Source organism: Haemaphysalis longicornis, unplaced genomic scaffold (genome assembly GCF_048455015.1).
Source record: "Haemaphysalis longicornis isolate Haplotype H1 unplaced genomic scaffold, Haemaphysalis longicornis Haplotype H1 scaffold_7, whole genome shotgun sequence".
Lineage (NCBI taxonomy): Eukaryota > Metazoa > Arthropoda > Arachnida > Ixodida > Ixodidae > Haemaphysalis > Haemaphysalis longicornis.
This window is the reverse complement of record NW_027526422.1, coordinates 128467510-128539598: the sequence shown is the minus strand read 5'-3', so window position 1 is coordinate 128539598 and position 72089 is coordinate 128467510. Positions and strand designations below refer to the sequence as shown.

Here is a 72089-nt window from a genome sequence, read left to right as displayed (position 1 = left end):
ATAGGGGGTGGGTGTATTGCGTTAATGTTTAGTGTTTGGGGAGTTGGCGGTAGTGAATGCGTTGTATCAGCAGCTTCTTGACGTAGTTTGAATGAATCAAGGAAATTTCGTCATTCTTGCGTGTTTCGCTTTGTTTACAAAGCAAGAAACGCAAATGCTTGCGGAGTTGTTAACTAACTAACTAACTAACTAACTGACTGACTGACTGACTGACTGACTGACTGACTGCAACGGCTTACTTGCACGAATGCTTTGCTCTGTGGACAGCCAATGCACTCGCCATTTGTACAAGTGCGGCACGCACACACACAGCTGGCTGGCGCCGCATCTTTTCAAAGTGCTACGAGTTGTGCCGCGCCTCCGCCAGATGGCGCCACGGGTCCCGCGACCGAGAGAAGACGCAGTGAAACATCCCCCTCGCGAGGGGCACGATCAAATGCAGAGCATTTCCGGGGGCGCACGACGTTAAGTAGTTTGCGTTACGTTAATGTTGTTGCACTTGTGGCAACTGCTGACGAGAGAGCGCTCGTCAGCAGTAATTTGAATGAGTCAACCATATAAGGCGGGTTCGTAGCGTCCCATTCTGTGTCGGCTTTTTGGCGCAGTGGCTAGAACACCATGTACATCAACGCGGGTGTCATCGTGAGTTACTGAAAGGCTCTGCATTTAAAAAAAATCCCGCCATCTCTACGAAGTGAATGATGATGAAGAGGGGCGAAGCTAAAATGCTTATCGGTGAAACCGTGAAACATTGTTATAGGTCTTCTTGACGGCGCACACCATCTGAATGACTGAAGGAAATAAAGCGCGTTCGTACCCATGCTCGCGTCTCGGTTTGTAGCGCAGTGGGAATTGCGCCGCGTACCTCCCTTCGTGGCCAGAGAGCCGTGGGATCGAAACCGGGAGCCGCAGCGTCAAGACCACCACTCCTCGCTCGTAAAGCTTGAGACTTCCCACCGCTCCGTTGACAAGCCCGTCGACGACGTCGATGCTTGTGGTGATTATGTAGGGCTTGTTTGGGACGATGAGAATCTCCATGGGTAAGTTGGCGAATTCGGTGTTTGAGATTTTAGCCACCTTGGCCGTCGCCTTCTGCAGAGCGTCTTGTGTCGCGTACCCCCGGTACGTGTCTTCAATTCGCAGGCAACGAACGACAACCTCTTCTTCTTCCCCTCCTCCTTGTTGGGTAGCAACGAACGCGTTGAACGTTTGGACCTCTTCGGCCAATCTTTGGTTGGCCAATCCCTAGGGGGATCTTGCCACAATCGTCATCGTGGTGCCGTGCAGCAACGAGCAGCAACGAGGGACGGAGAGGGCCCGAGCAAGAGGAGCTTCGCCCCTAAAATTAGCAGTGGCGTAGCTCGGCTATGCCAGGATTTACGTAGCTTGAGCTAAGGTTCGGCTGGTTATTCTTAGCTTCCCTGGTTGTCTAGGATTAGCTTGATAATCATGCTTATTGCTGCTTCAACGACACACACACACACGGTATGCGCATTATGTGATACATGTATATTTATCAAGCGGCTCCGGAGCCGCGTCACAAATCGCCCCTGAACTAAGCTGGTTCCACAGGCGCACACCGGTGTTGCTGCGACGCACTGGCCGTCGGTTCCACACCCGGCCACCCCTCGCATGATCATCTAGTGGACCGGGCCACGACGTGCGGAACCGAGGTCGGCGAAGATGCTGGGCGTGTGGGGTATGTGAGAGATGCCGGGCAGCGAGAAACGTTCTGTGCGCCGTGTGACCTCACTCCTCCTCGCGCATGTGCAGCACGGCTCTCCAGGAGCCACGCGGAACTGCTCAACCTCGGCCGGTGTAGCTCACGCTACAAAAAAGACGTTTTTTCGTGCGCTGCTCCGAAGGGCAAATGTGGAAAAAACGCGCAACAGGGTCGTTGGATTGCCGTCGCTGAAAAATCAGCTATGCAATGTTTGCTAGTGATTTCTTAATACAGCTGGTCCAACAAAGGCGTTTTGATTTGGAACTGGAAGTTTCTTGATGAAAAAAAATGACAATAAACACGGAGAACATTCTTAAGGAGGTTGCTGCTACTTGCTTACGGAAAAACTGTTTTTAAGCGAGAAATACGACTTTCTAAGAAAAGTGTGAATATAGAAAATGTGCACAATGAACTGAAATTCCCTAATTGCGAATAAAAAAGGTAATTTTTTTAAATTTAGCCTTACCCTGTGCCCTTAAGTGTCCCTGTGAATCTTGATTTCGCTCCAGTTAGTGTTGTAATCGTTGACCTCCCATGGAAAACCTTTCGCAGTGGATTGTACATTCAAGTTTGCCAAGTACAAGCATTTGCACAAAGAAACCTACATTACGAATTTGTTTTTAGAGCGACGTGACAGATAAACGAAAATTACCCCACCTTCCCGCGAGGGGAACCCTGTGGAGATGCGACGCCTCTTGGGGGTTCACTTGGCGTTTCCGTTGGGTTGATTCTCTAATTGCGTGAAACGTGTGAGGAACGCGTATGATGTATTCTTTATTTAACACGCGGCGTAACGTTAACGATGACGGTCTTGTGGTCGCTGAAGTGTACGGGTAGTGGATGGTAAAGTAACGGGACCACCATGCAATTTGCAGCGAAGATCAAGTCTATGCACGTGCCCGAAATCGGAACGCCGATGCTGGAACGACCGCGGCAATGACGCAACCTGGCGTGGCTATGACGCAACACAGTCCAATACAATCCACTTTAGTCCAATCCAAATCCAATCCAATCCAATCCAATCCAATCCAAGCCAAGCCAACCCAATCGAATCCAATCCAATGCCCCTCGCGAGAGAGTGTTCGCTATCGGAGAGAAGAGGGGGTGAGCGGCGGAGAGCGCAGCTCGCGCGGCGAGGAGAATGAGGGAAGGTTGTGGCTGGAAAACAACAACGCCGTATGGAGGGACAAGGCGAGTGAATGAGATGCAGTCGCATCTAAAACGCAGCACTAAAAATATTAAACACAAAAAACCCCGTTTTTTTTTCTCTGAGCCCGCTAGAACTCGTTTGAGCTGGTTCGAACCAGTTGGAATCGGAGTGGAATGATGCACCGGATTCGAAGCCGGAACCGAACCCGAAAGGCTTGAACCCAAACCTGAACTGAACCCTAAAAAAATCCGGTTCGGCACCCTGGTGAGAAACCTATCACTATCAGTCAAGAGGCTCCTGTCTACCCATCCTCTCCCGTCGAACTGAGATATGGCATCATTTTGAGAAAATCACAGTGATTTGCATTTTAGTAGGTACGGTGGTATGAGGTATTTGTTTCAAAGTCTGTTTTTTAGGCTAGCATGATCATCAGTGGCACGAGTGGTTTTGAACAAAACGTAGACATCAAAGCCTTATTGTCCTTGTAGTATTAGTGGGCTAGTCATTTACAATATTAAACCCCCTGGGACACCGGTTGTTCCTTCAGATACACTTATTTTCTGGCGAGTTCGAGACGTAAATTGCGTGCATTCTTTTCGAGAGTTTTCGACCCGTTAAATTAAGTTAAAAGAAAATGTTTGGGGAACATAGTTCAGGGAGTAAATCGTTATGACTGGCCCGACCGAACGCATTTAAAAAATCGAAGAAAACAGTGCCTACTCGAAGGTTATTGTTTATTTGTCGTAGTTCGTTGTGCGTCTCTCTTTCTGTTTCTGTCCGCAGTCTCATTGAAACGTCACACGTGTAGCTTTCGCGCAGAAACAATGGTGGGACGCGTGTAGGAGAATACATTTAGGTTGGGCGCCAACGTCGCAAAATTGTAGGCTTCGTTATCTCCAGCTTTCCCGCTAAAAAAGCTTCGCCAACCCTTCCTAAACAAAGTCGAGAGAAGCGCGAAAGGTTTTTCACATGAAAACCGCGTCAAAAGTGCGTCAAAGTCTCCTCTGACGTGCACCCAACCTTCTCTGAAAGTGCACCCAATCGATCGTCAAATATTCAAGAACCCAAATCCCAAATAAGTACGAACCCATGCGACCGCTTTTCGCGCACGAAAGAAACGCATCTACGAACGAACTAAATCCATACCGATGCATGGTATATGAGACAGAGGTATACTATCGTACTCCTCCTTCATGATCGATGCGTGTATTGTCTTATCTAGAACCGTTTCTCTTTCGCGATTTTCAAGTAACCGTCTCGACACAATGAAAGGCCGGTTTCACGCGCGCCCCGTGTGTCCAGATACCTTATCAGTGCTTTTAGGTCGACCAACCGGTCAATGGAGCAATTAATTAGTTTTTTAGACAGGACGACCACGGTCTTACTAAGAACGCTTTCGCGTTAAAAACCAAACGCTCAGGAACCTGGAAAATTCACAGCGAGTAAACTTTATATAACAGCAAGCGCGATTTTCGGGCGCTCTCCAAGTGTAAAATGTCCGCACTCCAGGATACCTTATTTCTTGCTGGCCAGATGGCCCTCTCCACCCGCGTACGCTGGACGGCTAGGGACAAGCGGGTTTGCAGATCCCCCACTGCTGTGGTGTAATGTTAGGGAGCGGAGGGAAAGTTGGTGGGTCTGGGCATGCAATGGATACCTGAACGAGTGTGCCATATCGTGGGCAGTGTTGACACGTAGCGGTGTACTGTGTGGGGAAAGTGGCGGGGCGGAGGGTGGTGCCAAGGCATGCGTTTGAGAAAAACATAAACTGGCAAGAGTGGAAGCTTGGGCGAGTTAGTAATACATTGCATTTGCGGGAAGCGCGAATTAAGACGACGACAAGAGAAGAAAACAACAACATAGACAACAACAGCAATAACAACAACAACAACATTGATAGTAGCGCTTCGTTTCGTCTATGTTGTTGTTTTCTTCTCTCGTCTTCCTGTTAATTCGCGCTTCCCGCCAATGCAAGAAAAAAAAAATAAATTTCGCAATGAGCAAGGAGTCGACTTGGATATGTACGCCATAGAATAGCGTTGCCAAATTAAATAACTATCGTGTGATTCGCCGTCAAAAAGTTAGTTATCATATATTTCAGTAGCCCATGGCCGTGGAACCTCGCAGAGGAGCTCCTCAACCTCAAACTGCGCAAAATACAAGCTTTCGCCTTCAGCAATAGCTGTGCGAAAATACGGTTACGGAGCGGGAGGAGTAACAAGACGAGCAATGATTAATGGTGAAGTGATCTCTTTGCTTAGAGAAAGAATCTATTTACAATGCGGCCATGACAGCTGGAGCTAAGTCCGGGCCACCCAGTCCTTCATCGCAGTCACCGCGGAACCCCTGGAGCTTTGTGCGGGTGTCCCCTTCTGCTTTGCGTAACAATACTGCATATTGAATAGCTGCTTCTGGAAGAACTGTTACGACCTGGAAACATGCATCTGCACTGCGGTAAACGTGGATGTTAAGGAGTTAGAGAACTCCTAAACTGATAAACCGTGTTTCGGTGTGCAAGGAAAACAAACGACTAGTCCGGCCGAAATATCTCTGCCACTTGAAAGACCCGAGCCCTATTGCACTAGAGAATGAAAAAATACCGGGCCATCTCTACTAACGTAAAACCTAGCTGGTGAGGGGCGAAGCATGCTGTGCACAAGCGTATTCTTGGCGCCTTGGCGTTTTTGCCGACGGAGATGAAACCATTGGGGGGTAGAGGTATACAGCTTTGCTGTAAAAGTCTTTTGCCTTTGTAGCACGAAGCTCTCTAGGGCGAGTCGTAAACGAGTGTCTCGGTGTTTTTACTACGCGTTACGTTCTAGCGTGATGCTTAAGCGAGTTTCCCGGCGTTTTAGAACCGTGACTACATGAGACGAACGACGATTACGATGACGACAACGACGACAGGAGACGCCAACACTCCCAGAGCCTAAGGGGCTTCTCCCCTAAAAGGGGGCCATTTGCCTAAGCACGACATACACATAGGCATCCACAAAAATGGAGGGAAATTTCATCCACTTTCGAATAATAAAGACCTAATTTTCCGTATTAACGTACTAATATCGGTTTTAATGTAAAATGATTCGAGCGGCCGCATTTTTGTGATTTCGTGCCCGCACATCCATGCAACATTTACAGCCTACGCACCCGAAATAATATTTCGTATCTTTTCTAACAATTTTCGTCTCTTTTCTGCGCCTTTTAGAAACGCTAGTTTAGGGGCCAGACTCCCTTACGCCTGGTGCCCTCAAAGCACCGTAGTAGTCGGCGCATGCGCTGTGCTGAGGAATAGCTAGCAATGTCAAACGAAAATTCTCAGACGTCAAAACTGCCCCAAAAAGCCGTTGCACGGAATGCGATATAACAAGTATTTCACTTTTATCATTGACGGCAGGAGGAACAACACGTTGGACGACAGACAACTGAAGCCTTTTATTTTGCTTGGAACTCTGCGATGTGCAGACGGCACGTGTGTCGGGAACAGACAGCAAAACAGGAAGTATGGTTGGAGCAGTCATCATTAGCGCTCGTTGCACACGATGTCATAAAAACAATTTTCTGCAGGCTCGCTAGGAAATGCAGCTGTGTCCGGGCTTCACATTCATTTCAATGATGTGTGCAAAGTTTACGGGTCAAGGACAAAGTTCTTTTTGTGGCTTTATTCGTCATTCCCCGGATAGGCCACATAATTAATACGCGAAGCATAAAAAAGGCAAATTTGGTTAACCATATTTTCGGGGCTTGTATCCAAAGAACTTAAAACGGTAGTTCTCAAACGTTATTTCCGGATTGGGTGAGCTCATCGTGAAATTTGAGTAGCCACAACGTGCATAATAGGCAGGCATGAAGGCCGTAAAGCACCGCAAAATGCAAAGGATGCAGTGACTACATGGGTGGCGATGCCGACAATTATAGTCACTGTATTCGTTGCATTTTGCCGACAATGATAGTAACGATGCAGATGCGTGTTTGCATAAAACTAACATTAAAACTCCTAAGGGGCCAAGGGTTTGTCACACAATTTGCTAGGCCATGTGTCGATATTTTGGAGCACGTTTACTATCCCTAGGTGGTCAAAATGATTCCGGCGCCCTCCAGTATGGCGTGCCGCATTCCAGAAGCGTAGTCTCGCCCGGTAATACACCCGAAATTATGAAAATCAACTTGCCGCAAAAAATATGTCCACCCAAACCTCATCCATGACTTTAAGCCGAAAAACGTATTTTAAACGGAAGGAAATGTAGCTGCCCAAAACAAGCAGGCATCCGCCGGAAAATGTCACAACGCTCGTTCTTTTTTTTTACTAAAGTACACTGAAAGCTCGTTAATTCGATCTCCAATAATTCAAATTTATGGGTAATTCTAAACGCACGATTTGATTCAACCAGTGCATGTATAAAAATACTGTTAATTAGAATGCGAGTAGGTTCCGCTACTGCGCCACCGATAATTCGAACAACTCGCCATGGCGCGGCCAGCTTGGTGCCTGACAAATGGCAACGCAAACGCTTGATTGCTTGATTGATTTTAGAGTTCAACGCGCCGACGCAACGCAGGCGATGAGGCGCGCCGTAGTGTAGGGCTTCGAATTAATTTTGACCACCTGGGGATCGTTAACGTGCGCCGAAATCTCGAAACGCACTCGCTACCTACAACACGAGGCTGTGTGGCCCCCTGCAGTCATGGGCTTCATCTAGCATCAAAGCGACGGCGCTGGAACCAAGAATATCGCCACAGCGTTACGGTGTAACCTGTCATGGTCACTTCGCCGCGGCGTAACCCCGAGGCTTCAAAAGCCAAGCAGCTATGCCAGGATATACGCAGCGTGAGCTAAGGTTCAGCTGGTTATTCTTAGCTTTCCTGGTTGTCTATGATTAGCTGATTATCATGCTTACAGCTGCTTATCATCCAATCTAAATCCAATCCAAATACAAATCCAATCCAATCCAATCCAATCCAAAACCGATCCAAGCCAATCCAATCCAATGTAATTCAATCTACTCCACACCTCGCGCTTGCGCAGCACGGCTCTCCAGGAGCTGCGCGAAACTCAATCAAATCCAATATAAGTAAAGATGTTTTTCCCGGCGTAACAATCGATCGCCTCATTCTCAAAGCCATCAAAAAAGCTCCAAACCTCTCTATGTTCATCGCGACTACTTAACTACAGAAACCAGGCATCCACCACTAGGTCTCAAAGCTTGTCGAGGGGCATCTATCCTGTCAATGTCTTCGCCTTAGTCAAACATCGACAGGACTAGCTTTTTTAGAAGTCCTTCATATGTGAACTGCGCGAATCCCGGACACGGTATTCATTCCCCATCTTTGGCGTCAATCAATTCGCATCCGTCGCCTTTGCAAAATTGTGTAATATTTTAAGCTCCGTTCGTCGCCAAGCTCGTAGCCAAGCCCGAGAATGAATTTCTTTTCGCCAATGACGTAAATATATATACCAGTAAAGCGATGAAGTGCGTTTACTTCGCTAACACGGTTTTTTTTCGATGATGCAAAGCATACTGTATAGAGTTGGTCCATATACACTATATTTATATATATTTCGAATGTTCCTTCCCGGGACCTTTCGTTTATTCTTTGGATTGGGAGGGAAATTATGAACGCGTATTTTTGATTAGTCGGCTCATTTTTGTGAAGATTTTCTTCTTCAATTGCTCTTATTTTTTGAATTTTCAAAATTCTGCCCCATTATCTCCATTTACAACAATACAATGATTACAGGTGTTACTTTCGCCAAATCTTTTTCGCCAAGTCTTCGTCGTCGCTTTTTTACTTTTTTTGTCCTCCTAGTTTTGCGCCTCTCTCCTCTAGAGCACAGCGGCCACAAAACTCGCCCTCGCTCTTTTTTTGCTTCGCCGCTGGCCCCGCGGGTTGAGGGGTGGGAGAAGTGGCAGGTGTCTTTTTTTTCTGGCTACCTCCCTCCCTCCGTCGGGCGAATTCGGTTCGCGCTGCGGTTGTCTTTTACTCTGGTCCCGTGAATGCCCAGGCGCACCCCGCGAAGTCTGCCATGTTTCTCTACCCAGAATCGTCAGTAGTGGTGGTCACCCCGATGATGATGATGATCGCTATTGGTTTCCCCTTTGTAGCGGGGTGATGACATGTCATCTTACCAAAAAGGAGTAATATACCTATGTTTTATACTTTGTTTTAATACTAGCGCTGCTTAGGGCAGGCACAAAAAGCTTATTAGCCACAAAATACTTTTTTAGATGCGACTGCATCTCATTCACTCGCCTTGTCCCTCCATACGGCGTCATTGTCCGTCCGCACCCCTCCCCCATTATCCTCTCCGCGCGAGCTGCGCTCTCCGCCGCTCACCCCCTCTCCTCTCTGATAGCGAACACTCTCTCGCGAGGGGCATTGGATTGGATTCGATTGGATTGGCTTGGATTGGATTTGGATTGGATTGTATTAAAGTGGATTGTGTTGGATTGTGTTGCGTCATAGCCCCGCCACGTTGCGTTATAGACGCGGCAGGGGGTTCACGGCACGTTCCACGCGATGGGAGAATCAACCTAACGGAAACAACAACGGAACCCCCTATGCGTCGCATCTACACAGGGGTTCCCGCGAGGGGAGGTGGGAGTAATTTTTTCTGCTACAGGTGGCAACTGCCCTAGGCAGTTAGGCAACTGGTAACTGTCATTTTTTTCTATTACAGGTGGTAACTGTCCTAGGCAACTGGTAGCTGCCCGAAAGTTGTTCGTCTTAACCGAAGAGTACGTGCCAGGCTGTTCGTCTTAAGCGGGAATTTTTTGTATTGGGTGTATTGAAAACCAAACAAACGTTCCCACGTTGTTTGAAGTAAGCGAGAATTCGTCTTAAACGAGTTTGTCCTAACGGGAGTTGACTGCATACTATATTCTTGGGTAAAAAATCTACTGACGGCTCGCTGACGCCTGCGGTCGCTCGCTCGTGCATTGAAAATTCTTTAGAAATCTCACGTGTTCCTTGGTAACCTTCCTGCGCGCAATAAAATTCATTCACTGGTTAGACAGTGCCCGCGCTTTTCTCTTTCCTATCTTTGGTTCCTTTTCGCGCGGATTGTTTTTCCATGAATGTGAACCAACTAAGCCGTCGCCACACCTTAGTTCCTTAGCATCAGCAATACCACCACACTTCGGATATTCTGACTCAAGGTGGATCTAGTGAATGCGGTGTATCTTTCGACTTAGGGGCGTTAGGAGCGCGTTAGGAGAGTGGGTTATAGGCGTGTACTAAGGCGGCCCTACATGAGTAATTTGAGCAGCCTAATTACGGAAGTGGCAATCATGAAAGTAGCAGAGTATGTCCCCGCTTGGTGATAGCAACGCGAGTATATGCGGGGTGATCGTACCGGAGGGAAGAAAAGGGAAAAAAGATAACTGTTGACTTAGTGAATGCCGTGTGGAATTTCCCTTAAAACGTTGAAGGCATGTACTGACAACTGCATGAGTAATCTGGACGTGCTAAGTACAGAAGTAGCAATCAGGGGGGTAGGAAAGTACGTTTCTGGTAGATGTCGGTACGTGCACAGTAGTATTAACCGAGATAAGAAAAAGACGCAAAAAGTAGAGGATGATGATTATAAGATGACATGTCGGCGATGCGACACGCATGCTTAAGCCTCGACTACGGTATAAGGAGCGGTTAGGTGGAGTAGTTATGTTTTAAGTGCGAATGCACTTTATAAGCGACCCCAAACCATCCACCGCCGGCGTCGGCGGCGGCGGCGGCGGCGTCGGCGTCCGCAGTGCTCCTCTATATTTAAAAAGAAACAGCATCCGGCGCCAGGTTTCGATCCGAGGACTTTGCGGCCGCAGCGCGACGCTCTACCGACCAAGCCACGGACGCGACGGTGATATCAGTGTTAGTGACGCGCTTTATATCTTTAACGCATTCAAACTACGTCGTCAGCGGCGTGCGTTGGCGACTCAGCGGCGTTATAGCGGCTTGATAACTGCGTGGTGTACACGTGATACTACAAACCCGATGGAAGAGATGGAAGAGAAGGCGGCGAGGCGGTGGGCTGCGGGGGCCGAGCGCAAGCGCCGCAAGCGGGCCGACAACCGTGCATTCGCACTTTCACATTCTCCCCCTCGGGGAAATGCGGGGGAATTTTTTAATGTAGTGACCGACCAAATATGTATATCCTTAAATTATAATTTAAGTTATTTCAAAGTGAGAGGTAATGACGGAGATAATATTTGTACGCTTTCCAAAACAATGCCTTCTGCATCATCAAAGTACCACTCCAGATTGCATCATTCATACAACCAAAACAAGAAGAAAGCGTAAGCCCAATCTCAACCCCCAAGCGGGAGCAAGAAGAAAAAAAATACAAAAAAGCAAAAAAAAAAGAAATAGCCTCGACTGCAAAAAGGTACAACTAACGCCGCAGTAGCAACACGCCTTCTCCCCAAGCATCATCACCTGATACAGAACTCAACCAACACGCGGGAGCTTATCCGACAGACCATGAGTAACCGCCCATTACCGCCTCTCTGGCCGGATGTATCCGCCAGCACATGCGGCTCTTACCAACGCCGAAGAACGTCTGTGACGCGTACTACGCACGGACGTGTCACTCCAGGCTGCATCATATTCACCCGGCATAAACATCCGTCCCCAAATGAACCTGCGTGTGCACGGGTCGCAGGACACCGACGCCCGTCGTATGCGAGCATACCCTGGATACCCCTTCCCCCTAATCCCCCCAGCCGAGCTCTGGGAGGAGGGGCTGGGCAGCTGGGAGCTACCGACTCAGAAGAGCCTCGCGGAACGAGCTGCCAAGGTCGCCCGGAAACTGCGGCTGCCAGTCTGGTAAGTGTGGTAAGGTGGTGCCCCAAGAATCTTACCACACTTTTGAAATAAAGTTTTCTCTTTCTATTTTCTGCCCCCCGGAGGAACTTCAAGATCACACGCGGTGGTCACATAAACAGTGAGCCAGCAATCATGTGCACGCCGCGGGGCGGTGACTCCCTGAAGCACGTGTAGACCAAAGAAGCAAGAGAGAGAGAGAGAGAGAGAGAGAAAGAGAGAGGTAATAAAACGCTTTATTGAGCGTTCTGGGGACTAAAGAGTTGTAGTGTGGCTCAGATTGTCTAAGGGGAAACTCTGGTAGCTGTGCTGGCCAGGGCACTTTCCACATCTACGTCTGAGCATCCCAATCCCAGCTCCTCCCCCCCCCTCCCCCTTGCTCGTCACACGAAGTTATAGGAAATGGGTCTGTAGAGCATCTCCTAAGCGTTTAGGGAAGCGTTGGGGGACACCGCATGCAGGGCATTCCGAAGAGGGCAGTAGTGAGGACTGAATGAGGTTAAGCTTAGCGAGAGTGCGGATGGTATTTGGAGAACAACCCATGTGTGTTTTTGGGATGGGTGGGTTATGTATGGACGGAGTGATGGGTGGTAGTTTTATTCCACAGGACTGATCCATCCCTGGCAGAACTAGCCCCGTGGTAGGCCATGTGACTGGCCCCAGCTGGAATCGTAAGCCCTCGAGACGTGTTGATGATAGCATCATTTTCCGCCAGACCAGCGTGTGCCGGAATCCATGTGTTGTATATGGGGAATTGAGTGAACTTTGTTGGAGAACTTTCAAGGCCTCCGTACAGGAAGAGCGGGAGCTGGATTATATAATACAAGACGCACACCTGAGCTTATATATCCGGTTCACAGTCCGACCAACGACCCTGCAGAAGACTGAATTTCAGCAGCGGCTTGTAAGAAACCCGACAGTCGATTTCGTCAACACCTACACACAGAACACAAATAAGCCGGAATGGGAGTAAATGGCTTGTGTCATAACTCAGTACCAATTCGGAGTTTTCAAAACTCCTTCCAATGGGAGTTTCGCCTTACTCCCATTATTTCGGCAGTTTTTTCAGTAGCATATGGGAGTTTCATTTTACTGCCACTACAATGGGAGTTTCCAGGGGTACCATTGGGAGTGTATTGTTTCCTCCAACTGGGAGTTTTCAGGAGGCACATTGGGAGCAGTGTTGACCTGCATTCGAGGTTTTTTTTTGTGTGTGTTTTTGTGCGCTTCATATATATGCGCTGCAGTGGAATTTATTACTGCATTTGGGAGTTCTAATAAGGGCACAGGCCGCATTTTTATTTTTCGTTGGGGATCGCGTAATTTCTAGTCTTTTTCCGCTTCAAACGTTGAATGGCGAAACGTGAAAAGTTTGTTTTCTGCACAGTCAATTTATTGCACAAATATTACATGGATACGATATACGTGTCAACACGTTAATAAGACAATAAAAACACTGAATAAACAAAACACCTACATCGAGAACACAAGGTATCTTGGTAAGAACTTTATCTACTACAACACTCCTCAACGAAAAAAATTTAAGCCATTTGCAAACAATGAGGTCAGCATGTCGTCGGTGCGTTGTTTGCTTGCACCTGCCTCCCAAACGCTGACGTTGCCGCACCCCCTGGCACGTTCTTCTGGAAGCCACAGCAGCACATTCATTAGAGGGATAGCAAAACGCTTTAAATCTGCGGTAACAAATACATAAGGATATTGGGCATCTGACCTGAAAAAAAAAAGAAACGGCACTGTAAAGACGCTGAACTTGTCACTCTTGTGTCCAACTTTCCGTAATGTCTGAATGTTTGTTTAAAGCTACGCAAAATTGCACTTCTGTCCGAGACACCTGCGCTCACTAGTTCGTCAAAACGAACTGTTCTGCTGTTCAAAAAGGTGCGCGACCCTTGTGGCGACCAACTTCTCAAAATGCTTCCTTTCCCTCTTTTCCTTGCGTGTAGTGTTCTGGGAACGAGCTTCAGGTTTTACCCCCCGCACTGCCTCTCTCTCCCCTCACCGAAAGTTAAGGAAAAATTTTGGTCGGTGTGACGCCTGCGCGTGCCCCCCTTCAAAAAAAAAATAATAAAATAAAATAAGCAGTCGTATGTCGACTCTACAGAATGCTCCCTCGAATGGCGTTTGCTGGTTATAGTTACACGCGCCTAGCGTACGGAGAGGAGAGCTCCCACGGGGCCCCGACCGACCGTCTCCATTTCCAGTGAAACCAATTAATCGCCGGCGGCACGCGGCAGTCACCCTCCTCGTACCAGGCGCGGCTGGCACCACACCTACTTCTCAAAAAAAGCGGCCGCCCTGCGACGTTTGACCGGCCAACTTCACCCTCGCTTGCCAGAAAGCCACAGACACAGCCTAACAAAAACACCTAACAGCCGTCCAGAGTTCGGACAGTTTTCATTCTGCTTGCGAGTGTGAAACAGTGAGTGTTCTGCTCGAGACCCGCGCAAATACGCATTGCTTTCACACCGTTCGGCCTCCCCAATGACGTTCCGGGCAAGGCGACCTCTCTCACGCACAACGCTCACCTCCAGTGGTGGAGAATCGCCCGTGCAGTGGCGCGGGAAACACGTTGAGTTTATTCGACGCTAGAAGGGGCACAAGTCTCCCAAAATGTTGCGTACAATAAAAAACGTGAAAATCTTACCTTCAACCACCTCGCAGAGGCACAACCGCGTTGTTTTTAACGTGCCACTCTCAGCGATCACTGCATTTAGGCCTCGCGTCGGCTCGCTGGCGTATTCCGTCGGCTCGAAGGTCGGTGACACGGAGGCGACGTTGCAGTCCGTCGCACGTCAGTCCGGGCTGGTTCCACAATGTTCGCAACGAGCTTCGGTTGTTGGGAAGCACTTCAGATCCGTTCGTCCGGCCGCAAGTTCACACTGGCAATAAATTTTCGGGGACGCTGGAGCTCACACGACACACGACACCAACTGGCAGCCATTTTGTAAGGACGCGTAGAGGAGGAAGGGGTGAAGGAGGAGGAGAAGGAAATGGAGGTGGCGTGGGAGTTTTTAATACTCCCATTAGGCCAAACGCAGTAATCACAGCCAGATACTGCGTTTTGTGAAGAGGTACAACCGTGGTAAATGCGCTTATTTACGACGGCTTGTGGCCCCCGGTGTAAACTGGCAGTTTTTCCACCATCCTACTACCACACGTGGGAGCAGGCCGCCTGTCGTGAGGAGTTTAAAAGACGTATTCCAGGCAAGAAACTCCCATTCAGGCTAACTTGTGTTTTGTGTGTACCCCTCAACTTGCCGGGGCGGTTCGTCAGGATCTGGAAAAACCGCGTTTTAAAGCAAACCTTTCCGTCTTTACCAGCCAACGGAGAGAGCGGGGCGGAGGGTTTCACTCACGAAGCACACTGGAGATGGCACCGCGAATTTACCCCGTGTTCCCCGCGCGCCGGGAGTGCCTGCTCGCCGGCGGCGTCGTCGGCGGTACGACTTTTAAATGCAGAGCATTTCTTAGCCTCGCCTGTTCCTGCGTCGGACGGTGTCAACAGTTTCGCGTCCGCAGCAGGTGCGCCTCTCCTTCCCTCCTCTCTCTCAACAGCAGCTGGCGCACGCATGCGTCGTAGTCAGCCCGTTCGCTCCGTCGCGGTCTCGGCCTAACAGGTGCGTGATAGCAGCGCGGTGGGTCATGGAAGGGCGCGCGCTGCTTGCGCATGCGCGCTCTCCCCCCCGTACTGCTCTCCCTCTACTGCGCGCGCTGCAAATATAGCGGCTAGCGGTCGCTCGTGTTTCAGTCACTGCGTTGCTCCTTCCTTCCTTGGTTGACGCTCGTCCCCACGTTTACTCGTGTCTGCTACTCCAGCATCACGGAAGAAGCGATGGAAGCAACACTGCCTTCAATCAGTACTGAGGCCCCAATGCTCTGCATTTACTCGTGTTCCCCTCGCGGGAAGGCGCCGAAATTTTTTTTTCGTCTGCTTCAGCGGCGGTTGTTTTGGGCCTGTTTTGGTGCAGCTTCGTGTCTAATGCGCGCTTCCTTCGCACGGCTTGATTAACTTTTCTGACAGCACCTCCTGGGCAACCCGGACTCGACGGAAGTAAGTGGTCATACGGCAAAGATACATTGGGGATTGGTTTGCAGGGCAGGAAAACAAAATGTAGAGGCAACATACAGATATCTGGCTGCTAGAGAAACGCTACCTTTTGCTCACTGCTTGCGACGAATGGGACTCCATTTTCTAAATCGGTGAATACCAATTCGGTTGTGTTTTAACAAATATTACAGAAGGCGAAAGGAGCAACTGGATCTGATAAATAGCGATTATAAAAGCTCCCTCAGCTTTCTCGCAAATCTCAAACTTACTAAAGTAACTAGTTTAAATCGGTATAAATGGGAATCACTAAGCTCACATGCCGAATTGTTTCGGTGTCTGCGCTTGTGTCGGGCGATGGTGTAGCCCCGAGCTAGCACATCAGGATGGCTAGGTTCCGTTGTCTCACCCTTCTAAAGACGCTCCTCTCCGTTTTCTGCCGACGCACGGCCGTGCTACAGCGGCGGCGTCGTCCGCCGCTCTGGCCCGGCCGTGGCCGACGCTCCTGCGTTCGGGACGCCGCCCCCACGAATTCCAGGTAGCGGCTGGCCCAATCTCGGATTTCGCTCTTTGTAGAGCCACGTGTGTGAATTCAAGTGACGTCGCACGGGCAATTGTTGTCGGTGTCGTTTAAAGCTTTGCTTTCCAACCACCTTCACAGCGTGGATGGGAGCTAATTTTTGTACAAGGAGCGCTGCTGCAACCGTCATCTCCCGTGCAGGGTAACTTTAAAAGACGTTTGTGACTTAACTCTAAATTCTGGAGCCGCGGCTACACGGCGCGATGCATATTGACATGGACTGTTACTTGGCGCCGTCATCCCCGCCGTCCATCAGTGAGACCCCGCCTCTTCTCAGGCGGAAATGAGAACGGCGTCGATAGCCGGTTGTGGTCGAACGAGCGAGCAAGAGCACATAACCGATGGGATGATGGGGTAGAGCTCAATGACGTCATCTTTTACTTGATCAACATCGCAAACTCGTGGCTCCGTTAGCATAAATCCGACATTATCACGTGGTCTGCCTTCAAAAACAGCTTTGCCAAGGTTGTCGGACGTCCTCCAGCGTGGTAGCTTCGGCCTGAGGAACGTCTCCGCACCGAGCAAATCTCGGAGAAACCTCCACAAGCTACATAGAGGACGTCGCAAACTTGTACAAGTGTGTGCGTCCATATAGGGTAGAGGCAGAGATAATAAAGCATGTCTTGAAATATATCGATGATGATGCCTTCCACAACCTGCCTACAAGAGATCTACGGACAGTGGCTAACATCATGACGTTGTGTCAAACCTACAACGGATTCCACAGGCAGAGTGCACTTACTCGGCGCCCTGATGTCCAGGTCCAGCCTCTATTGAGATTGCTACAGGCCGAGGAAAAGGGTTCACTGATGCGGCAGATAACACAGCTGGTTGGCGAGGAGGCCGTTCGGCAGGCGTACAATTTAGTACACATAGCCCGTATCATCAACTCCATCAGATGTTCCTGCGGCAAAGCTTCGTCGACGGTTCCCTAGATAGCCACCGAGGTGGCCTTGTCGGTTGGTGGCCTCGCCACAGTATCAAAGAACAGGTCGCCAAGGCACTGTTACCGTAACTTTACTACGTACACCTCAAGTGGGCACCACCGTCTGGCTGCTTACCCATTGATTCCACCTGACGAATTGTCGACGAAGTGCAATTACTATGAAAAACATTCCAATTATTTTTTACCTTTTCACGGGCCCAATGACGGGGGAAGGGGAGGGGGGCGGGTACTGCTCAGCTTGCATATGAGCCGAAGCTTAGAAAAGTAAAGGAAACGTCACTGCTATCGCATCCGCAATATGTGGGAGAGAGAGAGAGAGAGAGAGAGAGAGAGAGAGAGAGAGAGAGAGAGAGAGAGAGAGAGAGAGAGAGAGAGAGAGAGAGAGAGAGAGAGAGAGAGAGAGAGAGAGAGAAAAAACTCTATTTAAACAGCCCTACTCCAGGCTGTCGTTCTACAGTCTGTTCAATAGGAGACGGCCGGTCCTTAGAATGCCCAGAGTCCCTCACTAAGTGTTACCGATTGCGCTGCCCGGACGCTTTTTGATTACGTGACTGACATCTCAAAATGGTGAAACAGTAATAGTACATACGTACATAAGATGGAAAGGTCAGGCAGTCGTACCACAGCTGGCATTGCCCAATCAAAATTCCTTCACAGTTACAAAGGTTCAATTTTCGGCAAGCATTTTTACGCACTATGTCCAGCTTTTTGAGTTTATTAATGGGGGACGAGAAAAGAAGCGGTTATTGTAGTCAGCATAGAGGGCTGGGGTCCATCGTATATAGCTCGTCTATAACTCGTATACTTCTCAGTCCAGATGAAACTGGACATAGAGGTAGGAGCAGCACTCTCTCGCACTGCTCACGGGAAGATGAATGTAGTGGCTGCAGCATAGGATTCACTGCGCATACGCATGGGACGTGGTAATTTTTACCTGTCTCGTCGCGAAAGCGGAAGAGCGGTGAGCATAGGTTAGAGGCCACGTGGGTGGATTCGGTTGGGGTTTGAAAAATATTGGTCTGTCGTAGACGGAAAATTCTTTCCTGCTCGTTTGCGAGCTCTCCGGTGTGATGCCCACTTGTCAGACTATAGTGCAGCGTAATCTCCTGGTATGTCATTATGTCACGTGCGGCCTCGAGCCATCCCCAATGATGCTATTTTTTGTCTGTCACTATCTGTTGTTAGGATTCCGACTCAAATTTCCATGTTGCCAGGCAAGCCAATTCAGGGTACGGGTGCCTTGCTACGGAGTCCCGTTTGGGCAGGTGTTCACACTATCTTGATGCCTCTTTGCAGAGGCGTTTGACGTGTGATGTTTATGACACGGGTAGAGGTTCCTTCTATCATGTCATTACGGCAGGCATGCTGTGAATCAGAGGTGACTTTGTACGCATACGTTCAATGGCGGCTACTGCAACGGCGGTTTCCTCCGCTGGTGTGGTGGCATGTGTTTGTGCCACGATCGTGATGCTCCCGCGAGCCAACACCATACAAAATGAGAAAAATGCCGCTGGAAAACACGAATTCCAAAACAAAGTGAGCTGCTGTTCAAGCTTCTACGACACAAACGCGCGTGGCCATGCGTGACCGGTGGCCGAGCGGCATTAGGGTGTCAAGAGGCTCACATTTCCACAGCCAAAAATCTTATAAAATATAAACCTAGTGGCAAATCGTATTTCGATGTGTTTGAGTCACATCCCAGAGGGAGCTTCCTTCCACACAACGTAAAAATGCATGCTCGATGTTCCACTTTCTCTCTTGGGAAGCAATCTGTGCCCCATGACAGAAACTTACCCCTGGTGGCCATCCGTGTATTCATTGTAGAAATATCTGTGTGCAACTTAACAAACAATGATGTCCGCCACAGGTGGAACTAATCTGCTTCACGCCGTTTACAAACTTTGCCCTGCAGACCTAGAAATTGTAAGGCTCCGTACACTGGTACAGGCAACACCGCGTCACCGATGTCTATGGACCTTTTTAACTTTTTCATCCTGAGAAGAGCCATTTTACCGTTACGCAGTGCCACCACCGGTTTAATTCGGTGAGTCGACAGGACCATGTAACTGCGCATGCGCATCAGAGTCCATAACACACGGAGATATTATAAATGTTTAAAGAACGCAAAGGCATACACAGCCGTCTGCGCGATGGGCTACCCAAGCATTGCGTTTAGAAACCAACGAGTGAAAAAAGAAACTGGCCGCGTATCTGTTTCCTCTGCTCCAAATGTTGCCGAAAGACGAGCGTCGTCTGCCGTCACTCCTATGTAGCCGGCTCTTTCCGATCCCACCCCATCCCACGGATATGATCTTTGTTAACAAGATACGGACCTTGAGCAATAGTTTACCTAGCTGCAAAGTTCAACGAACTTTGAAGACTTCGTCGGTACCGTTAAACGCCCGTTTTTGTGTACTCTATACAAAATTTAACAAGCGTAAAAGGTGTCTACAACGTCCAAAATAGCCTGTACACCAGCACCTAGGAAAGAAATTGCGGCACCATGAAAAAATATGTGTTGCGACATTTGGTGATATTATCAAACAATTTTCTGGGACCAGCAAAAGACGGCCGCATGTGCGCAGAAAATCCTAACACACCTACCGCAGTCACATACCGAATATTTTGTACTTTAAAGGGACTATGCAACAATTCCGATACACGCTTTCACTCTTTACTTCATGTCTGGAAGCACTGCAAAAGGGATAGTTATCGCCAGCATGGAGCAGCACTGCGTGATTTGCTCGTCGCAGCAGATACGCCCTACGTTTCTTCTTTGCTTTTGTGGCTTTCTTTTTAATGTGGCTATTGAAGGCATTCATTGCTGAAACTGAAGGAAAGCCGGCCAATAGCCACTACACCGCTGTAATGACGAGTTAAAGCAGTCGAAGAATGCCGACATCGGAAAAGAGAGGAAAATCTTTCGACAACGTTTTTAAGTTATCTGGAGGGCATAGAAAGTAATTTTTGGCTGAGGTTCTTTGCGGCCCCCTAATCTAAGTACTGGATGTGTTCGTTGACAACGTTCAAGCAGTTAGATTTCGAAAGAATTTAAAAAAAGCTGTTGCAAGGTCCCTTTAAAATGTTTGCTTGATAGATTTGAATGTTTCCTGCGTACCATAAGGCTGCCGTGAGGGCAATGGTGGTGGCTTCAGCAGTGGTTGAAGAAAGATGACGGAATGTAGCTGCGTTGGGAAACGTGCCATCGTTGTTCGTGACTGCCAGTGTCGAGTGGCGTGGGGTTTGCGCAATGTCGGTATAGCCAGCATCCGGGGCGGAGAAAGTACCTCCGTTGAAGGTGTCGCACTCTGGGTTTACGTCGTCCAGGATGCGGTGGTCACCTTCCCACCCACCATTCAGCTAACCATCACCACCGACTCTCAACAAGCCTGCCGACATTACCTCCTGGGAAGAGTACCCCCGCCGGTGCTAAAGCTCCTGACAGCCATTCCAGACCTACCTACAGTAATCATAGTATGGACCCCGGGACGTGCCTCACTCCCTGGGGATGAAGCAGCACATTCTGCGGCCCGCGAGCTTCACTTCCGGGCGTTCCCTACAGGGCCAGGCGGCTCGGCCTCTACGACGGCCACTCTCCATCCTCTTCCCCCCTGCTTCGCTGACATCCTATCACACTATCCCACGCTCGCCCAAGGTATCGCCCACATGCTATACCACCACCATCCTCTCCCACACCTCCCCGTCACGCTTCCAGTATAACTGCCGGGACTGTCAAGTTCCAGCCACCACTACCCACCTCGTCTTCCTGTGCCCTCAACACTCTGTCCCTCTCCCTTCCCTTACCCGCGAGCAGTGGGAATGCGCGTTGCCCAGCTCAGACCCGCAGGAGCAGCTCAGACTGATCCAGCGGGCCACACGAGCAGCGGCGGAGCGCTGCCTCCTTAACTGCGGGTGTCACCCACCTTTATTTAAGTTTTTGCTCAACGAACGTTTTGCCTCCTCGCCCACCTGGATACCATAGGGATTCATTACGCAACGTTCGTATACGCAGCACGTTGATCTGCTACGATGGAGTTGAAGGTACGCTTCGATTTCAGGAAGACGAAGATACGTACGTACAACACTCACTTAGCCTTGCTCGCTCAACGGGTGACTTGTCGCTACGGGAAGCCCTGGGGCTCATTCCGAAGTGGCGGCGTCAAGCAGCAGCTGGGGCCTTTATAATTTACTGGCTATGAGCGTCCGCTAGAGCAATCTGCTCGCGTTTCGTTCATTGTTTCTGCTGCATGCGTCATAACACGGCGCGACAACTTTCTTTGTGCAGAACATTCTGCCAACATTCAACTAATTACCCGCCAATCAAATGTTTTTCAGCGGCACACCCGTGCGTAAACATTTAACCCCCACAGACGTTCGCCCATCCACCGTGCAGATGGTGCTTGTCAGCCAGACCAAGCGAAAAGTCATAAGGGAAAGCACAGAACAGTGACTTACAGGTATGTACCTAAAGCTATCTTAATCACTTTTTGGCGCTGTAACTCATGTGTGGCACACGCTTGCGGAAGAGGTTTGGGCGAACGTTGTACTTCTGCCCATGGGTGTCACCGTATGATATCGGTAGGCGGTGACTTGTGGTGATGACTGAGGGTATGAGCGACTATGTGCGATACTCCAAGGGGCAGTGGCCGGGAATAGCAATTGTGAGACAGAGCTGTTCCTGGATGACGAGTCGTTCTCATGCGAAGACGCAGGCTGTTTCGCCTACCAAGTTGTGTGTGCTGCCTCCTGGGACGTGACGAGCATCAGGTATGTGGCCTAGTGGGACGCATGCTCGTTTGACAGGTATTCGCTTGAGGTATTTTCGAAGGGGGTGCAGCGGTGGCGTAGAGGCAGAGCATCCGTCTCGCGTGCAGAAGGACCGTGGCTCGAATCCTGGTGCCAGACAATTCCCACCGAATCAAAAAAAAATATCCGCGTATTGATGGAATTGCAGAATGGGGCTTGGGGTGCGGCCTGACACCGGCGACCATTGCCGGCAACGCACTCCCTCACCACAGCAGGATTGGCCACCCGGGTGTAGTAACGGCCACGACCTCCCATGAACGCGCCAATTAACCCACGGCCCTCATTCCACAGTGGCTACGAAGCAACTGACCACGGCGGCGGTCAGACCTGTGACGCAGCAGAGGGTGCTAAGAATACCTGGACCTGGACAGGCTGCCATTGGAATCTGAACCTGGAAATGCTTAACACGAGAACCTTATCTAGTGAAGCGAGTCTAGAGGTGTTGTTCGATGAATTAAAGGTCATTAAATGGGATTAAATGGGACGTCATAGGGCTGAGTGATGTTAGGAGGAGAGGTGAAGCCTTTACGGTGTTGAAAAATGGACACGTCCTATGTTACTAGTGGACAGAAGAGAACTGGGAGTGGGATCTCTAGTCAATAAAAGCATAGCTGGCAACACAGAACAATACTATAGCATTAACGAAAGGGCCGCAGCCCTTGCAATTAGGCCTAATAAGAGGTACAAACTCAACGTGGTACAGGGCTACGCGCCCACATCCAGCCACGACGACCAGGTAGTGAAACGCCTCTATGAAGACGTGGAATCGGCAATGGCTAAAGCAAAAACACAGTATACCGTAGTTATGGGGGACTTCAATGCTAAAATAGGCAAGAATCAGCCTGGAGACAAGGCAGTTGGGAACTATGGTCTGGGCTGTAGAAATAGCAGGGGGGACCTACTAGTCGAGCTCGCAGAACGGAATAACCTACGCATAATAAATACCTTCTTCTGCAAACGGGAGAGCCGGAAGTGGACGTGGAGGAGCCCGAATGGGGAGCATAAAAATGAAATAGGCCTCATATTATCCGATAATCCTGGCGTCGTGAAAAGTGTGGAAGTGCTCGGAAGGGAAAGGTGTAGTGACCACCGTATGGTAAGATCTCGAATTAGGCTAGATTTGAGAAGGGACCGCCGCAAGCTAGTACGAAAGAAACCGACTAATGAGCTAACGGTACGACGTAAAGTAGAATTCAGAATCGCGCTGAAGAACCGATATTCAGCCCTTACCGAGGAAGCAGAGCTTACGACATAGGAAGCCAGCGATAACCTTACACGCATTATCACAGAGTGTGCAGTAGAAGTCGGGGGAACGATGGCCAGAAAGGATACTGGTAAACTTTCCCAGGAGACGAAAGATCTACTTAGGAAACGGCAAACCATGACAATCTCCACCCCAGCTGACAGAAAAGAACTAGCGGAGCCTTCGAAGTTAATCAATAAGTGTAAGACGGATGACATACGGAAGTATAATACGGAGAGGATGGAATACGCTGTAAAGAACGGAGGTAGCCTGAAAGCAGTGAAGAGGCGTCTTGGCGTGGGGAAAAATCAGATGTTTGCCCTTAAAGACAAGCAAGGCAATGTCGTCACAAATAGGGATAATATAGTCACAGTAGCCGAGGAGTTCTATAGGGATCTGCACAGTAGCCGGGACATTCAGGATAATGCCGAACGAGAAGGTAGTTAAGAAGAGATAGACATCCCACCAGTAACGACAGAGCAAGTAAGGAAGGCTTTGAAAGAAATGAAAGGGGGCAAATCACCTGGTGAGGATCAGATAACAGCAGACCTCTTGAAGGATGGCGGAGAAATTGAAAAACTGGCAAACCTGTATACGCAATGCCTTATGATCGCAAGTGTACCGGAATCTTGGAAGAACGCCAACATAATCCTAATCCATAAGAAAGGTGACATGAAGGACTTGAAAAATTGCAGGCCGATTAGCTTACTGTCAGTCGTCTACAAGGTACTTACCAAGGTATTCGCTAACAGAATTTCTGCAACCTTAAATTTAAGTCAACCTAAAGAACAAGCAGGGTTCCGTAAAGGCTATTCAACAATGGACTATATTCACAGGATCAATCAGGTGATAGAGAAGTGCGCTGAGTATATAAAACCCCTATATATAGCCTTCGTAGGTGATGAGAAAGCATTTGACTCGGTCGAAACATCTGCAGTCATTCAGGCATTACAGAACCATGGGGCAGATGAGCAGTATTTAAGAATACTAGAGGATATATATAATGGGTCCACAGCTACCATCATCCTCCATAAGGGGAGCAGTAAAATACCTATAAGGAAGGGCGTCAGACAAGGACACATAATCTCTCGAATGTTATTCACAGCATGTTTGCAAGAAGTATGCAGAACGTTGAATTGGGAACACGTGGGAGTAAGGGTTAATAAAGAATACCTCAGTAACCTCAGATTTTCTGATGACGTTGCCTTGCTAAGGGACGAATTGCAAAGCATGCTTTCCGCACAGGACAAACAGAGTAGAGCCGTGGGCCTGAAAATTATTATGCATAAAACCAAAGTAATTATCAATAACCTCGGGAGAGCACAGCGGTTTGAGATAGGTGGCGAGGAGGTGGAAGTGGTAAGCGAATATACCTACTTAGGCCAAGTTGTGACCCCGGATCCCAACCATGAGGCAGAGATAATTAGAAGGATAAGAATGAGGAGGAGTGCACACGGGAGACATTCTCAGATAATGAATGGCAGCCTACCATTGTCCCTGAAGAAGAAAGTGTATGACAGCTGCATCTTACCGGTACTCACCTACGGGGCAGAAACTTGTAGGCTCAGTAAGAGGGTTCAACTTAAATTGAGAACGACTCAGCGGGCAAAGGAGCGGAAAATGAGAGGTGTAATATTAAGGGACATGAAGAGAGCGGAGTGGGTCAGGAAAAAAACGCGTGTTAAGGACTTATTAGTAGAAAATAAGAAGGAGAAATGGACGTGGGCAGGTCTTGTAATGCGAAGGCAAGATAACCGTTCGTCAATAAGGGTAACAAAGTGGATCCCTAGAGAAGGTAAGTGTTGCAGGGGGCGGCAGAAAGTTAGATGGGCAGATGAGATGAAGAAGTTTGCGGGGATAAATTGGTCGCCGTTAGCACAGAACCGGGGTAATTGGAGATCAATGGGAGAGGCCTTTGCCCTGCAGTGGGCGTAGATAGGCTGGTGATGATGATTTCCGAAGGCAAGCATTTCGCTAAGCTCATTATGAATGACGCGCTAAGATGAGCAGTGAGCTATGTTCGTGCCTCCGTGCTGTCATGCGAGCTTCTTTACTAGATCAACAATAGTTACCGCAGTGCGCACGTTCAGACCATGCACCGTGTGAAACACCCTGGGCTTCACCATGGGCTTTCTCTCTTTGCTGCCATCAAGGCCATCTCTCTAGATGGTGTATGCGCAGGCAGCTGAACGCTGAAATTGTTTCCCAGGATTGGCACATATTCCTCCGTACGGGGCACCTGAGTAATATTGGTCGCGGTGAGTGGCGACACCGCGTGCCCCGAGATCCCATACTTAAGTTGTTACCTACAGTGGCGAAAAGTTTAAAGGTGAAGGGTTAGACGCCGCGAACGGTGGCCGTCGGAGTCTTGGTCAAGCTACAGGGCCTTGCTGGGTAACCTGAGTGGGACTCGTTCATACCCTCGTTCATACTATGCCGTATGGTACACTTCAAATTTTCTGTCCCAAATGATCGCGACCCGAAAAGGCCCAACGCCGAAGGTATATTCAAAGAGCTATCTAACATTGCTCTCTCAAACTCGGACAAGTTTCCTCGCGTCTTGTTTTTGCAATCAGTTGATAAAGACACGCCTATGACCAGTAAATCCGTATTTATTCCTAATATCAAAACTATTTGAAAGTGCTGCAGGAAAGAACTACGAAGCGAATAAATTATTATCAGGGGACACACTGATTGAGGTTAAAAACAAACAATCGGCAAACCTTCTTAAAATAACGAGCCTAGGTGACCTCCGAATCACCATCACACCTCACCGAATCCTGAACAGCTGGCAGGGCGTCATATCAGAGACTGAACTGTTGAATGAAACTGATTCTGATATCCTTGAAGGTCTGCGTAAGCAGGGAGTAACTGCTGTAAAGCGCATAATCATCAGGCATTATAACATAGAAATTAAAACGAAGCATCTAATTTTGATGTTTGACCGCACCACACTTCCTGAGTCGGTAAAAGCAGGTTTCATTCACTGCCGCACAAAGCACTACATAGCCAACCCGCGCCGTTGTCTTAAATGTCAACGGTTTGGTTATGGTTACAAGTCCTGTCGTGGAAAACTGACTTGCGCAAAATGATCACACCATATTCATCCGACAGAAAACTGTCAGAGCACACATGTGAGGTGCTGCAATTGTGATGGACGTCATCCAGCAGTCATCTAGGTCATGCAAAAAATTAAAAATATAAAGATGAAAAAGAAATAATGAACATGAAAGTTTCTCAAAATATCTCATTCACAGGAGCGCGAAAACGATATGTAATGCTTCCATCTGGAAGATATTTCGACGCAGCTCGCCGGCGGGTGGAGCGGCGTCTTGTGTCAGCGGCAATGCAGTACTGTGAAACGGACTGTGTCCCGCATCAACCCCCCTCCGGGCTGTCTCCTGCAGCCCCTTCTGTTAGCCGCACAGACTGCGGAGCACGCAGATGGTGTGGGGACATGCAGCACTGTTGATGGTGGCGAGGCTCTGTTTGGTCGTGCTAACCTCGGCCACGAGTACTACTTCGTTATTAAACGGGCTCATGAACTGAAACCCTTCCCGTTCCACCGAGGTATAACGGGTAAATTAAATACATTGAAAATGGATGTTTGGATTTAAAATAAAAAAAATGCAAAAGGTAATTAAACAAGACAATTCCGTAGAAGATGACTCACTACAGAGCACAGATAAATACAAAAGATTTAAAAGTTATTACCGCGGTATTTACCGCTGACTTTGTTTCTGCGTGTGTGTGAAATTGTGACAAACTATTTGAGGGGTTAGTATTGGTGAATATTAGTGTTAATTATTATTGTCATTTCTTCTAAAATTTTAATGTTTTTGCACGTTTTATTAGCTCTGGTTTCCTTCTTACGAGATAATTTCTATCGATATTAAGAAGTTGTTCTCTGTGTATGTTTGTTATTGGGCAGTCCTGTAAATAGTGGTCGAAACTGTCTGCTGGTAGGTTGCATTTACATATGTTATTATTTGTAATGGCGAACATATGAAAATAAAATGGAAATCTACCGTGTCAGTGATAAACTGTGACGTGTAATAGTTGGTGGGAAAGTGCTTCTGAATTTTGTGAATATTCTTTAGCCATTGGAATGTGTAGATTTTATTTCCTTCTTGTTACCACGCAGCATTCCGATGTTTTCTTGGGTTAATATTGAGCTGTTTTTTGATAAATTGTAGTGAAATAGGCCAGTCAAATTTTTCGCCACATTTTGCTGCTTTTTTAGCCATTTCGCCCGCTATTTCGTTACCGACATTGCCACTGTGACCTTTAACGTAAGTTAACGTTATTTTGACCTGTTTTGTTATTTTGTTTAGCATTTCTTTAATTGTAAACATATTTGTGTTCCGAATATTTGGATTGCTAATTGATTTTAGGGTTGATAGGCTACGAGTATAGAACTGTACGTTACCTTCTTTGCAGCTAGTTTGGAGGTATTCAATTGCTTTTAAAATCGCGATTCCTTCTGCCTAAAAGTTATTGTTGTACTCCGGAAGTTTGTATTGTTTGGTTTCTACTATTTTGCCGGATTTATCTAGAATTATAAAAGCTGCTCCTATGTCGGTTTTATCTTGCGAGCCGTTTGTAAATACTACAAAATCTGTCTGTGAAATTGGTTGAGTCAGATAGGTAAAAGATATCTGCTGGATGCAGCTGCCATATATCTACTTTGCTACTTATTTGGTCTCCCGTAAAAGGGCGGTTTTTCAACGTGAACATTTCTCCGGCAAAAAGTACGTTAAATGTTTTGATTTCTTTTTCGATCGTCAGATGAATTGGTGGGACATTAGCTATGTTGTTTGAGGCCGGATTGGATACTGTTTTAAATGCTTTGGTAACTTTAATTAGGCTTGTTCTTTGAATACTTCTTAGTTTTTTCTCATTAGCACCTGTTTCTTATACCAAATTGGAGCGTCATAAACTATGATTCTTTCAATAGCTCTGATATAAATTTGTTGTATGTGTTTGCTGGTAAGCCCCCGGTTGTATGCTGTAAATTTTCCAAGGCTGTTTATTATTTGGTCTACTTTTTCCTTTACTGAGTTAATATGAGGGATAAAACTGAGCTTGTTGTCTATATAGGTGCCTAATATTTTAGTTTCTTTACAGAATTTAAGATTTTTGTTTCCTAGTTTGATAATTGGAGGTCTTTTAATGTACTTGTCACCTATTACAGTGAATTTTGATTTTGTTATGTTAAATGTAAGTTTTTTGTCTACTCCCTAGTTTTATACTATTTTGATCGCTTGGGTTGCCTTTTGTTCGATATTATCTCTGGAATTGCCTCTTATTACTAAGGGTATGTCGTCGGCAAAAGCCTGAATATAAACATCGCTAGGAAATGTGCTGTTTAAGAGATCGAAAATTGTTATGTTCCAGAGTAATAGACTTAAAGGTGACCCCTGCGGAGAGCCTGACTTAAGATAAAGTTGAATTCTTGATTTATCCATGTTATAGATAATTTTTATATTTTTTAAAAAATTATGAGTCCAAATCATCAGATTTCTCGGACAGCCTGATTTTTTTAGAAAGTTTAGTACGACGGATGATTTGATACAGCTAAATGCGTTCTTTATGTCTAAAGAAATGACAACACATACCGCTTTATCTAACCTTGCTTGATCAATTTTCTTTTTTTAACTCGGTAAAGGCGATGGTTGCCGACGTGCTATGGGTAAATCCGAATTGTTTTGTGCTATGGAGCTTTTTCTTGGTTAAGAAGTAATATATTCTGTTTTTAAATATTTTTTCAAGTAGTTTTCCTAGTATAGAGTTGACTGCTATGGGTCTATATTTGTTGGCTCCTCGATTATCTTCTGATTTTGGTAATAGGATTACATTTGATTCCTTCCACCGTGATGGAATGTATCCTGTTTTGATACATGCATTGTAAAGGTCGAGAAAGAATAATTTTTTTATTATTATATAGACGTAGTACAAACGTGGCTCGTAGGCCATCTGGTCCAGGAGCTAAATTTCTGCGTAGTTCAGAAATGACTGCATTAATTTCATTTTCCGTAATAACAACTTCTTCGTTATCGTTTTCAAGAAGAAGAATTTCTTCTTCGTCACAAACCTTGTCGACATCGTATAACTCTCTTAATATGTGTTCGACGGTTTCTTCGGTTGATTTTGTTTTTCCTTCACTTTCTTTTTCCAAACTTGAAATGACGATTGGTTGCTTTACTGTTCCTCTCGCTAATTTATACGATAATGTGAATGGAATTTTATGAACTTGTGAACAAAGTTGATCCCAACGTTTTCTTTTTGCTGTGGCTAAGTTATCATTGTAAGTTTTGCGTTCATTATAGTACTCGCGCTTAAATTGTTCCCTGATTTCTCCTCGAGGTTTTTGATACTTCCTTCTTAGTGCTGTTACTCGCTTTCTCTCGATTTCAAGTTCAACTGTCCACCAGTGTTTTGGTTGCTTGTGGGGTGGTGTAACTTTTTTGCTATGTTTACTTACTAATTTTTCTATTTTGTCATACAATGTGTTTACAGCATTTTTTATTTCTTCTGTTGTTTTAATCCCATTTCTCGTGGTTTCGAACCAAGTGTCATTTTTTAACTCTTCTAGAACATGTTTTTCATCTTTCAGGGTGAGACGGTACTTGGGTTTGTTAACGATATCGTATACAAGTAAACTAATAAATTTGTGGTCGCTGCTGTTGTAATCTTCCAGTACTTCCCAGTGAATAACTTCTGGTATTAACGCTTGCCCTAAAATGGGTACGTCGATCCAACTCCTACCTATACTGCTTTAGAATGTCGGAGGTGAGTTAGGGCTATTTATAACAGAAAGGTCGTGCCTAAGAAAAAGTTATCTTCTCCCCATACTCTGTCTCCTCCCCATATATCTCCTCCCCATACTCTGTGTTTCGCATTGAAGTCACCCAGTAGTACTACGTGGTCTGTAGAAAAATCTTGAAAGAAGAGTTCTAATCGGTTTAACGTGTTTTCGAAATCGTCTCTGGGAGGCGCGTAGCAATTAATTATAATGAATTCCTTTTCTTCCCAGTTTACCTTCGCCGCAATAATGTTTTGTTCGATTGTGAGCGGGAATATTTTTACATCTGGAGAATGATTTACTAGAGCGACTTTCGGGTTATTTCTGTGTGCTATGACTTGATGTCGGATGGAAAAACCTATAACGTTTCCTTTAACATGATAAGGTTCCTGTATTGCTGAGATGTGATTATGATTTTTGATATGGTAGAAACTTAGCGCCTCGTTCCATTTGGCACACCTTGCCAAATTAACTTGGATGATGTGTAGTGATGACCGTGGCTGCGAGATTTTTCGCTGGTCCGAGTACTGCTTCGCAATACTGTTATGTATGTGTGTGTTGTGAGTGTTGTAGTGATGAGAGTGTAATTGCGTTGACCTATCCATAGCAACTCAAAATTTTAGAGCGTCCACAGCAGTCCACTTCACGCAACACTGAACTTCGCTAAATGTTCCATTACTTGCCGCTTGCGTTGTCGAAGCAGAGCTACACCAGTCGGTTCAATTCAATCGGAAGAGAATAGCCTCTTGTGCTTGTCGCTGCCTCTGAATGCACGTCGGGCATGTGTCCTCCATCATTGAGTGTATTATGTCGGCATTCTCAACCATTCCTTGGCTCTCTTCCGCACAGATGCAGCAATGAGGTTCTACATTTAGCGCAGTTCTGATAGTAGAGGTTTCCCCCACATTTGGCGCATCGTGGTCTCCTGTTGATGTCACAGTGTTTTTCGGAGTGGCCATAGCTCGCAGAACGCTTGAATCTTGGGAAGAAAACGTTGTTGAAGTACCTGCAGCGTGTCCATCCGATGTAAAGTCTTTCAAAACGATGCTCTGATAAGCTGGCAGTTTTGTTGACAGAACGGCTGTTGTGCCATTCTTTCCTTTCCAATGGTTGAGAACTTGGATGTCGTCGGGTTCGCAGGATGGTCGATTCTGGTTTACTAAAACTGTCGGAATGTCTCAGACTGAAACGTCTTCTTGGATAACTAGTACCTTAACCTGGGGAAGTTTTGTCTTGGGTACCCTTGTTTGTATTTGTTGGGTTGCTGGATTTTTCGCGATTTCTTCAGACAGTTTTTTCAGTTCTTCCTTTGACGTCGAGGTCACTACGATACCTTCTCTTCCTTGTCGAAGGGAGACTTCTGTTAGGCCGATTTTTCCTCGGCCGATGTGTTTTTGGAGTATTTCAACTATCTTTGCTCCTTTTAGTGTGGGTGACGTCACCACTAGCGCAGCGCGCGGTGGCGGCTGGTTGGTTCTTGTTTGTACTGGTTCTTTGTCGTTGGTTGGTTCTTTCACTTTACTTCCTTGAACAGTTCTTGCATAACTGGGACCTCCTTGGTTGTGTTTGCTGATAGCCTTTTCCATGCCAGAGATCTCTCCTCTAAATCGCCGCACGTCGTGAGATGCTTTTAATGTGAGCTCCTTCATTTGGATGAACTCTTTGAGCAGTGTGTCGACTCCTTGCTTCAGACCTTCCACATTTTTAGTAGATGTCGCGATTTCCATTAGTGCACTCATGAAACGCTCATCACAGCTGGTTATTTTTGTTAGTAGGTCACTGCTGTCATCACAGATCGGAATGTCCGACTGCTGAGGGTTGCGAGGTCATGGACACGGAGAGCCCTGCATCTGCTGCCACAATTGCCGCACCGCGTCCTACGCCCGTTAGGCACACGGTTGAGGCACAAAACTCCTCGTGGTGGGCGTCCAAAGGATTCTGATTCTCCGACACCCAGGTGGTCAGACGAGGAGATGGATTTCACTATGTCACCACACGAGCGACGCGGCCCTGCCGGCCGCAAAAAAAGCCTCTTCCCCGAATTAGTGGTCCGAAACCTAATCCAATTACATAAAATAACGCACAAACCTTGTTCCCACGAGTGTAGAAATCTAAAGCTGTAATGATAGTAGAAAACATAGTTCAATGGAATTGTAGAGGCCTCATGAATCTTGATGATGTATATGAAATTCTTCACAATAACCAATCAAGCATTTTCTGCCTTCAGGAGACACATAAAAATTCCAAACATACAAATTTTCTTAAATAATACACTGTGTTGAGGAAAGACATAGGTAGTTCATTCAACTCTTCAGCTGGAGTAGCCATCGTTACACAAAAATCTATTCCGTGCCAGAGCCTTCAGTTATTCACTAAACTGGAAGCGGTTGTGGTACGGGTAATCATTTTAATAAGCTGATCACGGTATGCTCTTTGTACATTCCACGAGACCACTGCTTATCTAGTGCTGAATCAGAAACCCTAATACATGAGCTTCCTGTCCATTCATTTTGGGAGGCGACCTAAATGCTCATAACAAGATTCGGCGTTCTGAAAGAAACGATTGTCGAGGTCGTTTACTTGAACATTTCCTTGTGTCGTGAAGGGCTCGTTTGTTTAACAAAAAAACAGCCAACATATTGTAATGTTACTCGCAATACATATTACTACATAGACTTGGCAATTGGTGCAGGAATTTTTTACCATTGATCGAGTAATGATGATGGTTGGATGTTTATGGGGCAAGGCCAACTGGGGCAAAGAGCGCCAAAACAATAGTCATATATGAGGGGTGAAAGCTTAAACACTAAGAAAAGTCAGCAAAAACAAAAGTAAAATCACAAAACGACAATGAGCATGGCTAGTGTATAGGGCCAGGGAGTGATCACGCGTGGTATGAAATGAGGTCTAAAAATTGAACTTCTTCTAGTTATTTAAAAACGCACTTGATAGAAAACATGGGTTCGTTTAGACAGGAAAAACGCTGGGTGTAGTGGGACGTGTAGTCTGTATAGCTGTGGGAAGTGTTTGCGTCGTGTTGTGTGAAGTGCTTTGCATTGAATGAGTATGTGAACTACGGATAGGGCTTCTCCACACCTGCCACACTGGGGTCTTGAAGACCCCGTGAGGAGATACGAGTGTGTGACGTGCGTGTGCCCTATCCGTAGCCTAGCAAGGGCAACTTCTGTGTATCTGTTGCGTGTGTCAGTGGTGTATGGTCCCAAGCGTGGTTTTATAACATGCAACTTGTTATCTGTTTGTTCACTCCAGTGTGTTTGCCATCTGTTGCGAAGTTGGTGTCTGATGTGTGGCTTCATGTCTGTGTATGACACTGTTGCTATGTCCATTGTATTCAAGAGTGTAGCTGCAGTGGCCATTCGATCTGCGGTTTTGTTCCCGGCAATTCCAGAGTGCCCTGGAACCCAACAGAAAGTTATTTGAAGGTTTGATGCATATGAAGACATGATAGCCTTAAAAACATGATTGATGGCAAAGTTTTTAGAATGCTTTCCTGATGCAAGTGCTTGTACAACGCTAAGAGAGTCCGTGCACACGATGAATTTTAGGATTTGATGTTGGACTATGTGATTTATTACCATTAAAATACCGTATGCTTCTGCTGTGAGTATACTGCTACAAAGGTTCATTGTTTTACTGACGTGGAAGTTTGGCCCATGCACAGCACAAGCCACAGCAGTTGCAGTCTTCGGCGCACCACTGTAAAACTCTTCACAGCGGTACTTATGCTGCACAAACAAGAAATGCTGCAGAATCGCAATCCTTGGTGACTTGTTCTTGCTAAAGTGCATAAAAGACAGGTCACATGACACAGGGCGGAGATGCCATGGCGGAATTGAATCAATGATGGGCGTCTTGTGAATGCCTGAAAACGAGACTTCTAGCTCAGAAGCTTGTTTTCGCACTCTTAGAGGAAACGGCATGGAGATTGATGGACGATTGAAAAAAAGTTGCTGTGAGGATGCATCATTAATGGTCGGAGTAAAAGGATGATTTGTCATAGACATGATTTTTGAGGCATATAAAACGTCCATGTACACCCTCTGGTGATCTAGGGACCATTTATTGCATTCTACATGGAGACTTTGGACAGGGCTAGTGCGAAAAGCACCGCATGCGAGGCGTAGCCCTAAATGCAGCACCGGGTCCAGCATTTTTAGTGCCGTTTTTGTTGCGCACCCATATACAACACTGCCGTAGTCCAAGCGGGATCCCACTAGGGCGCTATAAACCCGCAGAAGGAGTTGCCTGTCTGCACCATACGACTAGTGGTAGAGAACATTGAGAATATTCATAGTTTTTAGGCATTTTTGCTTAAGATGTTTCAACTGTGGAACAAATGTTAGCTTGTTATCGAATATTATGCCTAAAAACTTGTGCTCCTTTTTAACAGGAATTGAAACGCCATTCAGAGTAATATCTGGGTCCGGATGAATTCCGCGCTTTTTGGAGAACACCACACAATAACTTTTTTCTGGATTGAGTTTAAAACCATTCTTGTCTGCCCAGCTGGCAAGTTTTTTAACACCAAGCTTGACCTGACGTTCACAGATTGACATATTACAAGATTTAAAAGATATCTGTACGTCGTCTACATACATAGAGTAAGAAATGGTAGGTGGCAATGCCTTACCAAGAGAGTTCATTTTAATAATAAAAAGAGTACAGCTTAGAACTCCACCTTGCGGCACGCCGTTTTCTTGCACATGAATCCTTGACAGTGCGTTACTAACTCTAACGCGAAACGTTCTTTCAGACAGATAACTAGCAAGAGTGTTGAGCATATGGCCCGAAACACCGAAAGACTTCAGGTCACTGAGGATCCCGTAGCGCCAAGCGGTGTCGTAGGCCTTCTCGAGGTCGAAAAACACAGTTACGCAATACTGTTTATGCACCAAGGCATCCTTAAAATACGATTCAAGAGCTACGAGTTCAGCATTCGTGGATCGCCCCACCCTGAAGCCTTCCTGGCAGCTCTCGAGAAGACCGTTCTACTCAAGGAAGTACACACGAGCCTGCGATTGATCATCTTCTCGAAGAGCTTACACAGGCAGCTCGTCAGGGCTATTGGACGGTAACTTGAGGGGGACGACGGGTCCTTTCCCTCCTTCAAGAAAGCAACTACAATGGTCTCCCTCCAAGAGTGTGGAATGTGCCCCGAAAGCCATATTTTATTATATAGATGTAGAAGTGCTTCAAGTGTGTCTGCGTGTAGGTGTTGTATCATTGTATAGGTGATGTTGTCTGAGCCTGGAGCTGAGGGTTTACATGTGCTCAGAGCAGCCCTCAGCTCATGTAGTGAAAACAGGGAGTTGTAAGAAGTCTGTAATTTGTTGTTGTCGTGTTGGGACTTCTTTTCACAAGAGGCTTTATGTTTCAGGAAAGTGTTCGTATAGTGTGCTGAACTGGACCCGTGTTGGAAGTGTTGTGCGAGTGTGTCAGCCTGGTCTTCCAGTGTGTCCCCTGTTGTACTGACCAGGGGCAGGCTGTGTGTCTGTTGTCCTTTGAGTTTGCGTATACGTGTCCATTCCTTGCGTGTGTCTGTGGATGAGTTTATAGATGTTATGAATGAGCGCCAACTATCTCTTTTTGCCTCACGGCGCACACATTTTCCGAATGACTTGGCCCGTTTCAACAAGAGGAGGTTTCCCGACGTGGGGTACCGACGGAGGATACCCCACGCCTTGTTCTGGGCCTCTCGCGCCCGCCTACGGTCCTCATTCCACCACGGCCTCCGCTGGTTGCGCGGGGCACCAGAGGCGTGGGGAATAGACTTTTCGGCGGCGTCGAGGATGTGCGCCGTGAGGAGTTGTGCGGCTTCATCTACGTGTAGGTGCCTTATAGTTGTGTAGTGTAGTTTCGATGTCTCGGTAAATGTGTTCCAGTTAGCTCGTGCTTCATTGAACCTATTATGGGAAGATGAACTGCTTGGGCCTTTACTTATATATGTAAGTGAGGTGGGGAAGTGGTCACTGCCATATGGGTCAGTGGCCACATCCCACTCGAGAAGAGGAAAGAGAACTGCGGAGCCGATAGCCAAGTCAAGATATGAGTATGTGTTGTGTCCTATGTTATGATATGTAGGCTGTTTATTGTTGAAAAGGCATGCTCCAGATGATGTAAGAAACCTCTCTGTCAGGCGACCCCGGGCATCCGTACAAGAAGAGCCCCAAAGAGAATTGTCAGCATTCAGGTCGCCTGTTAGAATGTATGGTTCGGGCAGCTGGTCAACCAGCGCCTCGAAGTCAGAGCTCAAAAGTGTAACATCAGGAGGAATGTATATGGAGCATTCGTTATCAACCTATTAAATATTATTAAGCGTATTGCTACAGCCTCAAGGATAGTGTTTAAAGTGACAGGGTGGCATGCTAAGGATTTCCGGACGATTATGGCCACACCGCCAGAAGAGTGTGTGCAGCCATCCCTGTCTTTCCTGTATACCAGGTAACTTGAAGAAGCTTGTGTGTTTATAATTTAAATGTGTTTCGTGAACACACACTACACTTGACTGATTGGTATGCAGAATCTCATACACGTCGTCAAGATTATTCAGAAGGCCTCTGCAGTTCCATTGAACAATATTTTCTCTTCCCATTATTTAGTGTGAGAGCTACTGGAGTGTATATGTTTATGTGTCGTCTTTCGGGGCTGTGACTCTTGAATTGGGCTTTTTGGGCCTATGTGTAGGCTTGTACGTCGGAGGCCGATCCTTGCGCTGCGTTGCAGGCAAGAATGGCACGACGTCCATCTCGTCGTCCGATGTCCTGGGTGTGCCCGTCGAACCGGGCCCCGCAAACTTGGCCCCCCTTCGGGGGCCCTTCGGTTGACCCGCCACCACCGCAGGTATCGGAGGCACCCAGAAGTGGCACGGGCGGTGCGGTGGCGGTGGGAGCTGGTGCGTGGCCCGTGGTGTCCATGGCACCCTCCAACGCACTGGAGGATGGGGAGGCAGGGACGGGAGCGGCACCGGTCCCGACGGATGAGGTTGCCACCACAACCGCTGCTGGCTCAGCGAGCGGTGCGGAGGCGGGTTGGGCTGCCAAGGCAACCCAGGGGGGGGGGGGCGGGGGCGGGACCAAGTCCGACTCGCGGTACTGGGTCCCCGCCGAGACCAGACGCCGCTCCGCCCCCCAGCGAGCTGCTTCGGCGTACCTCCCCAGGGAGAAAGAGGAGAACCTCTTCCGCGCCTATGGGAAGGTGATATTCTCCGTTACTTTGACATTGATTAATTTCTTTTCTTGTTGGAATTTCTCACATTTGCGGGAGTACGCCGCGTGCGATCCCCCGCAGTTAACACAAGTGAAGGTGGTGGAGTTGCAGTTATGTGTCGGGTGGTCCTGTGCGGCGCATTTGGCACAGGTCGTTTTCCCTTACGGATTTCCCTTACGTATATAAGTACGAGCATGTACATGCCGCGTGAGAGAACTACACGGCGGCCCTTCGATTCCCGCCCTGCACGTACTCTTCTTGACGCATTGTCACAACGGAACCAGAAATCGCAGGCAATCCAGGTCAACAGTCCCAACACCAAAAAACGTCACCCCAAAGTACATCTGGAACTGCTACTGAACTCACAAGCGCGGTAAAAGCGCTGGATCAGGGATTATCTGTTGCGAGAATTTCTATTTAGTCAACGGGAAACACAATTGCAGCCGCGTTGAGTAACCGAACAACGTCTACGAAATCAGTGCTGGCTGCTTTGCGTTCTGCTTTTTAGTACACTCTGTAGCAAGAAGCTTGTGACTGGGTTATTTCTGGAGACTCAATACAGCGGGAAAAACGAGCCCAGTAAATAAACTTTGCACACTCAGCCCCCCAGCATGCTCCACATAGTTGTGTTTCAGTGGCTACCCGGATAACTGCAGGCCGGATGAAAATATGGTGGCTGATGGAACAGCTGAAGCGGCCCATTGGCAGTTTGTTTGCGCGGTCTGATGCGCGTCGCTTATGTATTTTGTGAAACAGCACTCAAACTTGCAAAACGGACAGACTACAAGTTATCAACCACTGTACAAAATTAATCCCTCCTGCTGTTTGCATATGCTCATGGTCTACGCGTAAGGAACAATCATGCATCTCATTCGTGTGAAAGTCGGTAAATTAACGGTTACTTGCATAAGGAGCACGGAGTTACCGCCCCACCTCCATCCTTTTCGTCAGACTTGCGTTGTTCGTCGATTGATTTATTATGAGGTTTCACGCGACGCTACACATGCAATCAGACGGGGCGAAGTGGAGGGCTCCGGATTATTTTGACCACGCGGGGATCTTTAACGTGCGCCGAAATCTCGAACACGCAAGCATTTTCGCTTTTCGCTTCCATCAGAAAAGCGACCGCCACGGCTGGGCATCGCACCCGCGTCCTCAAGCAGCACAACGCCTTCGCCCCTTCGCCACTGAGCCACCGCGGCGGGTTTGCATTGTTCGTGGGGGCATCGCACACGTACTGCGTGCGTGTCGTCGCTTTTACACACGACGGTTCCTCGTGACGACGAATTAGCGACAGCGCGCTGACGCACACCTGAAGCGCAGCGACGTCATCGGACCATGGAACCTGGCTGCCGCTGCGATGCGAGATACAACGGCCTTGGTGTCGAATCTCCGGGAGTGAGGCTCGGACCAAATTTCGTTATTTCAGCTATACTCCCTTGTGTCTGTGTTAGGCGTACGCGTTCCAGCACCTAGCATTTGTGCTCCTTTCTGCGTTGTTTATATAAGTGCACGCGCTGGGTACACGCAACGATGGGTCGCTTCTGCTCATGGTTGTGGTGCTCATGGTTTCTCACCTAGTGCTCAAGGCTCTGCTCATGGTTGTGTTGGCGGAGATTGTTTTCGAGCACTTGTCCGCTCCTTTCTTTAATACTGCGAAATTAACTCCGGAAGCTCGACACTCACAGCGATGGTTGCTTTTCTTATGGAGGCGAAAAGCGACAACGCCCCTGTGGTCCAGATTTGGGCGCACGTTAAGGAGCCCCAGGTGGTCAGAATTAATCCGGAGCCCTCCACTACGCGGCACCGGATCGCCCAGGTGCAGCTTTGGCGCGTGACTCCCCCCTCCCCCCCTCCCCCACCCTCAACCCAATACCAGTAATATCCGGGAAGGTCGTCGTAGTTCTGGGATGGCTTACTTTTAATTGGCCGCGCGCAAATTCCCAGGCCATTATTGGCGCACCCTGAATATTACACCTCCGCACAACCTGCAGGGGCGGAAAAATCGAAGAATGCTTTCCTGGAAGCCGTCCGATGAACATAACGATGAACAACGATGAACACATAACGATGAACAACGATGAACGACGATTATAACGATGAACAATGGCTAACCTGTTTGGCTTTATATGCTGTGTAGCATGAAACACGAAGATAAGCCTGTGGGACCCGACGTATCGGTCGTTCTGTACCGAGAAAACACCTGTATGTCTGCATCACCCCATATATATCGTCCGTTGGCCTCTCCCTCGCTATGAAATCCTCCTTCCGCTCGTTATAAAATACAGATTTCTCTCGCGGCAGGCGCTACATGCATTGCATGCGATAAATAACTGGTGTAGGAGGGTTTCAGCGGCACATTTGAGCCAGTTATATACGACGTGACGTAGACAAAAGCCTGACATAAACAGCTCTGCGGTGACATAGATGCTTTACGTGTGTCAACGTTTAGTTCAGCAGGGCTAAGCCTGTCAACCGCTTATTCCAACTCCGTGTTCTAAACAGCACCGCGCGAAGTGCGTTTTAAAGAGTAACGCACCGGCCACATGGGTAAGTGAAGAGTTCGTCGACTCTACATTGTTTATAAAAAAACCGCATGTTCATCCGGGGGCGGAGAATAGAACCGTGATCATCGTTTCGTGGTTGAACAATTCTATGTGGCGCACGGCGGCATCTAAATAAAAGAAATCTTCATGACCAATGCGCTACAACTCCTGTTGTGTAATGAAAACTGGTGCGACGTTTTCAAGCATGGTTTCATGTTGCTGAAATGTCCATAAAGAGCGAAGTCGATTCATCAGTTTGTAGATTTTGTACTACTAGAAATTGTCGCATTTATCGCACGCGAAAGAATTGCTTAAGGATACCGAAGTTCGGTTAACCCGGCCCACGCTTTCGCTCTTCGACAGAACTTTTATTTAGTTAAAGAAGCATAAAAACGTACGCGGCGATTTCCCGCAAAAGTTTGAACGAGGCTGTTCCGCTGCTTGAGGGCTGCCCTTTGTGTTTTGGAATTCTCTTTTCAGTCAAGGCTTGGCAGCGTTAATTTGACCTTCAAGCTCTACCAAGGTCAAGCCTCGTGATGTTGCGAAGTGAAAGCGCCCAATCGCTCATTTGTTTTAATGGGTGCGGAGAGGGGGTATAGGGAAAGGATAAGGGCATGCGCCATCAAAAAATTGGTGTTAGGCGGGGCTGGTGGCATCGAAGTTACCTGTGCTTTCGCACCTAAGAGCCGAGCGCGCCAGGCAGCATCTGTGTTTTACCTTGCGTTGAGCATTCACTGGGAGATCTCGGCATGAAAACCAATCTATTGCTCAACAAACTTGGTTTAACTGCGTCGAACCACGGCCTGTTTTTGTCTATTTTCAGATTTATGCAAAATGGCAGCACTCACTACAATAGAAGCATTAAAGCTCGCAATTCTTGGGTGCTGCGTACTAACCATTCTGGAACTCATTAGCATGAAGAAGCCATATTCTAAGAAGCCAGTATCATACTCCTTAATCGACATCGGATATCTGGTGAGCTCTGTTTTCTGTATGGAAAATTTTAATAATGGTAAAACTGCTACATGTTACGCAAGCACGAATAATATGAAATAGTCGAACGTAGTCGAGTTCTTATTGTTTACACTGTATGCGATTTCAATGCAGCTTCAGGTAAAACTTTGTATTTGCGATCGCGAACAGTTACTGCCTGTGGTTAGCTACATTTGTTTTATTTTTAGGCTTGTGCAATCTGCTTAGCACCACCTCAATTGCGAAATATAGTTAGTCCGTCCGAAAATTTACACAGTCGATAACCAGTTTCGACGTCTATAATGTGGCCGGTAAAGTTGCAAAGGAGACACATCTTCGGTAAACTACATAGTTTTTCGTGTTATTTGTTTACAGCTGTCATCGTTTGTCAGCAGAGGGAACTAAAATAATTTAGCATCCATTCGTAAAGAAAAGTGCGAACGCGGAAAGTGCGTCTAAACTTTGCCCGAAACTGCGTTCAATCGATCGCCATACCCTAAAAACCCAAATCACGAAGGAAGAAACTCATGCGACGATTTTTCGTGCACTAAGTAAACTTACTTACGAACGATTTAAATGTATACCGGTACGTGGTTTATCAGACAAAGGTATGCTATCGCACTCTTCCTTCCTCATAGATGCGTGTATTGTAGTATCTAGAACCGTTCATTTTCCGCGATTTTCGAGTAACCGTTTCGGCACAACGGAGGCCCGGTTTCACGCAGGCGCCGTGTGTCCAAACATATTATCAGAGCGTTTCCGTCGGCGAACCGGTTTATGGCGAAACGCATAGGTTTTTTGACAGAACGCCATCGGTTCCAGTGAGAAAGCTTTCGCTTTAAAAATTGCTTGAGCATTCGATAGAGGTGAAACTGCGGCTTCTGAACAATGAAAGGATTTCGATTAAACGAATAACTATTTTTCTTTTTCGATTCATAAGCCCCTTCCCCGCTTGATTAAAAATTTTAAGAATGCTGTAGCTATAGCCTTTAAGAGTGGTGCTCGCGTAAGCCAAGCAGGAGTGGACATAGATGCGGAATCCCCACTCATAGAGGACGACGACTGCGAATTAGCCCTCCCGTCCCTGGTATCCTATATTTAGGACATGAACCAAAAGACTTCTAGCAATTTAAGAACAAAATTAAAAGAGCTAGTTTTTTAGGAAATAGTTTTTCAATGATGCCTCTATCGATAGATATCACCTTTGTTAGTTTTTTGCTGAAACTGAATGCTCGAATGAGGAAGGAATTGCAGTGATAGTCAAACTCACGCCATGGTGGTCCCAAGGACCGAATTTCTAGTTTTATGACATGGCCGTGAAACCAAAAATACTTGCATTACCACCCCTATTGTTTTAATGTTGGCTCACTGCTTTCTAAATTTTAGGGAAACAAGCCAAAAATGTTTGTCTAGTGTAAATTTCAATTTGAATTTTTTGATGACATAATTAAATGCCATGTTTTTAAATCGCAAATTACTTACATCACAAGCTCAATTTTTCGTTTGTACGCTTTATGGGTCCGAATATTAAAGAAAAGATACAAAGATTTTTTTTCCATTGGAAGAAAAAATTCAAGGCTGAAAGGGTTAAGAGAATCCTGCACTGCTTGACGACACCGCGTCTGTTGCATGTGTTGCTTCCGGTGGCTTTTAAAGCTCACGTAAGTATCACAGCGTTAGTTACTTTGTGGACTTCGCAACGAATGGCAACTGTTCGGTCCGCTGCGTGACTGGCGTTTGTCATGACGCATTCACGATCATGAATTTTGCGTCCGGCACTTGTACAGGACTGTCGACCCTTTAACATTACGCGTGATGGTTTTACAAGCAATGGTTAACTCATTTCACACACCGCTTCGCGCACGTACGCACGTACGCACGCACACGCACACACACACGCCCACAGGCACGCACGTGCACATGCACGCGCGCACGCACGCGCGCACACACGCATACGCACACACTCGCACGCAGAGGCACACGCACACACGGACGCGCACACACATGCATGCACGCACACACACACACGCACGCACGCACGCACACGCACGCACCCTCACGCACATGCACACACACACGCACGCCCCCACACACATGCATACACGCACACACGCACACACGTACGCATGCACACACAGGCACACACGCCCACACGCACGCACACACGCATACACGCACAAACGGACGCCCACAATTTTACTTCCGTTTTAATTCTTTCGGAAAGACTCCGACATTGAAAACTAACTTTATAATGTGCGCAAAAGCATCAACTATGTAGTAAACTATTTCTTTGATGTGAAACGATGAAATATTATCAAGACCAGGACTAGTGTATTTGATATTTAGGATTATTCTGTGCACTTGGCTTGGTGACCTGGGGAAGATAAATAGAGACTACAAAACCTGTATATTGTTATCAAGGCGACGGGTTGTTTATAGGTCAGGATGAACAGAAAAGAATCTGCTGAAGGTATTTGCAATATCGGCAGGGTTAGTAAAAGTATCTTCATTGTAACGTATTTCAGTAATAGCGCTTTTATCTGTGTTACTATTCAAGAAAGAATTTATTATGCGCAATTGCTTCCCAACATGATTGCCAGTTTGAGCTGTCTGTTTCTCGTAGTACTCACGTTTGGATTTTTTCTACAGTATTCCAAGCAAGTACTAGTATTTCTTGTATCGAGCTTTAAGAATAACATTAAATGGCAGTTCATTTGTTTTTCTATACAGGTTATGCTGTTTAGCAGAGATTGTGACCAAGGGTTCAGTGGCGAGGAATATTTCTTTCAACATGATACGACTTCTGTAGAGGAGGATAAACATGTGGTAATAATGGATGAAAACATGGTGACACTACTTCAGCTGAAATTTGGGGCAATTGTGATTTCCGCGTTTGGTGAAAACATGAAAAAAAACTGTGGTTGATTCCTCTGTCATAGGAGTCGGTAAAATACGAAAGTGAAATGTGCAGCGAAACCTGCAGCTGAGCATGATTTGCGAGTCGGCGGCTGTCTTGTAGGTGTGCTTGGCGAGCGACGTCCTGCTGACGGGCCGCTTCGGAAACGGTGTTCTGGCGTCATTTCCGTGATAGCCGTGGATATGACGTCAGTGAAATCTTGGTGTATCCCAGCATAAAACATTTTTCTAGTTAAACTATAAAACGCGAAAACAAACTACATGAAATGTAACGTCCTCTTTAGTACTAAAGGTTGCTTCCCCGCAAAAAGAATCTGTGTGCAGGAGTGCACCCTTTACAGGCCGCTTGCTTCATTGTACTGGCGTCACTTCCGTGAAAGATATGACGTGAATGAAATCTGCGCGAATCCGGGAATAAAACACGTTCGTGTTTTCAATTATTTCAAATTATTTCAATTGGTGTCTGCAAGCTATTAATGCTCCAAGAAATTTCCACTGATAATTGAAGAATACGAATCTCTGGTCAAGCAGTGCTGCCTTTTTTTTAGGTCTCGTGCATGGCGACATGTGCTTTGTTAGCTACCGAAGCGTATCAGCTGACTGCGGATTGTATGTCTTGCGTTTGGTGGACGTCAAGTCAACATTTTGACGTGTTTCTCCTGATAGCCTTCTGCGTTGCCACGGTAAGACGTCTTCTAAACACCACTGTGAATTGCGGAAAGCGTAAAAAACGACCAGATTTGTTCGGCATGAACAACTGCTATGTCGAAGAAACGCACACGTCAGTTACAGCACTACCTGCAGTTAATGATTTCGGAAAGCAAAGAAAACCGATAATGGTGCAGTAATGGTCCAGTGACGTTCTTCTTTGTGCACCGTGCTATGCGGAACTCAACTGTGTGCATCAAGTGTGGCAAATTACGAGGGACCAGAAGCCCGCAATACGAACTCATTTTGGCATAAAATAAATCCAAATATTTGAAAGTGGCGCGAGCACGACCACCCCGTGGCACAGGCGCCCGTAATGTCCCCCGCCAACGAACCATTCCTAATGTATATATATATTTATAAATATATTCAGGCTTAGAGATCTCACATTAAATTCGTGCTGATGACGCAGGTACAAGTTGGGCATGGTAAGAATGCACGCACGAAATAACGTTAAGCAGCAACAAAACTTGACAATTTTCGCTAATTTAAGAGTCCATTATTATGACTCTTAAGAGTCCACTTCTTTTAAGAGTCTATTATTTGTGGGTGCTTTGAAGAACAACGCAAATGGACACTGGTCCTCACGACGCTGGTCTCAAGCTGCAAAAGTAAGCGGCAACTCCAACCGACCACTCTCTACAGGGAATACATATTCAGTTACCGTTACTGAATTCGTTTTTAAAATGTCTCTCGATGGATGGCGTCATTGTTTTCACAAATAACAAAGCTCATGGCAGCGCCGTCACCCAGGCGATGTGCATATAGAGGGTGTCCAAGCTGTAATGCACCGAGATTATAAAAAAGAGCAATGGCATTACTCGAACAAAACCTAGCGGATAATGTTTCCAGTACAGTAGAGTAGGGCCAGTAATTTCATCGTGAATGAGATTAATTAATAATTTTTTTATAATTATCTAACTCGAGATGTACTGGCCTAATAATTGAAGTGTCAATGAGACACTTGCAGTTACTCACGAGAGTAATCTGCTTCATTTTCAGCGACCAACTAACTGCGTACTCAATATTTCCGACTGATAAAGAAACTGATTGATTGATTGTAGGGTTTAACGCGCCGACGCAACGCAGGCGATGAGGCTCGCCGTAGTGGAGGGCTCCGGATTAATTTGGACCACCTGGGAATTTTTAACGTGCGCCGGAATCTCGTACACACGGCCGTTTTTGCTTTTCGCCTTCATCAGAAAAACGGCCACCGCGGCCGAGAATCGAACCCGCGACCTCGTGCTCAGCAGCACAACGCCTTAGCCACTGAGCCACCGCGGCGGGTCTGATAAGGAAACACCGCGAAATATGAAAAATACCACGTGTAAGCGCTCCCAAAGAGAGAGGAAACGAATACCTTAAGATTAATGTCCGAGAAAGTGAAGGGGAGAACAGTCCCGCTGTTGGCGTGGTGGTCATTGCACCAGACGCGTATTGTGGAGGTCGTGGGTTCGGATGCCACCCGGCGGGCATTTTTTTCTCCACTTTCTTTCTGAGTTTCAAAAATCTGCATTTCTTTCAATGATAATGAATCAACTACCGCATTCTCCCACTTGCTTGCCTTGGCATTGTTGACTGCCAACCTTTATATATATATAAAGGTTGGCAGTCAAAAGGCTTATATAATATATATATATATACACACACACACACACACACACACACACGCACACACACACACACACACACACACACACACACACACACACACACACACACACACACACACACACACACACACACACACACACACACACACACACACACACATATATATATATATATATATATATATATATATATATATATATATATATATATATATATATATATAGTGAAGAGAAAAGGTTTCTGGCTACTATGAGGTTAGCTGTACGATAGAGAAGTCAAACTGAAAAACATAACAACAGAATAAATGTTGTTATATTTTTCAGTTTGACTTCTCTATGGTATATATATATATATATATATATATATATATATATATATATATATATATATATATATATATATATATATATATATATATATATATATATATATATATATATATATATATATATATATATATATGGAGCAATAAAACGTGGAAGATGGCGGAGAACACAAAAAAGAACACTTCGAACAAGGTAGAAACTACGATTGTTACCAACGTTTCGGCACATGCCTTCGTCAGGGCAACCACTCGCCTGGCTGGCATGCTTTATATAGGGGTAGGTCCCCAGGTGAAAGGAGAGAAGAAAGTGGAATTTGGAAAGCGGATTGGTTTGGGAGTTATTGAGATCTTGGTGGTAAACAAAAGAGCTCAAAAAACAGGGACGAAGGAAGACGTCCAGTTTTTCGCGCTTTTGTTTTCCACCAAGGTGAACACCTACCAACTAGCCCAACTTTCCGTTCTTCTATAGTTATTGAGATATTGAGGGGGAAAGAAGGTTGTATAGTTTGAGCCGCGAAGTCGGTAAGAAGGAAGTTAGCCGGGGGTGGATATTTCGGGAAATTGTTGAAGAGAAAGGATGATAGGGTGTTTGTTGCCCCGCCGCGCGGCCTAGGGAAAGGTTCTTAGAAACGCCGGAAGCAGAACCGGCGGTGACAGGAGTCCTTATCAGAAACTACCTGATAGCCTCAGGTTAAAAGAAAAGGTAGAGAAGGGGGAGAATAAATAGGTCCGGGATAAAAAGGGAGGAAAAGTCACATACAACCGCACTCACACACAAAAGAAAAGCAATAACCACAAATGAAATGGTACGTGTCGCCAGCAGCAACGTTCCTGGAACAGGCCTTTCCTGAAACTCAAAAACGAAAAGATGATATTAGAGGGACGTACCGAGCGCAAGACAAAGCGGAGCAAAAAAGAGAGAAAAAAATAAAAGTGAAATTCCAGAGAAAAGGTTGCGGGGATTCCTACCCGTACTAAACTCGAAGCTAAGGAATGAAAACAAAAGGAATCAGGTGACCACATAAGGAGCAGATGGAGGAGTCATATTCTTTGCATAAGGAACAAGCAATACCGTGCCTAATGCTGTATTCCCTGTGCTGTTGCAAGAAGACCCTCTGTGTAGGAGTGCACCCTTTACAGGCCGCTTGCTTCGTTGTACTGGCGTCGCTTCCGTGACGAATATGGCGCAAGTGAAATCTTCTTGAATCCTGGAATAAAGCACTTTCGTGTTAAAATCATGGTTTCCTGCTGGTTGCAGGCATTCATGTGTGCCGTATATTTTGTACGGAGACTGTCTGGAGAATCTATGCCCGGAGTCGTTTGCTCTGCCCACGGGCTAATCATGGCGGCGCAGGTCAGCGATCTGCTAGATGCGACTACCACTGGCCATTCTGAAAAGGTTTGTTGAATTTTTCTCCCGATGAAAGCTTTATAGTGTTTTACAATAAGAAAAAAAATAGTTTTAGAGAGAAAATTCGACTGCTACGATGGCAGTTTGATTTCCTAGAAACAAAAATTAAAATATCACAACAGCTTGTATTTGTAAACTTTGCTTTGGTCCTCCAGAACAACCCTTCAAGACGTGCTAGTTTGCTGGTGGTTTCCATTGGAGGATTTTCATGCTGAACTACATGCGTTCGGCTTCTTCACTAAACGGTGAAATTCTAGTTTTTCCTGAAAGGACCTTAAACGAAAATAGTCTCCGAGAAGTTCAAATAACAGGTGTGGCTGCGAAATATACAAAATTGCTGTCTTTTGAGCTCTCCTTATCACCATACCGGTTTAAGACGCCGCTTTAAAAACTCATCTCTTTTAAAATAATTGGCTCAAATCTACGCTGTAAAGGTGGTTGGAAAGCAAAGCTTTAAACGACATCTACAACAATTGCCCATGCGACGTTACTTGAATTCATACACGCGGCTCTACAAAGAGTGAAACCAGAGATCCTGCCTGCCGTTACCTAGCATTCACAGGGACGGCGTCCCGAACGCACAAGCGTCGGCCACCGCCGGGCTAGAGCGGTGGACGCCGCCGCTATAGCCCGGACGTGCGTCGGCAGAAAGAAAACGGCGAGGTGCGTCATTCGAAGGGCGAGACCGCGGAACCTAGTCATCCTGATGGGCTAGCTCGGGGCTACATCCCCGCGCGACACAAGCGCGGACACCGAAACAATTCGGCATGTGAGCTGAGTGATTCACATTATACGGATTTAAACTTGTTACTTTAGTAAGATTGAGAATTGTGAGAAAGCTGATCAAGCTTATAATCGCCATTTATCATAACCAGTTGGTCCTTTGGCCTTTTTAATACCAGTTAAAACACAAACGAATTGGTATTCACCATATTATAAAATTGAGTCCCATTCGTGGCAAGCAGTGCGCAAAAGGTAGTTTTTGTTTAGCGGCCAGATGTCTTTATGTGGTCTCTACATTTTGTTCCCGTGCCCTGCAAACCAATCTTTAATGTACGTTTGTCGTACGACCACTTCATTTCGTCATGTCCGGTTTAGCCAGGAGGTGCTGTCGAATAATTTAATCAAGTACTGCGAAGCAAGCGCGCAATGGACGCGAAGCCGCGCCTAAACAGGCCCAAAACAAACGTCGCTAAAGCAGACGACAAAGCTGGCGTGAGCTCGCGGGGAACTCTGAGTAAATTCGCCGCGGCGTCTACACCGTGCTCCATGAGTGAAAAACACCCTTTCCTTCGCAGCCGCGTTGGGTGTTTCTTGTCCCACAAACCACGAATGAACCGTTGGCTGATAGACGTAGAAAGCTTTGCTTTAAAAGCGCATACTTTTTTTGGCAGCTCGCAACCGGGGCTGCAGTTACTTCTGGTTGACCGAGCCGCCACAGTCGCCGCCAGCCCTCCCCCGGCGGCAACCACGTGTTCCAAGACAACTTGCTTGGAAAATAAAGTGATTTCTCTCTGTATTCGCCGATGTCTTGATTCACTGCGGGCTTACACGTCTGTTGCAACATAGCGACCTTAAGGCGATAACGACTCTTTATCGCGAGAGCGATTGCTAGTAAAAGCGTTGCGTGTAAACGGAGTGATATGAAGGCCCTTTTGACGGCCCTGACACTTGTTTATTCGCCTATGCACCCCGCAGCCATCTAACGTTATTATTTTCCTTTCTTGGGCATGGAGTCAACTGGTGACACTGAAGTTACTATTGAGTCGTCGCTAACAAATATCAGCACACGAGTGTGCGGTAAACAGATCCATAAAAAAACCGATCGAATGCCGTACTTATGGGTATATTGTATCAAGTTTACAAATATATTTTATATATAATTTGCGGGTCGTATTTACGCAGAAATCCGCAGGAATTACTTTTGCCCACTTTTTGTATGCGTTAACAGTGATGACGCTTGTTGTTTTCGTCCATTGCGACTGCCCGCAATAATTGGTTTCATACTTTCATAGGAGCTACAAAACAGGAATACATTTTTTTTTATCACTTTGCAGTTTGTCAGCGCTGTATCGGAGTACTTCTTGGCAAGCAAAGCGGTGATATTGACATGCTGCGCATTTTCGACGCTGGGGAACTTCATATCATCTGGCTTCGTATACAATCCCCCATCTGACGAAATGGCCTTGAAGGTAACCTTTAGCGTCCCTGCAACTAGTGCAGAAAAGTGTTCATGGGCATAGTCTTTTGTCAGCCAGCTGCACATTATGCTCGGGAATTAGAAAGCTTTTTATACAGCATGACGAAGAAGTGCTGCCAGTATTACAAGAAGAATTTGTTATCTGACGGATTTTCCCAATTAATGCACTCATACATGCATTTACATGTTACTTACACCTATTAGAGACTCACCCGAGGTAAGACATTGTGAATTCAAATTAAGCGTGAGCTTCATACTTATTGGAGGGAAGGAGACAAAGGAAAAAAGAAACCACGTTGGTGCGGAATCGTCCCTCGTTTAGAAGTATGCAGCGCACGCTACATTCGAATTCAAAACTGTACCAACTAGCCCCTAACAAGTTTTTGTAAGACTTTAGTATAGCAGATTTCTACCAGAATGCCCGATAAAGTAACGCATAAAAGTGCACAAATAATATGCCCAATTCCCAGAACTATGCCACGAAATGCCACAAAAATAATTATTTCTTGTCGCGAGCCGTCAGTGGATGTAAATGTGTATTAGACTACGTCATGCAGTCAGAGCTCTGCGATCTACGTGACTGCCAAATCAGCCAGTTCTTCTCTCGTGGAGTCTCGGAGGGGTTTGCCCGCCGCCAACGTTTTGTAGAACAGCCCGTGAGGATCACAATGTGAAGGTGCCACGACCGAGCGTTAATCGGAAGCAAAAGTCCTTAGGGCGATGCCGTCTACTTTTGCTAGGCGAAAACTTCTCGGGCGGAGTGACGCCCGTGCATGTGACATTGTATCCATGTCCGAGCACGATGCATGTAGAGACAAGCACTTCGTATATCCGTGGTTAGATTTCTGCGCCAGCCGAAAACAACAAGGGTGAGTTACAAGAGCGATCTCGCGGACCGCCCTAGCTTGAGCATTGTAACAAGAGTGACACCTGTTACAAATTATTCCAGTGCTTTGCCAAAACACGCCGCGTGACGCTGTGTCCGTGGTTTGACAACGCGAGCCGTGCCATGAGAGTACGCTATGAGCGTGGAGAAACGGCGTGAGAAAAGAAGTTCACGCTTTTGTAGAATTTATAGCGAGGCTGTTCCATTTCAAGTGCATCTACATTAACAAAAAACTTCATGAGTGATACATTGAGCCGTTTTCTCGTGCAGGTGCGAAGACAGCGTGAAGTGGACCATTTTCCATTGTTTGCCAAAAGCATATTATTCGAGGTCTTCAAGTAAGGACACTGCTGTCTGTAACTTGAAATCAGAACCAGCTATGGTACATAGGTGATTCATTGTTACTAAAGAAAAATCTCTGACATGAAATCTCATATAATGTCATTTTTCATGCGCGGGCGTGTAGAGATTCGTTTTTTATAACATGCCGTTTAACTTGATGTATTAAAATTGACAGCGTACAGCGAATGTTCGCATCACTTTGGCGATGAAATACTGGCCTTGCTTTAGGGATTTCTTACTGTGAATAATTGTCCGTTCAACATATCGCACACACACTATGATGACTTCACTCATTTTTTGACCTGTTTGGCACTGATATTGTTTCAGAGATTCATCGCCCTGAAAAAATTTCTATCCGCAACAGTAGTGTACACATACTACGACGACTTGCACTCATTTTTACGTTTTTTGCAGACATTTAAAAAACACCATTTTAACATCGAAAGTCCTGGTAGCACATATTCCAAGGCTGAAACGCCGTCTTCGCTGCTACTTGAGTACAGAAACAGACTGCCTCAGCTTCATCGCAAAAAAGCAAGTGGTTGGAACGTTGTTTTTTTATTATTGATATTTCTAATGAATATTTATAAATAAAAAATTGAGAATTGAGAAATGTTGAGAAATACCCGCTCTGCGTAAGCGTTCTTTCGCCACTTGTCCGTTGCCCGAGCCTGAAGCTCCTTTGCTGGCATCTTGTGTGATAAATTTTATTTTTCGTACTGAATTTATACGCGTGATTCGCCCTGGATTGAATTTGACTTCGGCATTTCATTAAGAGTTTTATGGCCAGGTTATGGCCAGGTAAGTTTTATGGCAAAACTTAAAACAACAAAAATTTTGCATTTGGCTGCTAATGGGCAAATTAGCAGCAAAATGAAAACTTTTCGTTCTTTTAAGTTTTCGTTGGGCTATATTGGGCGACGTGTTCCTTAGCAACGATCGAGAGAGAGAGAGAGAGAGATAATGATTTATTGGAGAGTTTAGCTCCCACCCAAAAAAGAGTTGGCTTCGTCGGAACACTGATCTCGTTTTAGGGATTCCTTGTTGTCACGCGTCTCACGCGGCAGAGAAATGAGGCTCATGTTGAATAATTCGATGACAACACTATATATTTACAGAACAAAACCACAAAAACGAACGGAATCATAGCGACTGAACACACATATATCACACTGAACAGCAAAAACAGGCACGACCTCACACTCCAAAAAATCTACCGAAAACGTCACTATAATACATGGACTCTCTATGCCGAAGTCAAACAAGTCCTACCCTGCAGCACGTCGAAGCCGCAGCGATGCCGATGACATGGCCCGGCGGGTAGGCTTCCGCGTCACCGAACGTCGCCGAACGTCGCGATGGCCCGTGCTGGTGCGTCGTGGTCCGGAGGACCGCGGTGCGATGACTCGGCTTCGCTGAGTAGCGCGGCTCAGCAGGAGGCCAGCAGTGCGAAGCTGCTGGTAACAAGTGGTCCCGAGCTGCCCGCTGCCAGACGGTGCGATGCCGCTGGTGCGTCGTGGGGCACGGCTCGACGGGTCGCCGGCGGTGCGATGCCGCCGGTCAGCAGGAGGCCAGCAGAGCGAAGCCGCTGGTAATCGGTGGTTCCGGGCAGCCCGCTGCCAAACGGTGCGATGCCGCTGGTGGGTTTTGGGGCACGGCCCGAACTTGCCACCGTTCCTCCAAGACCTCGTTCCACTCTGTCCACTCCAATTTTGTCGCCCTCCTCTTCACCTCGCAGTCTATTGTGTTAGGCTCCCGTTTGCTGCTTAGATCACCTCCTCCTCCTTTTAATCACCCCGTGTATGTTTTTCATTAGCCCCTTCGAACTCCTTCTCGCATCCCGTACTCTAAATCTTCTTTCTCTTTGACTTTTCTTCCATAATCTTCGTCTCGGGCCAATCCCCATTCGGGTATGGGTTCGCCTTACCACATGACATTACCCCCCGAAATTGAAGAGTTTAAAAAAAAAAAAACTTCTACACACCACGCCGGTTTGTGGAAACAAAGTCCGCAGTTTGTACGTCACAACCTCAGTCGTATTAACCTACTACATCAGTCCTACTAAACTACTAATATCCATCACACACCAAGTTCAATCTTCACAAAAACGAACTACAAATCCTACACTCAATCACAACACGTAACACTAAAATACAACTCTTTTTCATCCTCGTACACTAATCTACTCATGTAATCTGCTCTAATATCACCAAAGTCAAACACAACAACAAATCTCAAGGTTGCAAATACTCTTAATCACTCTACACTTCTGACGTACATCACTTCCATGTATGCTTCATTCGCTTAACACCCTTGTGTTTCCACCATACCATATTTATGCCTTATCTTATTACGGAACCTATTCGTCATCTTTATGAGTCCTCTTTCTGGCTAGGTCAGCTCCGTGTATTTCATCAGGTTAGTTGACCTTTGCCTTCATCTTCACCTTCTTGCTCCTCTTCCATTCAGCACCTTTTTCTACACTGCCATCTCTCTTTGAACCACCATCAATGTTCATTTGTCTCACTGCCCTATGACTTGTGCCCTGTCTCCTGTCCTTCTCTACTACAAGCTTTCTCTCGATTGTGCAGGACTCGCACGATTTCTTCGTTTTTTTTCTTCTTTACGCGTGTGCGCTTTCGCTCTCCTCTGACGTTGGTACTTTGGCTACTGCCTGTCTTTTGACCGATGCCACCTTCTCCAAGGCGCAGACCACGGAGCCAGCCGTTCATCTTACAGGCCTTAGCTGGTTGTCTGCGCGTCATCTTGGTAGCGTGCGCTAACTCTAAGAGCTTCCCAGCTACCCTATCACTTTTCGCACACCTCCGCTCACCTCCTTGCGCTTTTAACTCGCCTTTCTCCTTAGCGTTCGTTTGAGAGAACACTCTTCCTTTCATTTTTTCCCTGTCATCACAGCGCAATTCAAACCGCATTCTCTCAACAGCACGTGCTTCTTCGCTGTCACCTATCTGCGTTCTTTCTTTCTCTCGTGCCTCAGAGAGGTCTGCGACCCTCGTGCCTACATACTCACGTGCGGCGCGTTCACCGTCCTTTCTGCGTTCTATTTCCTCGCGGCGCCGCTTTAACTCTGCTAGGCGTATCTTAAGTTCCAAAATCTCCTTTTCCCGCACAGCTTTCCTCTCATCTTCTTGTGCTCTCTCTCGTAACCTTGTACTTTCCCGTTCGTACAAGCTGAGCACCTCCTCCTTGGTCAAACCTAATGTACTAGCCAAGGTTAAAATCTTCTCGAGATTCATCCCTCCACCAGGTGAGACGTGTGGCTGGGCAAAGAATAGATCCTGGCAGGCTCGCCAAATGTTGTCACGCGTTTCACGCGGCAGAGATTTGAGGCTCAAGTTGATTAATTCGATGGCAACACAATATATTTACAGAACAAAACCACTCAAACGAACGGAATCATAGCGACTGAACACACATATATCACACTGGCACGACCTCACACAGGCACGACCTCACACTCCAAAAAATCTAGCCAAAATGTCACTATAATACATGAACTGTCTATGCCGAAGTCAAACAAGTCCTACCCTGCAGCACGTCGAAGCCGCAGCGATGCCGATGACGTGGCCCGGCGGGTAGGCCTCCGTGTCACCGAACGTCGCCGAACGTCGCGATGGCCCGTGCTGGTGCGTCGTGGAACGGAGGACCGCGGTGCGATGACTCGGCTTTGCTGAGCAGCGCGGCTCAGCAGGAGGCCAGCAGTGCGAAGCTGCTGGTAACAAGTGGTCCCGAGCTGCCCGCTGCCAGACGGTGCGATGCCGCTGGTGCGTCGTGGGGCACGGCTCGACGGGTCGCCGGCGGTGCGATACCGCCAGTCAGCAGGAGGCCAGCAGAGCGAAGCCGCTGGTAATCGGTGGTTCCGGGCAGCCCGCTGCCAAACGGTGCGATGCCGCTGGTGCGTTGTGGGGCACGGCCCGAACTTGCCACCGTTCCTCCAAGGCCTCGTTTCACTCTGTCCACTCCAGTTTCGTTGCCCTCCTCTTCGCCTCGCATTCTATCGTGTCAGGCTCCCATTTGCTGCTCAGATCACCTCCTCCTCCTTTTAATCACTCCGTGTATGTTTTTCATTGGCCCCTTCGAACTCCTTCTCCACTGCTTCTCGCTTTCTCTTTGACTTTTCTTCCATAATCTTCGCATCTTCGTCTCGGGCCAATCCCCCTTCGGGTATGGGTTCGCTTACCATATGACACTTGTTTTTTGAAGAACGTTGTCTTTGTTTTTTCTCGTTTTATTTTTCCTTCAATCTTCTGAGGGCGGTGTGTTAAGCGAATTTTTTAGCTTGGCTGCTTTTCGTTTTTTTTCATTTTTGTAGTTGTGTTTGTTAAGCGAATTTTTTAGCTTGGCTGCTTTTCGTTTTTTTTTTTCATTTTTGTAGTTGTGTTTGCTAAGTTTTGTCAAAAAATAATATACATTTCCACTATTATAACAATGAAATATCTTAACACTACCAGTTATCCATTCTTGCGCAGCTACAAAGAATTACACTTTTTGTTGCTATGGAGAACATATCCAATTAAGGAGCACAATTAACCTCAAATTTTCCATGGGCTCATACCAATGCATCGCTTTCATGCCCTGCTAAAGCAATCACTGGGATTAGAACATATTACACTCACTGAGCCCGAGTTACATGGCACACTGTACACTGAATATTTATAAAAATCATCTGTTGGCTTTTCTCCAGTCAACAAAGCTTTTAGAAAACTCTTGTTGCTGAAATAATAAATTGAGCTAACTCTGTAGGCAGCGTTACGGCCACTAAAATATAGATCAAGCTTGTGTCACATGTCCTACTGTGTCGGGGAATCGGGCGGTTACTAAGTTTTTATGTCTAGGGTTCCCACTTTACAGGCGTACGTAAAACACGTACGGAAAAGTACACAGGTCCCTTAATAGGAGTCAGCAACTATGGTAGACACTTGATGGTGGTTAGGGGAACGTCACACAAAACAGGAGATCACAAATCACACAGAAGACGCTATATTTCAGTATATTTACCACATAGAACACATATATTACAGTTATATTCCGCTATATTCAGCTGTCTGTTGTTTTGTATGTTTGTTGTTTTTTGGTATTTGGTATTTTGGGAGGGACAAATTTGTGTTTGCAGTATATTGTGTGCTTGACTCCACGAACATTGCAAGAACTCTCCCGCAAGAGCTGCCTTCGCTGAACTGGCCAGTGAGTTTGAGACTCTTGAAATGTCTATTACGAACTGTAACTTACGCGAGAAGGAGTAGCCGGCGCTTCTATAACGCGTCAACCTCTCCTATTTTTTCACCAGGTATTAAAGAAGAAGAAGAAGTACACAAGTCTGAACGGTAGCTCTTGCGTGCTAGAGTCGCCATTAAAGCAGCGCCTCCTGTATTCCTTTTAGGCTCCGAGCGTAAATGGTTGGGTACCGAGCAGCACTGACGTAGAAATCTATCTCTCGTATTACATACCACAGGCTGAACAAGCGTTTATAGACAATCTGCTATTGAAGATGGACGCCCCAGTATAGGGAAGCTCTGCGAATGGAACGATACGGCACACCGACTTTATTAAGTATCCTTGCTGAGCGTGTATTCATTTTAGCACAGTAAGCCGCTTGATGTGTCGCCTAAGAAAGAGGGAGAGAGAGAGAGCCACAAAGCGTTAATGAATACTTCAAGGGTTGGCCCCACAAATGGTTGCTGCATCAGGTGGGGGTGAACATAGTGAGGCCAAAAAACTAAAGGGCAAAATACAAAGAAATAATAAATAAGAGGGAAACGAAATGAAACAAAAAATGAGGGCTGAAAAAATATAAATATCAGGAGAAAAGGTATGAGGACCTTGGAGGTTATGGACCCTCTAGCACTTCTGATTCCGTTCAAAAAGTCAAGAGATCCTTTGTTCATAGCGCCGCGTAACTGTTATTCTGCCACGCTCCAAGAAAGTGACCCAGTGCCAACGACTTCCCTCATAGCAGTCGCCCAAGAATTGTTTTCGCTGTTTTACGTTGGGTTGCATGTAACGGACATTTGCCCAGAAGATGCCGTATCTCCTCTTTTATAGGGCACAACGAGCGGAAGGTCGAATCTGCCCTGCCTATGTTAAAGAGAAAACTGCGAGTGAAGGCAACGTTAGGCGTAATAAAAAGAAAATGCGGCAGTGGAAAGAAACGAAGGTTTTTGGGAACGGGTAATGGACAGCACCAACACCACGGGCCCCACAAGTCAAAGCGCAGTTGCACCATACGCATATAATAAAAAAGTATGCAGCATGAAACGTCTAAAAGGATAATTCATGCAGGCCACAGTAACGATCAACAGTAACTGAATAAACGCCTAGATTCAGTGTTTCGATCCCAGGAATAGGCATGTTCTCTTTCAGCTATTCTGACAAAATATGGCAATAAATGCCAACATGGCCCCAGCAAAAGTTGTGACCACACAAGACAAAGGGTAAATGTCTTCTGCATTCAACATACTCACCAGACCTGGCCCACACCACTTAATAAATAAGTTTGTGCCGCTAAAAAAGAAACACCATGGCAAGAAGCTCAGACCTGATGGAGAGCTGCATCACGCTGCTCACAACTGATTTCGCCCACTTCAAAACAAAATTTTTAACACAAAAGTGTTTTATTCCCGTATACACGAAGATTTCGCTGACGTCATATACGTCACTGAAGTGACGCCAGTACAATGAAGCAAGCGGCCTGTGAAGGGTGACCCCTCCACACAGGGTCTTTTTGCGGGGAAGCGACCTTTAGTACTAAAGAGTACGCTATACGTAGGGTTGTTCTTTTTCGGGTTGTATATTTTAAAACGAAACTGTCTTACGCCGGTATACACCGCGATTTCACTGACGGCATACCCGTCACGGAAGTGACGGATATGCCGTCAAGCGACCCGCCAACAGGACGTCGCTCACCAAGCACACCCACAAGACAGCCGCCGACCCGGAAATCATGCTCGGCTGGAGATTTCGCTGCACATTTCACTTTCGTGTGTTACGGATTCCTGTGGCATAGGAATCAACCACAGGTTTAAGGAAATTCTGCCGCTTTGCAAGCGCCCGGAAGCTAGCAGTTGACATAAGGGAGACAATGCCAAAACTGTATTCCAGGTGTCTGTAACGTTTTCGCAATATACGAATAAAAAGAAATCAAAGACAGCTTGCACAACGGTGCAAGCATGATATCACAGCACAGTTGTGTTGTCTCTTTAAGCTAATCTTGACGAGCGCCAAATAAGACCCTGAGAGTCATTTACCCTGCGTATATAGTATATGGCGCTTGTCAGCAGAATACAAGATCAAGGGCAAAGTTAAGTATATAGGTGCTTTATTTGCTCAGTGACCACTTCAATATTCGTATACTTCATTGTTAGCCGCCGCGAAGTCTTCGTCGAGGGCTTCTTCCCCGTTGAAGACCTGCACTACTACTTCTTGTTCTAATGGGCGGTTGCATTCTCTCCTGGCCCCCTCTTCGTCGGGCGTACGAGTCTTCTTTGGTCGCCCCATCCCCCTTCCTTGTGCGCGACACAGAGTCGGAGAGAGTTCTGCCGCCGCCGCCGGGCATTTCTAAGCTTTATGAAGGCAGGTAACGTAAGGAGCAGACAACAGTCGCTTTGTGGCGACGCTGTTTTCTCAAACGCTGACTGGCACCTGCAGTCGCTATAGCTGTTCGTTTTGCGAGCCCCTCACGTGGTTCAAGTCCATGCGCAAGCCTGGATACGTATCTGAGACTAGGCGCAGCCCTGACTGCGTTTACTCTTTCCCAGTTCAAAAAGCAAATTCTTTTGCTCCAACTTCTACTTCCGCATTTTTTTACCAAGTCTGGCTTCTGATTACAGCGAAAGGTCATTGATACGTTTGTCACGGGAACGGGAAAATAAAATGTTTATACGAATCTTGTATTAGCCAAGAGGTTAAAAAAGGAGGAAAGTATGCATACTCCATCAGCAACTCATTTTTATTGACAAACGTGCCAGTAGCTGGTCCATTTATGCTGAACTTCGTTATCCTAAAAGTTAACGGTGTAAATTCTTCTGAAACACAAACAGAATCTGCGGTATGTTCTGCTTCGCCGGACACTATTTTGGACTACAATCCGTGCCGTGCCTGAAATCAGTAATGCCAGCCGCCTGACGCTTGGAAGTCTTTAATGTCCAAGCAGAGCGCGAAGTTGTGAACTTTTTCGGTAAGGATTAACCCGTCGACGTTCACTGCTGCCGCTCTAACTTCTTTGAACCATGTCATCAGGATATCTTCCAATGGCTCATGATTCGCACCTCGCGTTTGTTTTACACCGGAACAGAAATTTTGTAGCTTCTTTCAAAATTACTCTTCATCATCATCATCATTTATTGTACCCTTAAAGGCCCCTTGCGGGGTATTACATAAGGGGGGGGCGAAATCATAGTACACACATAGCAAGAATACAGACAGTAGTACAGGAACAATTCCGACATACATTCGTGTAAAGAAAGTGAAGACCTACAGGCATGAAAAGAATAAAAAGGGGGGGGCAAAACAATAGCACACACATAGCAAGAATTAAGACAATAAAACATAAACAATTCCGGCATACATTCGTGTAAAGAAAGGGAAGACGAACAGGCATGAAAAAAGAAATGAAAAGAGAGAAGGGGGAGGGAGAGAGGTGACCAATTACAAGAAGTCAAAGTTTCCTTAGTCCGCCAAAAAAAAAAAAAGCTAGAAAGAGCAATGAACTGACTGAGGGCGTCAACCGTATGGCATTTGAAACGCGTGCCAATGCCCTATGAACGAGCAGCCAGAAGGGCGCCGGCCTGCCGGCCTGAGTACTCTCACACGGTCACAAGCTTTTGGCGTCAGTGGGCCGGCTAATCCCCTTGCCCCAAGGAGCATGCAACAATGGGCGAAGCACTCGGAGTAGAGTTCCCCACTCTTTGCGCTCAGTACCCCAAAATATTCCCGGGAGGACAAGGCAGGGCAAGAACGACGACCGCAGACAGGTCAAGGAACGCAGCCCCCGTCTCCGAACAATGCGGGGCGGCAGACCAAAAAGCTGACCTTGCCGGAACTGCCATCTTCGAGAAAGGGGCGAACTGGAGGAAGTGCCTTTACAGCGAACCCCACGGAGCCGCAATGGCTCGCAAGGGACTCCCCAGTCTGTGTAAACACACGAGCTGCGTTCCGCAGGGCGGGGTTCGTGGAAGGCCGGCAGCGGCGAAGGGCCGACCAATAATAGTGCTGAGCCCTGACACTGGCAAACCAATCTCGCGTGCCAAGTCCACGCACTACCTCTTGGGGTTTTCGTCGGATTAGCGCACAACTTACACCTTACACTTGTTTCTTACAATGAGGGCCTTGCATTTCCTCGATCGACAGTGTCACAAGCCTTGCAGTATACCATCGCGCACGGCAACAAGGCAGACAGAGATCAAAATTTGCGGTCGTATTATCCAATTTTCGGCAAGAATGTGTTAAACGCACGAAAATGCATTGTTTCCAAGAGACGTCAGCCGGGAATGAAAAGAAAAACGTATTAAGCCGAAACACGTATTATGCCGAATCGTATCAACGAGATTTCATTGCATATGCGCTTTCTTCATTAAAATGATTAAGTTCCTAATGTGCAGTCTCGTGTAGCGGGCGCATTAGTCCCTATGCCCGATTTCTGGCGGGCACCCCAAGCGGGTACGTGCGCTCGACATTTTCTTGGTATTGTTTGTGCGTATGGACGGCGCAACAAAGAGCTGAAGCACCTCTGCTGCTGATGTGTTCAGAGTTTGCATTTTACTTGGCCCCGTAGAAAATGTCGAGCGTCACATGATCACCCGTCGTAGTTTGAAGATGTGTTTTTATCCCATTTATGTGGAAAATCCATGTCCAGACAAGTAGAAGCCTTGGAACATTAGGCATGATCTCTGGCTTTAACAGCAACGCCAAACTTATAACGCCTAAAATCTTTCCTCCTTGTGTTCAGTACAGCTCCTAAGGAGGGTTTGAAGAAGATCTTTTTGGTTCATCAAAAGTCTGACGGCACCGGTTCGAACGCCAACTTCAAAGATATAGCTATATATATTGCCACGGGGCAAACGAGAAGATGACGAACGATGTGTTTACGAATGATTGCTGCACAATCAAAAACGCTCAGCGAAGGGTGTCGGTGAATGGAGACGACGAGGTTTTTGGGGATCGATTCTGAATGTTAGCGCAAGCCCAGCCTCTCCTTCTGTAAATAGTGTAAATACTATAAATACATTTTTACCTACGGCATCCTCGCCTCGTAACAATGTACTGCAGGCAGCAGACAACGCAGGTGTGCCTCATGAGCAAGTTTCTTGCCAGCCCCTATTGCGTCACAGGGTCTTGTGCTGTTGGCACCCACCTAGCAAGAGCACCGCCCCAAAATGACTGCGCGATTGAACCGCTGCCTGCAGTCCCATTTGATGGCAACACTTGAATGACAACAAAGTTAAACTCATAAATCTTCTTGTTTATACTTTCCTTATTATCTTAGTGTTGACGTGTTTTGTAGCGCTAAATTTTAAGGTTTACCGGTTCATTTTTCTGTGAAATAAAGCGGGTGACCCTTAATCTCGTGCTTTCAAATTCACCAAGGTGGTAATTTGCTTTCGCGGTACCTTTAAACAGTCACTAACGCTCCGCATTTTTTGCAGTCAACACTTAACCGGCTACCTTCGTTTCTACTGCCTGATCTTAAGGTACAGCTGGAAAGAGCATTTATGGGCGAATGCAACAACCTTATTTTACTTCTCGTCATTCCTCATCCGGATTCCGCTGTTTCAGTAAGTACACGGATGTTCACGTCCATTTAAGAATACGGTTCATGCATGGCTCCATACGAGCTAGTTGTTACTAAAAACAGCTATTGAGGGACATGTAATGTGCCCTTGTGCTGCACCTTGGCGCATTTACGTAGCGCATATGGTGTAATACCTTAGATATTGTTATCACTATCCTCATTTTGTTAGCGAGCTTGTTTGGGTTTAGCTATTCGCTGACGACTTCCCTTTTTTATGCATAGCTTTAATTTTGTAAACCTTTACTTTACTTTTTTGCAATTATTTACCTCTGTATTAACTCTTCGAGGGTCTCGTTACAGTCACAGACTTTGGGACCCTTATCTGTAGCGCTTTTACCCATTTACTTTTCTTACTCACTTAAATAAACTCCTCATTCTTCTTCTTCTACTACTTTTGTCCAGCGGTTTCGCCGCGGGTCCACAAATTCACTTTTTGACCTCAGACACGCCCCCTCCGACACACCCCTCGAAGCAAATCGCATGATTCGCCGGGCCCACTTTCGGCGCTGCGCAAAGGGCCTCGTTTTCAGTCGTTCTGCTCAACTGGTCAGCTGAGCGGCACGCGATTGCGGGCGCTCAGCTGATCGGCAGCCGACCAACCCCGCCCCCTGCCACGCATGCGCCGCTGGGTCGTCTCGGGCTGCGTGACTCATCTTCCGCCCAGCGAAGAGGAACACCGCGTTCGCCGCGAATAAAAGCGAGGCGGGCCTCCTTATGTGAACTTCGCACGGGGCCCATCGGCTTTCAGTCGTTGTCGGCAATGCAGCTACATCAAAGATCGACCAAGCCACACCAAGACTCAAACAGACTAAGCCAAGCTTTTGCTTTACATATCTAAGGTTAGCTGAGGTAAGCCGCTGCCATTTTTTCTTTTAAAAGTGTGCTAAACATAAACAGACAAAACGGACGAAATACTGCACTGGAATAAAGTCCTCTTTGCGGGCAATATATTTCAGACATGACTAACACGAGGAAAAGCTCGTGTGTTTCATTCGGCATGAATGGCACTTATCAAAAACCGAATCAGTTTCAAGTGCGGACCCGTCATTAATGCGTTCAGTAATACGACACACCTTCAGTACAGATGTCAGAAATAATACGCCTTGCACAATGTCAACAAACATCTATTTTTCTTGCACTTAATTAATTCGTTAAGGCTGCAAAGTTGGAAGGCATAGAACAAAGCAAAAACGTTTGGCAAGTTGTTCGACGAGGTGAGGCAGTACAATGAGGAAACTTTATAGTGTAAAAATGAATCTGGCATTTCTACGCCAGCGAAAGTACATAAATGGGCTGAGATCTGAGGTCAGGAGAGGCTCATGCGGTTGAAACCCGATCGGTCGGGCACATGTATTCCCCTTCTGGCCGGGAACAGAGGTAAGCGTAAAGTACAGAGACGCGTCTTCTGCTTCGGGCTCAATCATTTTTCCTTTCAGTGGTTTCCTACGCCGCACGTCAATGTATGACGAGATCTTCACACAAAAAAATTGCCTGTGCAGCTGAGCATCGTGCTTATATTAATTTCTATTTGGTGTCCACCTACTTTCTGAATGACAGGTGTCTACGTACCGGGAATCTCACCTCACGCGTTTTAGTGCTGAACTTTATTGACACTGGAGGCAGGCTATACAACTGCTGGGCTGCTCGCGCGTATATTGACCGCACTAACTGAAGCTGTAGTTTGTCCACGTCAAGAAGGGTAGGAAAGCTTCGCATTTACGGGTTTTTGGCTTCTGTATTGCGCCGTGTTAGGCTTGGTCGTGACGCAGTCCGGAAGAGCATTTTCTCTAGTCAAGCGAGAGTTCTACTACAATACACCTTTCAAGGTGGTGCATCGCGTCGCAAGTGGCCTACAGCAGCCCGCGCACAAACTGCGCCTTTCTTATCATCCCGCTCGCTCGGAGCCTCGCTGCTGCGGCGCCACGTGATTATGCGAGGGCAAAACACCCGCTTCGCCTGTGCTTGATCGCTCAGCCACCGTCGGTGCATGGGCGTCATCGCCAGCGAACCACGTTACAAGGTGCGGGTTAAAGGCCAAATTCACACAACCTTTTAACCTTTTGAAAACCGTTTTTCCGTATGGTATGCCTGAAAAGACTGCGATACAAAATATAAAAGTTGAAATACGCGTATCCACAACGCAAACGACCAGCGATTCTGGAACCGAAATTGGGAAAAGCGCAGCCATTACGGCCAAGCTGAAGTGACGTTGCAGCCGGCGAGAGAGCGGCCACAAGCGGTCGGCCGGCCGGGGCAAACCTTCGCGCAACAATTCAGCCTTCCAGCAGGCCTAGGAGACCAGCGCTTAACAGAGTTCGACCGCTTCTCCTAGCTAGCCGGAGGAAGAAGTACCCGGCCGGCCGCAGTTTCACTTCCGTTTCATGGCTGCTTGCGCGATCCGCCGGAAGGTGCAGAGTCACCTGCGACGTAGCCATTTGAAACACTTCTAATTAACCACGCATTTCACGGGGCTACAAGTCATGCCCCAGTTCATGTGGTGAATTTGATTGATCGGTTTAGCGCACCGAAACTACAGAGGTTATGAGGCGCGCCGTAGTAGACGGATATTTCAGGTGCGCCGAAATCTCGAACACACGGCCGCTTTTGCTTTTCGCTTCCACCAGAAAAGCGGCCGCCGCGGTCGGGAATCGAACTCGCGACCTTGGGCTCAGCACCACAACGCCATAGCTACTAAGCCACCGTGGCGGGTAGTTCATGAGGTGGCACGTACGGTACGTTCTAAAGAAATTTGGCCCAGCTGACATTTGAGTGCAGTTGGCGTTTAAGCTTTAACGGTTGCTTTGCCGGAGCTTGGTCCCTCAATATGTTTGTGCGTGCAGTTCAGCGAGGGGAAAGAATGAATCTAATAATTCAGTAGATTGAGCTAGATGGCAGGCTGCGAAATCTCGAGTGAAAGCGAAGTTTTCGGGAAACAATGAGTGCGCAGTTTTTGCTTTCGGTAGTGATAACCAGGTTCAGAAATGTTAAATCTAAGTCATTGTTTTGAGCTAGCCCTTGCCATGACGCACTTTAGAAAACGTACCACAGGAAAGCGCACCGTACCGCCAAGAAGTTCGAACTATTTGCCAGTTTTCCAGGAGGGTTCAATATTGGCGAGTGAGAGAGTGAGTTACAAGTTCGGTAAAGGGCGAAAGCGCTTCTATGTGAGGCCGTCTTGTCGAAGAGGTGATTTAGGTTTGCATTTGTGTAGGGGCGGGATGTAAAACATTGGCTGAAGACCGCGTGTCTCTTCTTTAGCTTTAGCCGGCTTAGTAAGTGCGGTCAAGATGTCGCACGTGACCCAGATGTTGTGCATGTAGCCCTTCAAATTATATAGTTCGTTCCTCAATATACAAAAATGACTACTTGTTTACGAAATATTGTGGTTATGCTGCGTATAGTCGTTCATTTATGTTTCAATGCCCTTACTACTTCGAAGGGCGTTAGAGAGGAGATATAGCAGAATTCTACAATGATAAGTTTGGCTACGCTGAACGATGATTAATTAGAGTTCGTGCAATAACGGTGGAAATATGGTTGCATTTTGAAATTTTCTAAGGCACAAAGGTATTGAACAGAAATCGTGGGGCACTCTAGTACTGTACACTAAACACTCAGAGATGAGACAAGGAAACCGCACTGGATATTGCAGACATTGATGTAATATTTACTGTATTTCAAAACAATGATGATATCTGTACTGGCCCAAACAGGAGTCTGGCTGGTTTAACGATTCCTCGAATCCTTAAATGAGGCGTATGCCACTTTGTCGAACTTCGTAGCGTAATTACGGACAGTTTTGCTCATGGGGTTCCGGCACATTTTTCAACCGCACCCTGTTATCTGCTCACAATAATAGGGGCCTCATCGGAAACAGCGGTGCAGCGTCTTTCAACCAGTCCATACTTCTCCTCGCTGCTGCCTGTATCATCGAATGCCTCGTATGCGGCATCCAATCCTACTTTCTTGTTCGCAACAATATCAGAGCGCAGTTGCTGTTGCAGACAGCGATCTTCAAAAAGGTAAGTGTTCTGCGACTCGAAGCGAGACACTCGTGACAGAAGTGTCATTGGTATGCTAATGAAAGAGCGTTCATGGTTCACGCCGTTCCGCACTGTCTGACAGAATATTCTTGGATATCTTGGGGGCACGTACAGCCCCAACTTTTGTTTTCAGTTCGAGCTGTCTTCCTCAAACTTTCAGCCTCTCAAAAACCTAGGAAAACCCCTAAAAGAAAGCGTTATTTCGCATAGAGCAAGGCGTCGTTTAGACATGAAAACTCTAAAAAGACTTTCTAAGACGAATATTTTTTTCTGTAATTCGTTGTCAAAATTTACCCCGCATACATTTGAATGGGATAGATTCCATGGCCCTGGAGCCCAATCGCGCAGCAAAGTGATAATCTCAAAACTGCGCCCAAAGAAATCTTTAGCCTTTGATGTTAGCTGCGGGGACATTTTTCCCTTTCTCGTGAATAACTACAAAGTAATCGCAACTGAAAATGCTACTTAAAAAACTTCGATGAGCCGGAAAGCTGCACGTGTAAAATTCGGGCGTAGACACTTGCCCTCAACTCGGAACATTGGCATTGCTGAAGCACAACGCACTTGACACATGGCACAAAAGAAGACGAGATAGCAACGTCAGCATTGTTTTCTGCATACTGTGTCGAATTCGCTGTGCCCCCAAAATTTAAAAAACGGGTTTGAAAATTGAACGTCACTATTACTCTGTCACTGCCTTTTCGAAGGTGCCGACATGTGTTGTGAAAAATGCAGAACTCTCGTCCTAACCCAGCCTAATACAGGCTATAGTCGCGCAACTGCCGCGAAGCACAGAAAATGTAAGCTATTCTAAGAAAGATTGGCGGGCCTCTAAGAGTCAGATAATATAAAACGATATCTTGTTCGTAAATGGTTCAAATTTCCTTATATGTTCTCCATTATTACCACGTGAACGATAATGGGATACATCATTGGAACCTTTTTTAATCGAACTAGTTTGGTCAACTAAACTACTCTTCCGGACACTTTCACTGGGCTTGCATGGTATGCAAACCTAAAAAAAAAAACGAAAACACATAAAGTATTGCACTAAAGAACTTATGCTATGCTTCATAGTTAGGCTTGGCCTATTAAAATCACTCCTATGATACGCACCAACGCATGGCGTCTGCGCGCTGATCTGGGGACTCCCATCGCTCATCGTCTTCACTCCTGGGTACTTTCTGGCACCGCGATGTCCGATAAGGGGTCAGAACCCATTTCACGGTCATGGCTACAGCATGCGCGGGGTGCCAGGTTCATTGCGATATGAAACGCAGGCGAACGTCCGCCAATACAATTTCTACAATACCGTCATGGCCGCCAAGTAACACAGCTAATAAGGTCAGGTGAATTTCAGAACCCGTAAGCGGGCACAGTGCCTCCCCATTTTGCGCGTGTGGCACCCCACCGGAAACGGAAGCCTCCACGTTGCGAGTAAAGGAGAGAGAGAGAGAGAGAGAGAGAGAGAGAGAGAGAGAGAGAGAGAGAGAGAGAGAGAGAGAGAGAGAGAGAGAGAGAGAGAGAGAGAATACTTTATTGTATAGACAGCCCTCGTCCGGGCTGTCACGCCGCAGTCTTTTCGTTAGGAGACGGACAGTCCGTATATAGATCTCCCAGAGTTCGCCACTAGGCTGAGGGCAGTGGACCGCCAGGAGTTCCTAGCGGTCCACGTCTGCGCCACGACGCGGGTTCAGCCAGCTCTCCCAGGAAGCGATGCGGGAGCTGATGTGGGGTGGTAGGTCTTGTGGATGGCACTCCCAGTAAAGGTGACGCACTGATGGCTGGGAAGGGCAGTTGGATGTAGGACAAGTGGGGCGGAAGGGGCTCCCAGGTATAGAACGGATAAGGGATGGGGTAAAAAGAAATGAATTTTGGGCTTACCCGAATATAGGGAACCACAAAATTCACGATTACGCGAGGTTTTATCTCGCATAACTCTGGTGGTACGGGACAAATTTTAATAGTTCATATAGAAAGGTATTTCCGAGACAATTGACTTTACCCAGAAATGCATTCTGATTACTCGGTAGTAGGTGTTGCAGAGTCCCTTTAACACACCTGAGCTTGTGAACGCTTAATTATTGGGTACCATTTGATGCAACTTCAGCGGCTGCGTTTAAGATGACATAATGGCTTACTTCTCGCCACCATACGCAAACGGTAGGCAAAAGGTGAGGAAACGATATGGAGGTTATTTTCACAGCATCAGCAAAGCCTAACCCAAACCAGTTCGCTGAACTTTAACGAGACTCCGGAATCATCATATCGAAGAGATGTGAAATAAATTCATTCGGTGAATCTGAAGAAGTCTAGAAGTCATAGCCAGTTGCTACAACCACACGCTTCTCAGTGACGCTTCGCAGGAATCGGGCAGCACGATGTCCAGGTTGAAATCTTCCAACAGCATAACATGCATGCCATCGGTGAGCGCGTGAAGCCTGGCTGTGCGTGCAAGCCCCTTCAGACACCAACTGTGCGCGCATAAAGGGGCAAACTGTGATGTGCGTGGGCTTATAACTGAAAGGCACCAGCCAAAACGTCGCTCCAGAAGCCCTTCCAGTGGCCGCGAAAACAGCTGAAGACGGCCCTAAATCGAACACCACTGAAGGAGTCCTTAAAGAAGGCTACAAATACAAAACACTAGCTCTTGGGAACAAAAATGTCGTTCTATGCCGATTTGTCCATGAAGACTTTCCGGGCCTTCCCATCGTCGGAAGATCGATCCATGGCCTCCAGCGACGTCATTCCAGGAGGATACACGAATGTTCTTGCCCATTACCGACTGCAGTGCCGTATGTATCCCCCACCCCACCCCAAAGACGACCAGAGAGGACGCCATTACCCCCAGACAGCTGCAAACTAACCCCTACGCACTTCGAGTACTGCTACTTGCCATCTACCAACAACATACACATTGACTTGTGAACACTGCCCCACACCCAAGACTCTTTACTATACGACATGGGGGTGCCGACAATTACTATCAACAACACCCTACCAAACGCAACCCTGGAGCAGTGGGAGGACGAGCTAACCGGCCCACGCCCTGAAGACCAGCAACGACTGGCGGACAGTGCCCGCCGGGCAGCCAAGGACCAAGGCTTCCTGGACAAGGAGGCCTCCCACAAAGCAACTCACACAGTACAATAAATGTTTATTCATCCTCAGTTGACGTAAAAAGCGGGACGCGAAACACAGGTCTGGCTTCTGCCAGATGCGCTTCGCATATGAATAAATTGGATTGTGTGATTTATTGCGGCTGCTTTGGGCCTTAGGATTTTTTCGCTCTTTCCCTTACGTCTCTAGGCTCAGCCAGTTTACAGTCGAACGTAATTTTGGCATGAAGCGTAGTGTCAAATAGAGCTAAAGAAAGTAGCACCAAAATGTAACCGTTGCTTTGTATGTGCGCAACTGAGTAGACGAACCTGACTAACTATATCTCTTTGTGCTCAGGTGACCCGCTTGTCTGCTTCCGCCATTGCCGACAACCCAGCCGGGCTCGTTTCATCGCTGCTCGTAGCTGATTCCTGGGTCGTCGCCGTGTCCACGTACTATCTCCCGAACGCCTTTATGGGCGTCGTATGTGCGCCCATAGCGCTGGCAGCTCTTGCGGGCTATATCGGCTTCGCGCCAGCCTTGGCGTGCCTTGCCTGGCTTCTGGTGATCGTGGCCGCCTCACTTGCAATTGAACCTTTCCTCTACAAGTGCTGCGTAAGCGTGTCTCTTTCTTGCGTTCTTTTACGATGTGTACAAGGAGCGCCGAACTCAAAATTAGCCTATGGTAGCTCACTCAACTCCACTCCACCAACGAAACAATCCACCAATGAAGGACTCCCCCCGAAAGTGGGTGTCCAGTCCAGCTGTAGTAAACCATTACGCAGGCTGATGGGGGAGGGTATGAAATGTTTCGCGTAGTCTCGGCGGGCTTGTCGCTTGCACTTGTCCTCTCTGGCGGCAAATGTTGGGTGCTGACGCATGCGCGCGGCGTCTGGGGCGAGAACTGCAGGGTCCTGCCTCCTCTGACACATGCGCTAGCCCTTAAATGACGTGAACCCCGCTCCCCTTTCTAGGGCAGCTGCAAACTTAATGTTTACCAGAACGCATAGGAATGGGGGGGGGGGGGGGTTCCCATTGTTCACCGGCACCTTATCAACCACAATGCCATTTCGATATTTGTATGGGGGCTTTTGCTTTACACGAATACTGAGCTCTATGCTACACGCCTGATTGGCCTGACGCATGCGCTCGGAGTTTTGGGCGAGAAGAGCTGGGTCCTGCCTGCGTTATTTGTTCTCACAGATTCGCTGTAAAATTTAGAGGTTTCTGCTTTTGGGCTATACGACGTCAGCCGTGATATGATAGGGTGATGATTTAAAAGTACAGTTTTCAGAGTGTTAACTACATATTGAAGTGAAACGATAAAAAAAAAAACTAGGAGCAACACTACAACCGCACAGTCATGTTTCTTGGCAGTGGGTTTGCTCAGCGGCAGCAAATCGAATACCTGCCTCTGTTTCGTCTAAGGTACGGGCGAAAAAGTGGCCGCTGTGTCACCACTACTCTATCCATTATCCGTAATGTATAGCTTGGTTGTAGGAAGTTCGCATTCAAGCGTACATCAATTTTGTCAGGAAAAGTAGTCTTTGTAATGAACCAAGTTGCATTTTCTCTTGCCAACGCAAAACATTTAGCTTTTTGACGCTTACTTAGCCTTTTGGACGTCCGGTACTACGAGCTATAGGGAGCAGTGCACGGTTAATTATATTTACGCTACCTAGGTGGCACCACTCAGCACCGGCGTGCACACAAAGGTCAAGCTACGAAAGCAGGTATTCTTGCAGATGAGGAGGAGGGTGGCGGGGAACCCGATCAGGATGAGGGGTGGGGGTGGGGGGAGAGTGAAATGGCCTGGTTTTGCTCGCCGGGTGAGTGGTGTGCCACCTAGCCCGACCGGTTGGTTTGTGGGGTGACTGCTTCCTCATACGTCTGTTCAGAAATATGCATGATGCCTCATAATTTCGACGTTTCTTTCTTACTAAGATATCATATACGCAATCAAAAGTACATATCTACGGAAAAATTCATTGGATGAATTACCTTGAACATTTGCTAGTGAAGTAGTAGACGTTTCGACAGTCACATGGCTGAAATAAACACCAATAGTAATGTTTTCTGGTACGTCGGATAGTTAGTGATTGGGTACATTGTAGAAGTGCTCGAAGATTCGTGGAACTCTGCTGGCAAGCCAGCAGTATTCGTTGGTGCTAATGATGAGTAAAAAACCAAATGCGCTAGTTATAGACAAGCGCATACACACACCAAACACCGTTGCGTAGAAGGCTATTTAAGGACAATTGCAGGCGCACCAGCTCCAACGTGGCTGATTTGAAGCGTTGGCTTTAGGATAAAAAGGGTCGGATGTAAATTTCTAACGGCTGATGTGAAAACACAATCGAGAGTAACCCCACCTGCAGGAGTGAGGTCACTGGCAATGACGTCATAGCCGGTAACGTAACCTGACGTTGTGTCACAGGAAAGTACGACGTCACTTCCGGTTCGGTCATCCTTCAACACGTCAGCCTCGAAATAAGTTATGCTGCGTCTATTTTAGGTGGGATAGCATCGACGGTGGTAAACGACGACTACGCACTGAAAACGCTTCGAAGCGCAAAAGCTAAGCAGGGGGCACACTTTATTAAATGCTGGAATGTGTGCGTAGATAATATCGCACCTTTACACATTTGGGGATGTTTCTTCTGTTTTTGCAGGACATTTTGTACAAATATCGGGACGAGCGGCTCAAAAAGTTCACCGACTTTCTCTCGTCAGTGCGACATATCAAGATGTCAGCGCTTGAGGACGTGTTCCAGGAAAACCTTCGTCAGCTAAGGGTCCAGGAAATCAACCAGGCATACCGTGTCAACATTTTGGAAAGCTTTCTTGAGACGCTGATCAG

General features: G+C 46.9%; 1 protein-coding gene and 1 long non-coding RNA gene across 3 annotated transcripts in view; both read left to right on the top strand.

Annotated features, from left to right (window-relative positions):
* The first annotated feature begins 21612 nt into the window (after nt 1-21612).
* On the top strand, nt 21613-51818 carry LOC144145096 (uncharacterized). 2 transcript variants are annotated; one of them, XR_013317430.1, is made up of 7 exons: nt 21613-21736; nt 40730-40881; nt 44343-44477; nt 47700-47840; nt 49910-50044; nt 51209-51276; nt 51695-51818. It is a non-coding gene; the product is annotated as an uncharacterized LOC144145096 (long non-coding RNA). The 2 variants fall into 2 exon arrangements; XR_013317431.1 differs by lacking the exon at nt 21613-21736 and adding an exon at nt 21888-22046.
* Nucleotides 51819-65946: 14128 nt separating this feature from the next.
* Nucleotides 65947-72089, top strand: part of LOC144146529 (multidrug resistance protein mrp-7-like) — an 82238-nt gene continuing 76095 nt past the window's right edge. The window contains exons 1-3 of the mRNA XM_077678471.1: nt 65947-66109; nt 69587-69844; nt 71902-72089. The exon at nt 71902-72089 is cut by the window's right edge and continues 16 nt beyond it. Of these exons, the coding sequence (XP_077534597.1) occupies nt 69704-69844; nt 71902-72089 (329 nt within the window). The 5' untranslated portion in view covers nt 65947-66109; nt 69587-69703. The remainder of the gene's footprint in view (nt 66110-69586; nt 69845-71901) is intronic.